This window comes from Bubalus kerabau, chromosome 2 (assembly GCF_029407905.1).
Source record: "Bubalus kerabau isolate K-KA32 ecotype Philippines breed swamp buffalo chromosome 2, PCC_UOA_SB_1v2, whole genome shotgun sequence".
Taxonomy (NCBI): Eukaryota; Metazoa; Chordata; class Mammalia; order Artiodactyla; family Bovidae; genus Bubalus; species Bubalus kerabau.
In genome coordinates, this window is record NC_073625.1 from 192,165,777 (window position 1) to 192,218,005 (window position 52,229).

Genomic DNA, 52,229 nt, shown 5'->3' on the forward strand with positions numbered 1-52,229 from the left:
ACTAATTCATTGACAGACACAAATTTTTCTAAACTAACTCGAGAAGAAATAGTCCTATATTTATTAAGGAAATTGAATTCTCTATCTGAGAGGGATTCACTGAAGAATTCTATCAACCATTTAAGAAAGAAGAGGCATCAATCCTATATAAACTCTTCCAAAATACAGAGGAAAGGGAACATTTCGCACTTTATGAGGCCAGCATTACGCTGATACCAAAACCAGACAAAAGTATTAAAAGGAAAGCACAGAGCAACATCTCTGATGAATACAGAGCCTTAGAAACTGAACCAACCAACTTCCAAAACCATGACCAAGTGGGATTTAACACAAAATTCAATTTTGAGTTAAGATTTTAAAAAATCAGACAATATAACAGAATAACAGTGATGCATATATTTGATCTCTTCAATTAACACAGAAAATATATTTGGTAAAATATGATACATGTTTATGAAAACACTCTAAGAAAACTGGGAACTGAAGGTAACTTAGGCTCAAATGGTAGAGAATCCACCTGCAATGCAGGAGACCCGGTTCAACCCCTAGGTCAGGAAGATCCCCTGGAGAAGGAATGGCTACCCACTCCAGTATGGTTGCCTGATGAATTCCATGGATAGAGGAGCCTGGCAGCTTACAGCCCAGGGTGGCCCTAAGAGTCAGACATGAGTGAGTGACTAACACTTTCACTTTTCTCAACCTAGTAAAGAACATCATCAACAATAACCAAAATTCAGTTCAGTTCAGTCATTCAGTCGTGTCCAACTTTTTGTGACCCCATGAACGCGCACACCAAGCCTCCCTGTCCATCAACAACGCCCAGAGTCCACCCAAACCCATGACCATCGAGTCAGTGATGCCATCCAACCATCTCATCCTCTGTTGTCCCCTTCTCCTCCTGCCCTCAATCTTTCCCAGCATCAGGATCTTTTCAAATAAGTCAGCTCTTTGCATCAGGTGGCCAAAGTATTTGCATTTCAGCTTCAGCATCAGTCCTTCCAATGAATATTCAGGACTGATCTCCTTTAGGATGGACTGGTTGGATCTCCTTGCAGTCCAAGGGACTCTCAAGAGTCTTCTCCAATACCACAGTTCAAAAGCATCAGTTCTTCGGTGCTCAGCTTTCTTTATAGTCCAATTCTCACATCTACACATGACTACTAGAAAAACCTTGACTAGACGGACCTTTGTTGGCAAAGTAATGTATCTGCTTTGTAATATGTTGTCTAGTTGGTCATAACTTTCCTTCCAAGGAGTAAGCATCTTTTAATTTCATGGCTGCAATCACCATCTGCAGTGATTTAGGAGCCCAGAAAAATAGTCAGCCACTGTTTCCACTGTTTCCCCATCTATTTGCCATGAAGTGATGGGACCGGATGCCATGATTTTAGTTTTCTGAATGTTGAGCTTTAAGCCAACTTTTTCACTCTCCTCTTTCTTTCATCAAGAGGCTCTTTAGTTCTTCTTCACTTTCTGCCATAACCAAAATTACTCCTCAGTTAATATCATATTTAATATGAAAACAGAAGGCTGTCTCTAAACTCAGGAATGCATTAAGACTGTCCCCTCTCACTGCTGCTATGGGACATTGGACAGGAGGTTTCACTAGTACACAAAGGTGAGAAAGGGAAATAAAAGAAATCTAGATTGGAAAGAAGTAAGACTGTCTATTCACAGATGACCACAGACTGGTTCCAAATAGGCAAAGGAGTACGTCGAGGCTGTATATTGTCACCCTGCTTATTTAACTTATATGCAGAGTACATCATGAGAAACGCTGGGCTGGAAGAAGCACAAGCTGGAATCAAGATTGCCGGGAGAAGTATCAATAACCTCAGATATGCAGATGACACCACCCTTATGGCAGAAAGTGAAGAGGAACTCAAAAGCCTCTTGATGAAAGTAAAAGAGGAAAGTGAAAAAGTTGGCTTAAAGCTCAACATTCAGAAAACGAAGATCATGGCATCTGGTCCCATCACTTCATGGCAAATAGATGAGGAAACAGTGGAAACAGTGTCAGACTTGATTTTTCTGGGCTCTGAAATCACTGCAGATGGTGATTGCAGCCATGAAATTAAAAGACGCTTACTCCTTGGAAGGAAAGTTATGACCAACTTAGATAGCATATTCAAAAGCAGAGACATTACTTTGTCAACAAAGGTCTATCTAGTCAAGGCTATGGTTTTTCCAGTGGTCATGTATGGATGTGAGAGTTGGACTGTGAAGAAAGCTGAGTGCCAAAGAATTGATGCTTTTGAACTGTGGTGTTGGAGAAGACTCTTGAGAGTCCCTTGGACTGCAAGGAGATCCAACCAGTCCGTTCTAAAGGAGATCAGTCCTGGGTGTTCTTTGGAAGGAATGACGCTAAGGCTGAAACTCCAGTACTTTGGCCACCTCATGTGAAGAGTTGACTCATTGGAAAAGACTCTGATGCTGGGAGGAATTGGGGGCAGGATAAGAAGGGGACAACAGAGAATGAGATGGCTGGATGGCATCACCGACTTGATGGACATGAGTCTGAGTGAACTCTGGGAGTTGGTGATGGACAGGGAGGCCTGGCGTGTTGCAATTCATGGGGTCACAAAGAGTCGGACATGACTGAGCGACTGAACTGAGCTGAACTATGTACTTAGAAAATTCTATGAAATCTACCAAAAAAAAAAAAAACCTGCAAGAACTAATGAGTGAATTTAGCAAGGCACAGGATCTATATACAAAAGCAAATTATAAGGCAGGATTTCAGGAATGATGGAGTGAGCACCTCTGTGAATTCACACCTTCTTACAAGCAATGAAGTAACTGACAAAAGTAGCTAAATTAACTTTTTCTGAGCTCTGGAGATTAACCAAAGGATTACAACAATCTGAAGCGCTTATTCAAGAAAAACTACTGTACTTTGGTAAGAATAAACTACTGAAACATGCTGTGACATGAATGAACCTCAAAAACATTGTGCCGAATGAAAGAAGCCAGACACAAGTGTCCACGTGTTATATGTTCCATTGTTTGTTTGTTTGCACTGCGAAGAGTATGGGATCTAGTTCCCTGACCAGGGATCGAACCTGTTCCTGCTGAATTTGGAGCACAGTCTTAATCATTGGACCATCAGGGAAATCCCTATATGATTCCTTTTATATGAAACCCTCAGAAAGGCAAATCCATACAGATGAGTAGACTAGCAGTTTCCTGGGGCTGAGGTGGGAAAGAGTTGACTGTAAATGAGCCTGAGGGCTCTTGCTGGAATGATGAAAAAGTTCAAAAACTGATTTGTGTTGATTATTACACCACTTGGCAAATTTATCAAAAATCATTGAATTGCACACCATTGAATAGAATGAATTTTGTTATGTAAAATACACGTCAATTAATCTGTTTTTTGTTTAAGCTATGCATAGTCTTTGCTATTATCTCAGTTCAACAACTAGAATGCTGGACCTTTAAAAGAACAGAAGCCTTGGTAAATATGCCACACTCTCAACTGGGTCACTTAGAAAGTTACGTTCTAAAAGTAAGGAAGAAGTGGTGATAATATACCATTCTTCACAAAGGCATAAATCTAGATTTGAATTACATCAGTTCCTGATTAGAAAAAGGTAATCTGTCCCTAAACTAACTTCCCACTAAAATAAAATTAAATCCTATAAAAAGGAAGATAATATTAAGAAGAATCTCTACAATCTTTCACAAATAATGTCCAGCATTTAATCAAAAATCACCAGGTTAGTCAAGAGACAAGACTATATGGGGAAAGAAAAAACAGATCCACAAGTGGGTCTGGTTTCAGAGTTATCGTATGTTAACTTTAAATGTGATTAACATCTCGTATTATTAATATTGAGATATTATTATTTTTTCCCATAAAATGAAAGATGAGATAGCCAACTGAATAAGAGAACTGTAATCTAGAAATTGAAGATAAAATGGAAATTCCAAAAATTAAAAAAACAATGACTAATAGTGAGAACTCAATGGATGGGATTAACAATGATTAGACACAGTGGAAGAGAAGATAAAATAATTGGAAAGTTGAAAATGATCAATAGGAAATGGTCAAGACTGAAGGACAAATGAGAAATGGAAAATATCGAAAAGAGCATAAGAGATAAATGCAAATGATGAAAATATCTAACATACGTGAAACTCAAGGCCCAGATGGAGAAAAAAGACAGAATAGGGCAGAGGCAGTATGTGAAGAGATAACAGCCAAGAATTTTCTAAAACTGATAACAGGCATATACTACAAGTCCAAACAAGGAATCCACATATGCCAACCAGGATAAATGCAAAGACCAGCACTCCTAGGTATGTCACAGGAAAACAGCTATAAACCCAAGACAGAACATCATAGAAGCAACCAGAGAAGAAAGGCACAGTATCTTCAAAGGAACCACAGAAGGACGGACTTCCCGCAAGTCTGGAAGCCTGAGGTCGACGCCTGTCTTCTCTGTCATCTAGCTGAGAGGGAATTCTGCCTAGGAAACAGCCTTCAAAACTGAAGGCTAAATAAAACGTTGCAGAGACTAGTGAGAACTGAAAAGATGTATTACCACCAGACGTACACTAAACTAAATATTAAGAGAATGACGAAGGGCAGTGTCTGAAGTGTCCCCTGTGGAACCTGGCAGTGATTCTCTCCAGTCAGGCATTGCAGGGTGGGCTGCGAGGAAGGTCTGTTTGCTATTCTATGTCCTGTTGCACCCTTTGAATTTTGCACAATGAACAGGTGTTATCTACTCCAAAATAAATAAATAATGTTATAAACATTCAGTGTCAAACGTTAGTCAAATTTTTTTAATTACTAAAATTGAAAAGGCCATGGAAATGAAACACAACTGATAAGGGCACTCCTGCACACGGGGACACTCCCATCACGCATTCCTTGTGCATCGTGGAGGGATGGAGGCCTCGCAGTAGAAAAGTCCCAGCCCCTCAGGCCCCCTGCCCTCTCTCTCCCTCCAGTCTGAGGGTGAGTGAGGAACATGTGGTTAGCACTCCAACATGAGCACACCCATCATGAATGTCCTTCATCTTCACTCACATGGCAAGGCCTTTGAGAACAGAGGCTGTAACTTTCTAAGATACAAGCCCCTGAAATGGTCAGCACTTGCTTGGGGAGAGAGCATGATGGGGCCAAACAGGATGGAGGCAACATGGGAGAGGGCCTCAGTTGTGGTGGGAGCATAGACCAACCACGGTCACAGAACCTCTGCACCTCTTCCCACACCTCCATTCTTGAGTCATAGTCCTGCGTCTTGCTTTGACCAAAAAAATGTGGCAAAGTGATGCAGTTCTTTTGAAATGTGGTGTTGGAGAAGACTCTTGAGAGTCCCTTGGACTCTTGAGTCAAGGAGACTCAACCAGTCCATCCTAAAAGAGATCAGTCCTGGGTGTTCATTGGAAGGACTGATGTTGAAGCTGAAACTCCAGTACTTTGGCCACCTGCTGCGAAGAGCTGACTCATTTGAAAAGACCCTGATGCTGGGAAAGATTGAGGGCAGGAGGAGAAGGGGACGACAGAGGATGAGGATGGTTGGATGGCATCATCGACTCGATGGACATGGGTTTGGGTGGACTCCAGGAGTTGGTGATGGACAGTGAGGCCTGGTGTGCTGCAGTTCCTGGAGTCCCAAAGAGTCGGACACAACTGAGCAACTGAACTGAACTGATGCAGTGTGATTTCTGAGCCCAGGTCTCAAGAATCTCTGCAGCTTCTGCTCTCATTCTGTTGCAACCCTGCCATCACATCAAGAGGTCTGAGTTTCTAGAGAGGCCACAGCATGGAAGGTCAAGACCCTGGCCAACAGACAACTCCACAGGACTTCCAAGTGATCCCATCCTGGATCCAAAGGATGGATACTGGTGGTGGGGGTGATGGCGGTAGTGAAGGTCATGGTGGTGACGGGGGTGGTGGTAAAGGTGGTAGTGAAAGTGTTGGCTGGTAGTCATGGCAGGAGTGATGGTGGGGAGGTGATGGTGGTCACAGTGGTATGACCCCTCTGGACCTCCTGCTGCTGCTGCTGCTAAGTCGCTTCAGTCGTGTTCGACTCTGTGTGACCCCATAGAAGGCAGGCCACCAGGCTCCCCCGTCCCTGGGATTCTCCAGGCAAGAACACTGGAGTGGGTTGCCATTTCCTTCTCCAATGCATGAAAGTGAAAAGTGAAAGTCAAGTCCCTCAGTCGTATCCGACTCTTCGCAACCCCATGGACTGCAGCCTACCAGGCTCCTCTGCGCATGGGATTTTCCAGGCAAGAGTACTGGAGTGGGATGCCATTGCCTTCTCCTCTGGACCTCCTAAGTAATCGTAAAAAGACTAAACTTTGTTTCACGTGGTTTTTGTATAATTTTTTGTGTCTCAGTTATTTGAAAATCTGAAATGCCTTTGGAATTACTTATTCCTTTGAGAATACCATGAAACTTGTGGGTCCTCTTTCCTGGAAGATGTGCATGGGACAGTTTTGCTCAGACTTTGGGGGTCTGGTAACCTGGCCCCTAAGGCAGACCCGCAGTGAGAATCCCTGTGGTGTGGCTGCCTGGCCATCCCACACCGCAACCATCCAGGCCAGCCCTGGCATCCCAGAGTGGCCTTCCTGAACCAGCAGAAGTTGAGTTGCATGACATTCTGGGCCCTTTCAGTTCAGGACAGTACAGCTGGTCAGGAGGAGGCATAAACATTTTGAGGCATTTTGTAAACTAATTCCATGTAGTTTACAAGTACCCAGAGGTGGCAGAGGGGAAAAACCACCGCTGCTGGGGAGATTAGATGTTCAAGACCTAGAACTTTCTGCCCCCACCTACCCTCCCTGTGAGCACCAGTCTCTTGACTTCGAGGCTCTCACAACACAGGATCCATTAGTCAGATGTGTGAAGGGAGCGCTCAGAATGCTATCGTCAGCCTGGCTTCACTTCCTAAGACATGACCAGACATGCAGGAGAGGTAAAGACCCCTCAGGAGCGTTGCGTGGCTGGGTGGAGTCCACCAGGCACTCACAGCGCCTTTCCACTCACCCACCAGCACAAGTCCCCTGACCTTCCTGCCACCCTGTGCCCTGGCCCCTCGTGGGCCCCTCACCGGGGCTCACCGTTGTTCTGGCTCCCCCCAGAAAGTTGGATGGTGGTCCATGCTGAGCTGTCATAGCGCCCGGGGGTTGTCATTAATACAAGCGCCCCACTGCCCAGCCCCGCTAAGATGGTCCAGACCAGTGAGTGGCTTTGGCTTAAAACCATGAAAGCTGAGGCTCTCCCGCTGACTTGGGATCCGAGCTGACACACTGGCTCTCGGCATCGCTGCTAATGGCAGGTCTTGTTTCTGTGTGTCTCCCTGGAGAGTGGGAGTTAACTCTGTCAGCCCTGAGAGCGAGCAAAGGAAAATGTTGAGTCCTCACTCATCTTCTGAACGCATTTCTGAGGCTGTGAGAGCCCCGCCCGCCACCAAGAACGGTCCCACAAGAGACCCTGAACATGAGAAAGCCGCAGAGGGCTTGTCCATACGGAAACACTTAAGGCCTCCCTGGGCCTGAGAACGTGTGGGCAGAGGAGGAAATGGCCAGCAGGGCCCTCAGCCAAGCACGGCTCCCTCCCCCACCGCGAGCCCACATGTGTCTCCTGGAGTCACTGGTCCCAGTCCTTGGAGTGTCTGCGCTGCTGAGGCCTGGGACCAGGCTGTCCATATGCTTCGTGCTGCTTGTCTCCACACCTTTCCCCGCAGATTAGAGCGGCCCTAGCATCTGGCTTCCTCCTGGAAACTCTCTGGGCCGAGAGCCCCCAGCCTCTGACTGAGCCAGGTCCTTCATGGATGCTGCCCGGACCAGGCGGCCATCCCAGTGCAGACAGCTGCCCAGGGCCAAGGGCTGACCTGAGTGCCCCCATACCCTTCTGCACCTCAGAATCCTGAAGGAACAGTGGTGCAGGAGCAAGGGGACAGCGTGACCAGAGCTCCCCAGGGGGAGCAACCCCCACCCCCACCCACCGTCAGCCTGCAAATGGGACTGACGAACGGGGAGCAGACATTGCCCAGCTGCAATCCTAGGATGTCAGGACGGCCCCCTCCCACGTCCTGGCTCTGACAAGGGGAGGCTCCTTAGGCTCAAGGATCAGAGAGGCTGAATAAAGCCAAAGCAGGAGGTCCTTCCAGCGGGTGTCTGGTTTCACTGCTGTGGTCTGAGATCTGTAACACACCTCGCAGAACCCCCCACCCCCACAGCCAAGGTGGGCTGGACGCAGCGGGCAACCCTGAGGGTCTCAGTCCCGTGAATCTCCACGGAATCTCCAGGCCCTGCAATGCCTGTACTTCTGAGGTTCAGGGATTCACTGATTCAGCAGCCATTCCCCATGCTGAAGCCAGGCGCTGCCCTGCAGGCGGAGGGCTCAGGAGACCACCCTCAACTCCAAGGCTGAGGTTCTCTTTCCAGGAAGGTTATGTCCACTCTCAGACCTGTTTCCTTGGCAGCGAGGGCAGGAGGGCATGGACAGCAGGTATCAGAAGCTGCACAGAGGTACTGCCTGGCGGGGAGTTCCCCCTCGAGAAGTAGGAAGCCGTGGAGCGACTGATGATGTCATCACTGCCTGGACAGGCAAACAGAGCAGCAAGCACAGCTGGCCTTGCGCTGATGGCTCCCTCCACAGAGGAAGCGGGGGACGCAGTGTCCCAGGAGGCTGCAAGTGCCTGGCACCCCTGACGGCGGGCCCCCCAGGGCAGACAGCTGCAAGGCCAGGCTGCTCCCCATGCTTGGGAGTCAGGAAGCATTTCTCTAAAGGTGAGTATCGTCCACAGACACACAACCTTGCTCCAGAGCCCAGGGCCTGCCCACTGACACCTCCAATACCACAGGTCCAAGTGCAGGGCCAAGGGCCCAGGCCTGCTGCACAGACATTCCTGCTCCCTGACACCCTCAATTCCTGCTTTATTGATTATGCCAAAGCCTTTGACTGTGTGGATCACAATAAATTGTGGAAAATTCTGAAAGAGATGGGAATACCAGACCACCTGACCTGCCTCTTGAGAAACCTGTATGCAGGTCAGGAAGCAATAGTTAGAACAGGACATGGAACAACAGACTGGTTCCAAAGAGGAAAAGAAGTACATCAAGGCTGCATATTGTCAACCTGCTTATTTAACTTCTGTGCAGAGTACATCCTGAGAAACGCTGGGCTGGAAGAAGCACAAGCTGGAATCAAGATTGCTAGGAGAAATATCAATAACCTCAGATATGCAGATGACACCACCCTTATGGCAGAAAGTGAAGAACTAAACAGCCTCTTGATGAAAGTGAAAGAGGAGAGTGAAAAAGTTGGCTCAAACTCAACATTCAGAAAACAAAGATCATGGCATCTGGTCCCATCACTTCATGGCAAATAGATGGGGAAACAGTGGAAACAGTGGCTGACTTTATTTTGGGGGGCTCCAAAATCACTGCAGATGGTGATTGCAGCCATTAATTTAAAAGACGCTTGCTCCTTGGAAGAAAACTTATGACCAACCTAGACAGCATATTAAAAAGCAGAGACATTACTTTGTCAACAAAGGTCCATCTAGTCAAAGCTACGGTTTTTCCAGTAGTCATGTATAGATGTGAGAGTTGGACTATAAAGAAAGCTGAGCACTGAAGAATTGATGCTTTTGAACTGTGGTGTTGGAGAAGACTCTTGAGAGTCCCTTGGACCACAAGGAGATCCAACTAGTCCATCCTAAAGGAGATCAGTCCTGGGTGTTCATTGGAAGGACTGATGTTGAAGCTGAAATGCAAATACTTTGGCCACCTGATGCGAAGAGCTGACTCATTTGAAAAGACCCTGATGCTGGGAGAGATTGAGGGCAGGAGGAAAAGCGGACAACAGAGGATGAGATGGTTGGATGGCATCACTGACTCAATGGACATGGGTTTGGGTAGACTCCAGGAGTTGGTGATGGACAGGGAGGCCTGGTGTGCTGTGGTTCTTGGGGTCACAAAGAGTCGGACACGACAGAGCAACTGAACTGAACTCAACTGACGCCCTCAAAGCTGCCCTCCGTCTGAGTCACCCAACACATGGGGTCGAGTGATACACCTAAGAGTGGAAGGTGCTACCTCCAGAACCCAAGTGGCCTGCCAGGCCTGTGCTTCTACCTTGGAAGGGGACACAAGGCACAGCAACTTGTCCTTCACTTTGGGGACATCTGGGCATGCCCTGGCCACCAGCCCCTACAACTGGCATGAAGGGAAGCTCCCTGTATTTCACAGGGCTCCTCTCCCACCTCCAGGGCACACATGTCTTAAGGCCCCCTGACCACTAGCCTCCTGGCCCAGCCTGACCAGTGTGAGATGACCTCAGTGTGAGGGGCCTGTCCTGTCCTGGGGGGATGTCAAACATTAGGACAGAGGGGAGAGTTGGCACCACCCTGAGGCCAAACCATAAATGAGCACTGTTGTGCCCCCACATGACTGCAAACTGTTTCTGAGCCTCTTTTGGTAATTGGGATGGAAAAGAACGTGATCACTGACCAACGGCCTCACTAACCCATGACAAGGGTGTTGCACCTGGCACAGCCTGGGGCCTGTCTGTTCCTCCCTCCACCTTCTACCAGGGAGGCTTCAGCGCTTCCTTCCTGCTCACCATGGGCCAGCACTTCTCCAGGCCTCTGTGAGTCATCCCAGAATTGAGTCTGTCCTGTGACCTGAAGACTGCTGGGAGATTAAATCCTGCATTCCAAGACGGTACCTCCAAGTCCAGCTTTCCTGCTTCTCTAATCTTCTGTCCTGGCTTCGGGTAATATACGCATGCGAAGTTGCTTCAGTCATGTCCAGCTCTTTGCAACTCTATGGACTATGGCCCACCAGGCTCCACTGTCTAAGGAATTCTCCAGGCAAGAATACTGGAATGGGTTACCATTTCCTTCTCCCAGCCCAGGGATCGACCTGTGTCTCCTGCATCTCCCGCATTAGCAGGCGAGTTCTTTCACCACTAGTGTTACCTGGGAAGCCCTTCTGGGTCAAGGACCCACAAATCCAGCCCAGGACCACAGTCAGCACCTGCAGGCTCCCTCGCCACTCCTGACACTTGGCCTCTTTCCTTCTGACCAGGCCTGCACGTCCCCATCCAAGTTCAGCGTCTCGGCGTCACTCGGCCAGGGCCTGACAGTCACAGACCAGCAATGGCCAAGCAGACACCTTCCACTGCTTGGTCCGCTTCAAGGGTGCTGGTGAGGCACCCTGTCCCTGAGCCAGGGACCTCGCCCCCAGTCCCTTCTGCATCCCTTCTCCAGAAGGAGCATTGGTCCTAGGGAGTGGCAACCCCCACCACAGCCCTACCTGGGACCTCTTCTCACTCTGCTCAGGCAGGGACATCACAGAGATCCCAGGGCCCAGTCCCAAGAGCAGCTCCGGGGTTCTCACAGGGTAATGGTCTACCAGTCCCTTAGGCCCTCCTCTCCACCCAGAGAGCCTGAGGCTCCCGCTATCCTGACCACCCTTGCCCCTCCTGGCTGGCCCTTCACCTCTGGGTGGCGGAGACCCCAACGCAAGACACACATTGTGATCCATGGGTCACAGAGCTGCGTGTCCCTGAACGAGGAACGAGACCCCAGCCTGCCGGTTCTGAGCAAGGGGGACTTGGGAAGGAGACGCCTGGCGGGAGGACTCTGCAGCCTCCCAGGGCCATTCCTCCGAGGGCCGAGTGAGTGGTGAGTAAGGTGCCCCAGGCCCGGTAGTAGACACTCCAGGTCGCCAGGAAATGGGGGAGTGCGCAGCAAGCAGGGAGGTGGGCAGGTGTCCAGTCGGAGCAGCATCCAAGAACAGGGAGGGGTCCTGACTTAGCAGGGACCGCAGAGGGGCCTCTCTTCCGCACCCCTGCCCCCTGGGGTCCCTTCCCGCCCCCCACCCGCACCCCTGTCCCCTCGGGTCGCCTCCCGGCCCCGCCCTGCCGCCATCCACGTGGCCGCAGCGCCGCCCGGTGGCCGCCGTCTGGCCGCGGAGGGGCGGGGGCGCGGAGCAGCGGCGCGGGGCGCCGGGCGGTGGACGGGACGAGGCGGGGCGGGGGCGGGGTCTGGCGGCGGCCCTTCCCACCGCCCCTCCCTCGGCCCACTCGGCGCCGTCTTGCGTGGTCAGGACCCGGAGCCTCTTCGCTCCGGACGAGTCCGACGAGGGCGCCCAAAGCACGGTCAGGTAAGGCCACTGGCAGCTCAGTGCCGCGCAGCGGGGACGCGGGGAGTTGGGTTTTGCCCGGTGGGGTCCGCCCCCGCCGCGGTGCTCCCACTTGCACCGCCGGCCTTGCTTGGAGCCCCCGGGTCCGCTCCTGGGGCGCCTCGCGCGGGGACCCATCCGGCTGCCCCCTTCTCTCCTGGGCAGAGCCGGGTCCCCGTTCGGGGCGCCGTGCTGGGGCTCCGGGCGCCTGCCATCTACGCCCGGTCCCCCATCTGCAGCCTGACCCCTGGCCGTTCCTGGGAGGTTCGATCCTGTGTCTCGTGCCTGGGGACATCTCCAGAGTTTGAGGAGCCCAACTCACTCCCATGGGATGACTCCCCCTCAACACGAAACTGGGCACGGAGTGTCCAGGGGTGCTGGCCCCCCTCCTCGGCTCAGCTGAGAGGGAGCGGTTGTCCCTCCTCCCCAGAAAGACTCGTCCCTAGAATGAGGTCCGAGGGGCCAGCTTCCCTGCAGTGGGCCTCAGGGGAGGAGGGGTCCCTGACATTCCGATGGAGAACAGGGGAAGGGGAGTCACACTCACACCCCACCTACCCAGGAGCCAGCAGGAGCCCAGCCTGCCCCATTTCTCTGAGGCTGGAGGTGTCCACTGAGCATCTTACCCCGACCCGAGAGTCTGCTGAGGGAGACTGAGGGGAGCGCGGGGAGGGGAGGGCGGGTGCTGACTATGCTGGGCGGCTCCCCTTATGGGCCGGCCCCACACCCGCCCGGATCCTCAGGATCCACCCCAGCAGAGCCGGGGCCAGGGCTCAGCACCCTCTGGGGTGGTGGGGGAAGGTCTGCCGCTGGGGCTACCTGCTGATACCAGTAAGGACGACCGAAAACAGCAGGATGCCACCCCTGTGTGCCTGCCATCCTGCCCAGGGCCCCCAAACATCCTCCCCTGCACCTAGGGAGGAAGCTGACAGCTCCGACACCCCTAGGCCACCCAGCTGTCCCCAAGCAAAGGCTCTTCACTTGCAGATTGACACCCAAAAAGAAGGAGGCTTGAGGTCCACACATTTCCCTGGGTTTAGTTTCCAGTAAAGGAGCTCTGGCCTGGAGACACTCTTATAGCAGCGTTTATTCCCTGCCTGCCTCTGTCTGCCTCACCAGGGCCAGGAGGCCTGATGGGTATTTGGGGCTCCCAGGAAGGAGGGAAGTGGTCTGCTTCCTCCTGTTGCTTGGTGGCAGGAGGTGGGGTGGGGAGAGGGCCTGGGCCCCTGGGGCATAGGTGACTGGAGGGGCTAGACCCAAGGGGCAGAGATGTGTCCATTCGGCCAGACGTGGGTCTCAATGGACCTCTGAAATACTCTGGCCACTGCAAAGCTACCACCCTGGGCTGATGAAAGTGACCTGGGGGCAGGGCTGTGAAGACCGCAGCAGGTTGGGGGCAGTTGTTGGGCCCGTCCAAGGTGGAAGCCACATGCAAGGCAACATACAGGAGACCAGGCTCCAACCGCTGGGTCACCTGGTCAGGCAGGGCACATCCAAACCCAGTGGACTCTGCATAGCCAGCCAGCACGGGTGGCTCTGTTGTGCAGTGGTCCCTCAGGTCAGTCGAGCTCCCTGGAATGGGCCAGTGCCTGGGAGAAGGAGCAGGACCCAGGGGTCTTCCCAGGCCTCAGCAGAGGGTGTGGGCCGAGCCTGCCCACCTCTCCATTGCCATTTTCTCATCTGTAGGACAGGGTCTCCAGGTACAGAGTGGAGGGAGACCGTGTTTGCTGCCATGAGTGCTTTATGATACCTGGAAAACTTGGCTCTCGTGATTATTTTAAGAAAAATCCAAATAGTTTGATTCTTTTATTTTAAACCCCACCCCACGTTCCACTGGATTGATCCCTCCTGTGACTCCTTTCAAACATTTGTGCAGAGCCGGGGGACCCTGGTGTGGGGCACATCTGCAGAGAAGCAGGACTCATGGGATTCTGCTCACTGAACAGGACCTGAAGGCCAGCCCCTATCCTGCGTACTCGTTGGGGCTGGGCCAGATCACAAAGCAACAGTGCAGTTAATGCAAATGGAAATGTTTTCTTAATTTACCTTTTGTGTTGTTCATTGTTGGTGTATAAAAATGCAAATGATTTTTGTGCGTTGACTTTGTATCCTGCTACTTAGATTAATTCATCTATGTAACAGTCTCTTTCTGTGGACTCTTCAGGATTTTGCACATGGAAGATCATATCATCTGTGAACAGAGATAATTTTACGTCTATCTTTTATTTCTCTTTCTTGCCTAATTGTTCTGGCTAGGACTTCCAATACTATGTTGAATAGAAGTGGTTAAAATGGGCATCTTGTTTTGTTCCTGACCTTAGAAAAACTTCTAGTTTCTCACGATTGAGTTTGATATTTGCTGTGGGATTTTCATAAATGGCTTTTATTATGCTGAGATAGTTTCCATCTAGTCCTACTTTGTTGACTTTTTGAATCATGAAAGGATATTGAATTTGATCAAAAGCTTTTTCTGCATCAGTTGAGATGATCATGTGGGTTTTTCCTTCATTCTGTTAATGTGGTGTGTTACGTTAATTGATTTTCATATGTTGAACCATCTTTGCATTCCAGGAATAAATCCCACTTGATCATGATGTCTAACCCTTTTTCCATCCTGTTGAATTCTGTTTCCTAATATTTTGTTGAGGATTTTAGGCTGTAGTTTTCTTTTCTTGTAGTGTCTATCTGGTTTTGGTATCAGGGGTAATATTGTTCAGTTGCTAAGTTGCTAAGTCCAACTCTTTGTGACCCCTTGGACTGCAGCACACCAGGCTTCCTTGTCCTTCGCTGTCTCCCAGAGTTTGCTCAAATTCATATTCTATGAGTCAATGATGCCATCTGTAATGCTGACTTCATAGAATGAGTTTGGAGGTATTCCCTCTTCTTCAATTTTTTTGGATAAGTTTGAGAAATATTGATATTAGTTCCACTTTAAATGCTTCATCAGTTCAGTTCAGTTCAGTTGCTCAGTCATGTCCAACTCTTTGCAACCCCATGAATCGCAGCACGCCAGGCCTCCCTGTCCAACACCAACTCCCGGAGTTTACCCAAACTCATGTTCAAGTCGATGATGCCATCCAGCCATATCATCCTCTGTCATCCCCTTCTCCTCCTGCCCCCAATCCCTCCCAGCATTAGGGTCTTTTCCAATGAGTCAACTCTTCGCATGAGGTGGCCAAAGTATTGGAGTTTCAGCTTCGAAATCAGTCCCACCAATGAACACCCAGGACTGATCTCCTTTAGAATGGACTGGTTGGATCTCCTTGCAGTCCAAGGGACTCTCAAGAGCCTTCTCCAACACCACAGTTCAAAAGCATTAATTCTTCGGTGCTCAGCTTTCTTCACAGTCCAACTCCACATCCATACATGACCACTGGAAAAACCGTAGCCTTAACTAGACGGACCTTTGTTGGCAAAGTAATGTCTCTGCTTTTGAATATGCTATCTAGGTTGGTCATAACTTTCCTTCCAAGGAGTAAGCGTCTTTTAATTTCATGGCTGCAATAAAGCCATCAGGTCCAGGGCTTTTCTTTGTCAGATTTTCAATTACTGATTCAAACTCCTTACTAATAATACTCAGATTTTTCTTCATGATTTTCTCTTTATAGGTTTTGTGTTTCTAGGAATTTGTCCATTTCATCTAGGTTATCTCATTTGTTGATGTGCAACTGATTATAGTACCCTCATAATTCTTCTTATTTTTGTAGAATAAGTAGTAATTTCCCACTTTCATTTATGATTTTAGTGATTTGAGTATTCTCTCTTTTTTTCTTAGTCCATCTAGCTAAAGGTTTGTCAGTGTTGTTGAACTTTTTGAAGAATCAACTTTGGTTTCATTGATTTTTTTTCTACTGTTTGTCTATTATCCATTTCATTTATCTCTGCTCTAATGTTTATTATTTCACTCCTTCTGCTGGATGTATGCTTAGTTTGGCTTTTTTTTTCTAGTTCCTTAAATTGTAAAGTTAGGTTATTGATTTGAGATCTTTCTTGTTTTATGTAAACACTTACAACTGTAAATTCTCTCCTTCATACTGCTTTTACTGTGTTTCATGTATTTAGTATGTCTTGTTTTCATTTTTATCAGTCTGATATTTTCTAATTTCCCTAGTGATTATTCTTTAATCTTTTGGTTGTTTAAGAGTGAGTTGTTTAATTCCCACAATTCTGTGAATTTTCTAGTTTTCCTTCTGTTATTGACTTCTAAAGTCATCCCATTGTAATTAGAGAAGATACTTTTCATGATATTTTCTTTTTAAATCTATTGAGGATTCCATTGTTGTTACACTCTTCCCTATCATTGCAAGCCTTACCCTCTCTGGTTGAGTTGACTTCCAGGGGATTTAAAAGACTGCCACCTCCCCCACCCTTTTATTTTTCTCTTTTTCTCATTTTGGAAGTCAGACATTGAAGACTATAACATTGGAAAGCAATTGCATATACAGGGGAAATTAGGCACTGCACATATCTAGGGGAAAGTACAGGTTCAGGAAGGATATAAGAAGACCTTACCTTTACTCTTCGGGGCTTCCCAAGTCCCAAGTGGTCAAGAACCTGCCTGCCAATGCAGGAGACATAAGAGATGCAGATTTGATCCCTGAGTCAAGAAGATCCCCTGGAGAAGGAAATGTCAACCCACTCCAGTATTCTTGCCTGGAGAATTCCATGGGCAGAGTAGCCTGGCGAGCTACAGTCCATGGGGTCACAGAGTCAGACACAACTGAAGTGACTTAGCACATACACACGCACCTTTACTGTTCAGGCTGATCCTTGGCACAGAGACAGCCTAGAACATAAATAAAACAAAAACAATCAAAAATAGCAAGCCCTAGGGAAGGAAAAGAATCTGATTTCCAGAGTTACCATATTAGATTCAAATGTCTAGTTTTTAACAAGAATCAAAAGGCAAGTAAATGAACAGGAATATATGGCCCATTTAATGGAAAAAATGTAAACCAACCAAAACCATCCTTGAGAAAGACCTGATGGTGGATCTACTAGACAAAGACTTTAACACAACTATCTTAAAGATGCTCAAGGAGCTAAAGGAAGATGTGAAGAAAGTAAAAAATAATGTATTAATAAAATAGAAATATCAATAAATAGAAAACCTGGTAGAATCAAAAAAGATTTAATAGAGCAGAAGAGCACAATGATTTTATTTATTAGAGGGCTTCAAATGCCAATTTGAGCAAAGAAAGAATCAGTGACGTTGAAGATAAGAATGGAAATTATGAGTCTGAGGAGCATAAAGAAAAAAAGATTAAAGAAAAGTGAACAGAACCTAAAGGACCTGCATACAGTTTTGGGAATCACAGAAGGAGAAGAGAGAGAAAGGGGCAGATTAAACATGTGAAGAAACTTCCCAAATTTGATGAATGACATGAATATAAACATCTAAGACAAATAAGAGGAACTTAAAGAGACTCACATGTTACACAGTATAATCAAACTGTCAAAAGACAAAAACAAAGAGAAAAATGGTATATCAGCAAGAAAGAAGTGGCTCATCAGATCCAAAGGAACTTCAATAATGTTACCAGAAGATGTCTCATCAGAAACTCTGGAAACCAGAGGCAGTGGGTTAATATATTCAAAATGCTAAAAGAAAAAAATCTGTCACCCCAAAATTCTATATCCAGCAAAACTGTCCCCCAAAATTGAGGGCAAACTTAAAAAATTCCCAGATAAACAAAAGCTGAAGAAGTTCATCACCAGATCTTCCCTATAAGAAATGCTCAACAGAGTCCTGCAGGTGAAATGAAAGGATAATAGACAGTAGCTTGAAGTCATATGAAGAAACAAAGATCTCAGTAAAGGTAAATACGTGAGCAGTTTTATAAAGCTGTTATTATAACAATGGCATATAACTCACTTATTTTCTACATGATTTGAGAGACTAATACATGTTTTTTAAAAAAACAATAATTAATCTAATGTATACCCCAGAGTGGAATTGCTGGGTCATATGGTAGCTCTGTCTTTAGTTTTTTTGAGAAGCCTCCATACTGTTTTCCACAGTGGATGCACCAACTGATTACACAGTGGAATCCACCAATTCCCTTCAAAAGTGCGTGAGGGTTTCCTTTTCTTCACATCCTCATCAACAGTTGTTATTTGTATTCTCTCTGATGATAACCATTCTGACATGTGTGAGCTGATATCTTATTGTGAATTTTGATTAGCAATTTCCTGATGATTAGCAGTATTGAGAATCTTTTCCTGTATCTGTTGGCCATCTGCCTTTCCTCTTTGAAAAAATATCTGTTCAGTTTTCCTGCCCATTTTTTAACTGGGTTGTTTGTGTTTTTGATGTTGAATTGTATGAGCTGTTTATATATGTTGGATAGTAACCCCTTATTTGGAGAAGGAAATGACAACCCACTCCAGTATTCTTGCCTGGGAAATCCCATGGACAGAGGATCCTGGCAGGCTACAGTTCATGGGGTCGCAAAGAGCTGGACACAACTGAGTAACTAACACACACACACACCCCATTATTGGTCTTATCATTTGCAAATATCTTTTCTCATTCAGCAGGTTGTCTTTTTGTCAGTGGTTTCCTCTGCTGTGCAAAAGCTTTTAAGTGTAATTAGATTTCACTTATTTAATTCTGGCTTTATTTCCTTTGTTTTTGGAGACAGAGCAAAAAAAAAATTGTGCTGTGATTTATGTCCGAGTGTTCTGCCCTTGTTTCCTTTGGGAGTTTTATGGTATCCAGTCTTACATTCAGATCTTCAATCCATTTTGAGTTTATTTTTGTATATAGTGTTAGACAATGTTCTAATTTCCTCCTTTACATTTAGCTGTCCAGTTTTACCAGCACCAATTATTGAAGAGACGGTCTTTTCTTTATGGTATATTCTTGCCTCCTTTGTCATAGATTAATGACCGTAAGTGCATGGGTTTATGCCCTGGGCTCTCCGTTCTTTCCTGTTGATCTGTGTCTGTTTTTGTGCTGGTACTATATGGTTTTGATTACTGTAGCTTTGTGGTGTAGTCTGAAATTGCACACATGATCCCTTCAGCTCTGTTCTTCTTGAAACTAGTATTATTGTAACTTCAGTTTGTAACTCCACATTTTGTTTTCTACATAATTTAAGGGACCAATGCATTACAAATAATATTTGCTTGTGTTTTTGGAGCAGTTTTTTGTGTGTATGTTGTTGAACTTAAACTGGCTTCCCAGGTGGCACAGTGGTAAAGAATCTGCCTGATAATGCAGGAGACACAAGAGACACAAGTTCTGTCCCTAGGTGGGAAAGACCCCCTGGAGTAGGAAATGGCAACCCCCTCCGATATTCTTGCTTGGAAAATTCCATGGATGGAGCAACCTTGGGGGGCTACCAGTCTATGGGGTCGCAAAGAGTCGGACATGACTGGGCAGGCAGCACAAAGTTAAACTGGCATAAATTCCAATTATATTGTTATAATTTTATAATGTTAAGTTAATCCCATGGTAACCATAAAGAAAGTACCTAAAAACTCAAAAAGAAATGAGGTAGGGATGTAAATGTTTTACTACAACAATCAGCTACACAGAAAGGAAGAAAGTAATGCAGAAAATGAGGAACAAAAAAGTATAAGGTACATAGAAAACAGATAGCAAAACTACAGAAGTAATTCTCTCCTTATCAATAGTTATTTGAATTGTAAATGGATTATACTGTCCAAGCAAAAGACAGATACTGGCTGAATGGACTTTAAAAAACACCATCCAGCTAAATACTGTCTATAGAAGATTCACTTTAGATCCAAAGACACAAATAGGTTGAAAGTGAAAGGATGGAAAATGCTATTCCATGCAAATAGGAACCGAACGAGAGCAGGGGCAGCTATACCAACACCAGGTAAAGTGAACTTTAAATCAAAGAGAGTTATAAGAGACAAAGAAGGATATTATATATTAATAAAAAGTTTACAACAGAAAACAACATATTATAGTTGTAAATATATACACAATAACAGGCTATCAAAATGTTTAAACCTCAAAAATGTTAAATCTTGATCAAGCATTGGGAAGATGGTTGCCTGGCTCTTGGTCTGTTTCCACTCTGCCCATGTCACTTTGTTGTAATAAAGGTGATATGTGAGAGCCCAGTTATCACGACTGTGGACTCAAAACCATGCTGCCTGGATTTGGAGATCAGCTACTAGCTGAGCACCTCGGACAAGTCACCTATCTTGGTCTCAGTTTCCTCATCTATGAAATGGAGGTTATATTAGCACTAATATCCAAGGACTGTTGTGAAGGTTAAAAATCTGCAGTGTACCATCTGGTGCAGAGTAATCATAGGCATTTCATGCCACTTCATCTTTTCTATTTGCTTCAAAGACTTTTTAGTCAGTGCTCTACACACAGTTATTTGCTCCTCCTGGATTTTATTTGGGTGCCCTGCATGAGGTGGGATTACTTTTAGTCATGTTGTAAGCCCTTTTCCAGCCTTCTTTCACTGCTCTGAAAACAGCCATCTCATCTTTTCAGTTCTCATATGGTTTTATGCCACTGCTGTGTGGTCTTCTGGCCATTTCCAACACCAAAACAACAAATACTTCATTGCTATGATTGTATTCCATTATTGCACTTGATATCATAAATTTTATCAACCTTCATTTTTTTATTTTTCTCACCTACTCTTATTTATTCCTTCAGATGAACCTAGGATTTATTTTGTCAACAGATAATGGCAAAAAATAAAATTTATTGGAAATTTTAGTCAAAATTATATTCAATTATAGATTTGGTTATAAATAACTGATATTCTTAAGTATTGTGTGTCTCATCTAAAAACAAGGTTTTTCTCTCCAACTGTGTTATTTGGAAATTTTTTTAGTTTTTTCCATAAGTCATGCACATCCTTAGGTTCTTGTTAAGTTTATTACTTGGATTTATTTTGGTTTTCTTGCTAGTGTAAATAGTATTTTTTCCATTACCTTTTCTAGTTGGTCATTCCTGATAGAAGAAAACCTGTAGATTTTTGTGTATTTTTCTTATAACTGCCTCATTGAAACCACTTTCTCTCTCCCCTAAACTTTGTTTAGTTTATCTTATTGAGTTTTCTAGGTAGATAGTACCATCTTTAATAAGGAGTTCCCATCTCATCCTTTACAAGATTTATACTTGTTTCTTTTTACTGTCTTATTGCATTGGCTTCCAACACAACAGTGAGTAATAGAGTGAGATCAACACTCTTTGTCTTTTTTAATTTTTGTACTCTAATGGTCATTCTTCAAGTGCAGGAGTTTCAAATCCAGAGTCAGTTCCATACATGGGCTCACTGAAATAATAAGGAATATGATTTCTGTATACGAGTAATCTGTGTATTTGTGTCAGGTAAAATTGTCCACATTCTTAAAGGAGTCTGTGACCCATGAAGACAAAAACATCTATTTTAGCTTTGTGTAAAATTTGATGCTGTTGTTCAGTTGCTAACTTGGATCTGACTCTCTGTGACCCACTGGAATGTAGCACACCAGGCTTCCCTGCCCTTCACTGTCTCTTGAAGTTTGCTCAAACTCATGTCCATTGAGTCAGTGATGCCATCCAACCATCTCATCCTCTGTTGTCTCCTTCTCCTCCTGCCTTCAGTCTTTCCCAGCATCAGTGTCTTTTCCAGCGAGTCATATCTTTGCATCAGGTGGCCAAAGTATTGTAGCTTCAGCATCAGTCCTTCCAATGAATATTCAGGGTTGATTTCCTTTAGGATTGACTGGTTTGATCTCCTTGCAGTCCCAGGCACAGTCAAGAATCTTCTCCAGCACCACAGTTCAAAAGCATCAATTCTTTGGCATTCAGCCTTCTTTATGGTCCAACTCTTCCATCTGTACATGACTACTAGAGAAACCATATCTTTGACTAGATGGACCTTTGTCAGCAAAGTGATGTCTCTACTTTTCAATACATTGTTTAGGTTTGTCATAACTTTTCTTGATTTGAAATTTATATCCTTTATGGTGTTAATCCAACTCCTAAATCTCTTATGAGATTTTGCCTTGTCTGATTTTTTTAATCATAAATGGATGTTTGGTGGCTTTAATAAAACTGTTACATACATACTTTATTTTAATGTACTTCACATTATTGCACCTTGCAGATATTTTGGTTTTTACAAATCAGCAGCTTGCATTGAGCAAGTTTATCAGAGCCATTTCTTCAACTCTGTTTGCTCACTTTCAGTCTCTGTCACATTTGGGGAGTTCTTGAAATATTTCAGACTTTTTCATTATTACCTTGTTATGGTGATCTGTGATCAGCAGTCTTTAATATTACTAATACAACTCTCTGAAGGCTCAGATGATGATTAGCATTTTTTAGCAATAAAATATTTTTAATTAATCTATGTATATTGTTTTTTAAGACATACACCATTTCACACAATAGACTACATTATAGTGTGAACATAACTTTTCTATGCACTAGAAAACCAAAAAAATCCATAAACTCCCTTTATTATATTTGCTCTATTATGGTGGTCTGGAATCAAATCCACAGTACCTCTCTATTGTTTGCAGAAACTCCTTGCAGAATATTTTTTAGGAATGGTGTGTAGGTGGCATAGATCTGAGCCCATTTACATCTGAGGTGCTTATCCGTTTTTTACTCTTTATTTGTTTTTAATTGAAGTATAGTTGATTCACAATATTGTGTTAATTTCTGCTGTACAGCAAAATGATTCAGATATACATGTATATGCGTTCTTTTTTATGTTCTTTTCCATATGGTTTATCTGAGGATATCGAATATATTTCCTTATGCTATATAGCAGGTCCTTCTTTTTTATCCTTTCTAAATGTTAGTTTGCACATACTTACCCCAGACTCCCTGTCCATCCTCTCTCCCCCTTGGCAACCATATGTCTGCTCTCTATGTCTGTGAGACTGTTTCTGTTTGGTAGATAAGTTCATTTATGCCATATTTTAGATTTCACAAGTGTTATCATATCACTTATGTAATATGGTATTTATCTTTCTCTGAACTACTTTACTTAGTTTGATTATCTCTAGTTACATTCATGTTGCTGCAAATGACGTTATTTTGTTCTTTTTTTAGCTGAGTAGCATTCCATCGTGTGTATTAACTATGCACCACCTCTTCTTTATCCACTCCTCTGTTAGTGGACATGTAGCTTGTTTCCATGTCCTGGCTATTGTAAGTAGTGCCGCTAGGGACATATGGGTGCATGCATCTTTTTGAATTAGAGTTTTGTCTGGATATATGCCCAGAATTGGAATTGCTGGATCATATGGGAATTCTATTTTTAGTTTTCTGCGATGTTTATTCTTGTATATGAAAGATAAGGTAGCTGGGGAGACATCCTTGGGTCATTTCATTTTCCTGTCAAAATTCTGAATTATTGTCTCATCTTCAGTCTACAATGTTGTAGAAGAGTTTGATGCCTCTATTAGTGATTTATTGCTGTATAATAAAGTATTCAAAAACAGTGATTTAAAACAATGTGCTAAGTCACTTCAGTCATGTCTGACTCTTTGCAACCCTATGGACTGTAGTCTGCCAGGCTCCTCTGTCCATGGGCTTCTCCAGGCAAGAATACTGGAGTGGGTTGCCATGCTCTCCTCCAGGGGAATCTTTCCGACCCAGGAATCTAATGCACATCTCTTATGTCTCCTGCTTTGGCATGTTGGTTCTTTACCACTAGCGCCACCTGAGCATTTACTATCTCGTAATTTATTCAGGTTAGGAATTCAAGGGAAGCTTTGCTGGGTGCTTCCAGCTCAGGGTCTCTTGCAAGGTGCAGGCAGGATATTGGCTCTGCCACGGTCATCTGAAGTCTTGGCTGGGGTGGAGGCTCTGCCTCCAAGATGGCTCACTCACCACTGTCAGCTGGAGGCCTCATCGCCTCCCCTAGTGAGCTGCTGCAAAGGCTGTTGGCACGTCTTCGTGTCGTGACAGACAGCCTCGTCCTTAGCAAGCAGTTCAAGAGAGGACCAGGCAGAAGCCACCATGCCTTTTATGTCCCACGTGTGGAAGTCACACAACACACTCCAAGTTATTTTGTCAGCCACAGTGGTCAGTGATAATTTGGGGCTGAAAGGACTCCAAGGAGGGTACCTTGGAGATTGCCTCCCATAGGCCAAAGTGATTTATCCTTTTGGGTATTTCTGTATTTTGTTGTTGCTTTTGTGTTTTTCCACTGGGTAGATATTTTTAGAAGTTTTCATTACATTTGAGAATAATATTTTCCACCGGTACACTTTATTATTGGAGAAGGCAATGGCACCCCACTCCAGTACTCTTGCCTGGAGAATTCCATGGATGGAGGAGCCTGGAAGGCTGCAGTCCATGGGGTCGCTGAGGGTTGGACACAACTGAGCGACTTCACTTTCACTTTTCACTTTCATGCATTGGAGAAGGAAATGGCAGCCCACTCCAGTGTTCTTGCCTGGAGAATCCCAGGGACGGGGAAGCCTGGTGGGCTGCCGTCTATGGGGTCGCACAGAGTTGGACACGACTGAAGTGACTTAGCAGCAGCAACACTTTATTATGTGGGCCTCTTTTTAATTATGTGTGTTAGTGCGTGGTGCGTGTGGTGTATGATGTGTGTGTGTGGTATGTGTGTGTGGTGTGTGTGGTATATGTGGTGTGGAGTGTTGTGATATGTATAATGTGTGTGTGGTGTGTGTATGATGTGTGTGGTATGATGTATGTGTGTGATGTGTGTGGGGGTATGGATTGTGTGTGTGGTATGTATACTGTGTATATGTGGTGTATGATGTGTGTTTTTGTGGAATGTGTGTGGTGTGTGTGGTGTGGAGTGTATGAGTGAGGTGTATAATGTGTGTGTGGTATGTGTATAATGTGTGTGTGAGATGTCTATGTATGTGGTGTGTATGGTGTGGAGTGTGTGTGTGATGTGTATAATGTGTGTGTGGTATGTGTGTGATGTGTGTATGATGTCTGTGTGTGTGGTGTCTGTGTGATATGTATAATATATGTGTGCCATGTGGTGTGTATAATGTGTGTGGTGTGTGGTGTGGAGTGTGTGTGTGTGATGTGTATAACATATGTGGTATGTGTATGATGTGTAAGTGATGTGTGGTATGATGTGTGTATGATGTGTGAGTGTATGATGTGTATGTGATGTCTGTGTGTGTGGTTGTGTGGTGTGGAGTGTTTGTGTGATGTGTATAATGTGTGTGGTATAATTCAGAACCCCTGGCCTGCGCCTCACCCCACCTTCTCAGTCAACACAATCGAGTGTTGCCCCCAGCCCTCTGTAAACTAGATTCCTCTGGGCGGGGAGTTCCCTTCCTCTGGACACGTCTCTCTGTCTGGGCACATCCATCACCTCCTGCAGGAAACCCTCCTGGATTTCCTGATGCTCCTATGGGGCTTGCTTTAATCTCTACACCCAGGCTGCGCAGGGCAGGGAGGAATAGTGAACGTCACACTCAGAATGGAGCCCAAAGCCTGCAGTCTCTGCTCCCACTGTGCTTGTGGTCCCCACCCAGGCAAAGGAACAAGGCGCACGCTGAGCTGAGGTGCTTCCTGACCTCCGTGTGTCCCCCCAGCATCATCTGGGGAGGGGGGCTGGGGGCCGGTGATGTGAGGGTGGGGCACGGTCTGCAGCGCCACTCTTCCCTTTTGCAGGATGTTGAGGCGCAAGGGTGCTGCCAAGATGCTCCACAGCCCCTGCTCCGCCCTCCTGCTCTGGGGGCTCCTGGGGGCCGTCCATGCTCAGCAGCAGGAGGTCATCAGCCCTGGCACCTCGGACAGGAATAGCTGCCCTGGTACGACTGGTGTGGGTGTGGTGGGGCGGGGCCGAGTGGGGCAGGGATGGGGCGGGGCCTAGGGTGGAGGGGCGGGGCCGGACCGAGGGCGGGGCCGGCTGCCGGGAGACCTAGCAGGCAGACCCCAGGACCACCGGCTCAGGCCCCGAGGTGACGCCTGTGCATCTCCAGAGAAGGCCGACTGCCCAATCCACGTGTACTTCGTGCTGGACACGTCGGAGAGCATCACCATGCAGTCCCCCACTGACAGCCTGCTCTACCACATGCAGCAGTTTGTGCTGCAGTTCATCAGCCAACTGCAGGATGAGCTCTACCTGGACCAGGTGGCCCTCAGCTGGCGCTACGGCGGCCTGCACTTCTCCGATCTGGTAGAGGTGTTCAGCCCGCCGGGCAGTGACCGGGCCTCCTTCACCAAGAGCTTGCAGAGCATCAGCTCCTTCCGCCGGGGCACCTTCACCGACTGCATGCTGGCCAACATGACCCAGGAGGTCCGGCGGCATGTGGGCAAGGGTGTGGTCAACTTCGCGGTGGTCATCACCGACGGTCACGTGACCGGCAGCCCGTGTGGGGGCATCAAGCTGCAGGCAGAGCGGGCCCGCGAGGAGGGCATCCGGCTGTTCGCGGTGCCGCCCAACCTGAAGCTGAATGAACAGGGCCTGCGGGACATTGCCAACACACCCCACGAGCTCTACCGGAACAACTATGCGACCATGCGGCCGGACTCCACTGAGATCGACCAGGACACCATCAACCGCATCATCAAGGTCATGGTGAGTGGCGGGCTGGGGCAGGGCAGCAGGAGGCAGTACACGCTCCAGGTCTGTCTATCCGCTGTGAGGTGACTGAAGGGTGTGGGCCGGGGGTGGGGAGGGGTCTGATGTCTGCTCTGATGTCCTGGGTCCCTGCCCAGATGTGGAGCTGGTGCCACCTCCAGTTCCCCACTCACCAGGGTTTCTCTCTGTGTCTTTTCTGCAGAAACATGAAGCCTATGGAGAGGTGAGAGTGTCTCCATCCCAGCCCCATGGCTGCCAGGGCCTCTGACTCAGAAGAGATGACCACTTCTTCCCACACCCCACTCCCGGGAGCTAGGACAATGAGAAGGGATGAGGGAGCATGACCCCTCTGCTCCCTGTGGAGCCTGAGACTGGAGCCTGATTGAGGGGCTCTTGGCCAAAATCGTGCTGTTTAAGCCCAGGAGATCAGCATCAGGGTCACCTGCAATCCCTGTGGATGAGGCTCGAGGTTGAAGGTTGCCCCCGGGCTGACAGGCTCTATCCACCTAAATCAGGCCAGGAGGAGAAGGCAGGTGGCCAGCTGTGTGCCCAGTGTGGGACCCTCGTCCCTGTGCTTCCCCAGCACCATCTCACAGCCCTGGCTCCTACAAGCGTGCCCTTTCCCAGGACAGCTGCTCAGAACACAGAGATTTACCATGCAAGATCAGCGGACACTGGCCAGCAGCAACTTAATCCTTCCTATTGCCAGTCATTGCTTAACCCAGCCTTGGTTTCCCAAACTTGACTAGAGCACTCATGTAGACCCCCGAACCTGCCCCTGGTGGGCACAGAGCCCTCCTGGACACCTCTCAAGTCTGTTCCATCACACAGGCCCGTTCTCAGGATGGCCCAGCGTCCAGGGGGCCCAGCCTACTCCCCTCCCTCCCTCCTGGTGCTTGTGACCCTGGCCTCACACACTGCCCCTTGCTTCTGATTTTAGTGCTACAAGGTCAGCTGTCTGGAGATCCCTGGGCCCCCTGGCCCCAAGGGCTACCGCGGACAGAAGGTAAGATGCCCAGACCACCGGTGGGGCCGATGCCACAGGAAAGCCTCTGACCTCTCCCCAGCTCCATATATCTTAGGGCCACTGCACGGTGGATGGACTCACCACTTCTCACCCTGGAGGATCTAAAATTCAGTTTTTATCAACTTCCTTTCCTATGGCATTTTCAGAAAAGTAGGAATACTTATAAATTAAGATTTGCCCATAAAATACTCCTCTAAAGTAAACAAGCATGCCCATGTACATAAGGAAGCACGAGGTACATTACTGTTAGTACCATGGTGAAAATTCATACAGGGCACCCATGCTTATCATTTATTAAATAAGTGGTTTTTAAGAGGTCAGGTTGGCCCTGCATTTTCATAACAGCAGAGGTGTATAAAATGAAATTCTTCCAAAATTACTACCCGAGTATAAGAAACGCCAGTGATTCATGTCAGAAAGCTGCTTCTTTCCAAATTCAGGGGTGAGGTACCTAGGTGCTTGTCTGCCAGGCCGCTGGTCACATGTTCCTGCTGCCTCCCTGGTGACTCCAGTCCTAGATCCAGTCCTATTTTCCACCAGAGGCAGCTTTGGCCACCCATGGCAGAGCTGTGACTCTGGTCCTTGGTGGGGAGGGGGCATCTCTGGAAGCTGCTGTGGAGATCACTGTGGTTAGTGTGGGGGCAGAAAGAACCCCAAAATGGGGCACAGATGTTCAGAAGCCTCTGCCCACCCACTAGTTCCTGTCTGTGGTCTCCCTCTTCCTGGATCCCCAAGACCTTCTGCTCCTTACTCCTCCCTTCTCTGACCTCCTCTCACTTCTGCCCATCTTTTTGCCCTGAAACTGGAAGCATCTTAATAAGTAGATGCATTTACTTAATACAGTCCCACATTGTACAGTTAAACCTTGAATTCTGGGGAGCTGGCCTGTCTTGAGGTGTTATTTAGCTGCCCCCACAGGATCCAGAGGAATTGACATCACGGCATGACATACGGGCAGGAGCAGCCAGGTGCAGAATTGGAGTCCTGTAGATCTGTGTGGGCACCCCCACCCCAGGGCCGCTCCAGCCCCACCGCAGGGCGGCTTCTCAAAGAGCTGACAGTCAGAGCTCAAGGGAGCAGGTCAGATAGGCCTGTTCTGACAGGGTCCAGGACTCTAGGGGTCCCGAGGTGGCGCTATAATTGTCACCTGGCCACCCAACCCCAGGACCACAGTCTTACCACCTCCCAGGAGCTCCTCTGGCCCAATGCCTCCCTTATTCCTTTCTCTGGCATCTGCTTTCAGGGCGCCAAGGGCAACATGGGTGAGCCTGGAGAGCCTGGACAGAAGGGGCGACAGGTGAGTGCCCTCCCCACCCCGGCCCATCCAGAGGCCCCTGTCCCCGCGGCTGGGGTTGCATCCACCACCCTCTGTTCTTGCACAGGGAGATCCAGGCATCGAAGGCCCCATTGGATTCCCTGGACCCAAGGTAAGTTGCTGCTGACCCTGCCTGGGGGGTGGGGACATGGGGACAAGCCAAGGGCTTCCTGCCTCCAGGAGGGGCCAGCCATGGGGTCAGGCTGTGCCCGGCACAGTCCATCACCCCTGCCCCTGACCCACGGAAGCGAAGTGCCTCGGTATTTCCAGTGTCGCATCATCCCTGGTGGCACCTCTCCACCAGAGCCTGCCGACACACCCTCTTCTCTTCCCTGGACCTGGTGGGTGGGTCCCAGCACCCTGCCCACCTGTGGTAATGCTTCTTTTCTTTTCTTCTGACCTCAGGGTGTTCCTGGTTTCAAAGGCGAGAAGGTGAGATTCCACTCTGGGCATCTGAGCATCTGGGCATCACCCAGCCCAACCCCCTCAGCTGCATCCTTCAGCTAGCCCAGGGTCCTTGCTGGGACACGAGACCCCACGTCATGCCAGTCATGACCTCTGGGGCCTCTCTGGCCTCATGTTTGGTCTGAGGCAGATTCCGCCTGGAGGCAGTGGTGTCTGTGATGCGGGAGATCAGCACTAACTGGCCTCTTTCCTCCTGCACAGGGCGAGTTTGGAGCCGACGGGCGGAAGGTGAGCAGAGCGGCGGGCAAGGGCAGGGTGCCCACCTTCCCACTGTTCTGAAGGAAGTACCAGGGAGCTAATGGGGTCCCTCCTCCCCTCTCCTCCAGGGTGCCCCGGGCCTGGCGGGCAAGAACGGGACAGATGGGCAGAAGGTGAGTACACCGTCCCTGGGCAGGGCAGCAGTACCCACGGAATGAGCATGATCCCTTTCAGACTCTCAGGTCCTTCAGGGGGTGGGCTTCTGGGCCCATCCACCCACTGCCCACACCTGTGGCTTGGGCAGCCCCTGGTTGTGCCTCCTCAGTGGACACAGGACAGACGGGGACCCGCATGAGGGGAGTGGACATTTGCTGCAGAAAAGCAGGTGCTGGCCAGGCAGGAGTCTCCCAGCCTGGCCTGCAGACCTTATGTCTGGACTGGCTGGGGGTTCACAGACCTGCATGGGTGCACACTTAAAAGTGTCGCAGGAGACCATGCATGTATGCACACATGCACACATGTGGAGGAGACACCACAGACCCACACGCTCCCGGCCACACCCCAGGGATGCCCTCCCACCTTCACAGAAGTGCCACCCTGACAGCCATTCACACAGATGTCCCACAAGGGGTGCCCAGTGTACCCAGACCTGGCACCTCTGACCCCTGTCATCAGGGCTCATGTCCCCAAATCCGGCCCTGATGCGTCTTCTGCTCCCCTCTTCTCCTTCAGGGCAAGCTGGGGCGCATTGGACCTCCTGGCTGCAAGGGAGACACCGGGGATCGGGTGAGTGCAGCCTGGTGGCTCTGAGAGATGCTAGGCACCAGGCGGGGGTCAGTCCACCAGCTGTAGCGGGAAGCCAGGTGGCAGGGGCCATAGTGGAGCTCCTCCCCAACCACCTGTCCTGGACCCCTGCCAGAGTTTAGCCAGTGTTGGGGTCACAACGTGACAAGTGACCTCAGGGCTCTTGAGTCAGATGGAGGGGAACTGCTCTACAGTCCCAAGGCACGTCCCCCCAGGTTAGCAGCTTGTCTGATCGGCCCACCCAGGCCCAAGGGGTCCCGGCATCCAGTCCAGAGATGGGATGCTGGTCACCCTCCCCCTGGTCAACTGGCCCTGAGCTCACAGAGAAAATTCAAGCACGGCCCTGGGCAGGAGCCCAACACAACCCTCTCCCTTCTCTCAGGGCCCTGATGGCTACGTGGGGGAAGCCGGCAGCCCTGGGGAGCGAGGAGACCAAGGCTCAAAGGTAGACCACCTGGCCATGGCGCGGGCGGGCCAGAGCAGACGGAGCCACCACCCTTCCAGGGCCTTTTCCCTGCCCCCAGCACCCAGCCTAGACACCCAAAAGGCGCTGTCCCTGAAAATCAGGCCGGGGGCCATGGGGTGCCCACACATGGGGGTCGTGTGGTGCCCACAGTGGGGGCCATGAGGTGCCCAAACATGGGGGTCATGGGGTTCCTACACATGGGGGTCGTGGGGTGGCCACACATGGGGGCCGTGGGGTGCCCACACATGGGGGTCATGGGGTGCCCACACGGAGGCAGGGCTTGCTCCATGGACACAGGAGGAGAATCGCAAGCCCCCAGCCCCACCGGGGTCCTGTCCTGCTCCTGGGTCTGAGGAACAAGAGGCTGATTTCTTTATTTCTCCAAACACTTCCAGGGGGACCCTGGCCGCCCAGGACGCAGAGGCCCCCCCGGGGAGAATGGGGCAAAAGGAAGCAAGGCAAGTGTTCCCGGAGGCCCTGCGCTGAGGCCTGTGCTACCCCATGCGGTGAAGGGGCAGTGAGGAAGGGAGGGAGGTGGTAGTGCAGGCCAGCCTGGACCCTGAGCACCCCCCACCCCATCTCTCTGGCCCTGCTGCCAGGTGACCGGGGTATATTGCACCTGAGGCAAACGTGGTCCCTCTGGAGGCAGCGGGCGTGAGTCCACTTGGGGCTGGGCCCTGCCCCTGGCCAATCACACATGTGGCCAGATCACTGTAACTGAGCTATCTCCTCCCCACAGGGCTATCAAGGCAACAACGGAGCCCCAGGAAGTCCTGGCCTGAAAGGAGCCAAGGGCGGGCCTGGGCCCCGAGGACCCAAAGGCGAGCCTGTGAGTTCACATCCGCCCAGCCCCGGGGTGCCCGTCCCCCTGGCCCCTCCCTCCTGCTGAGCCACCCCAGCACACTCCCTGCTCCGGGCATCTCTGAGCCCAACGTCCTCTGGCGTCTCTAAATGTGCCCCTTGTCCCCATGCTGCAGACACCAAGCAGGGCCACCAAAGAGTGGCCTGCAGGGCCCAACCATGCCCCTGCCAGACACTTGGTGCCTGTGAAGTGGCCCCGTGTCCCCATCTCACCCCCCTAGCAGGACTCCCCTAGGGCTAAATCTAGACCCAGAGACACACAGGGCCAATCTCCGGGCTGACCCTCAGAGAGGTCGCAGCCTGAGGCCTGGCCTAATCCAGCAGGGACCTAAGTGACCACGCAGAGAGCTGGTCCAAGCTGGTGTCAGTCATGTCACCTGAACCCCCAGCCCGCATCATTCCCAGACCCTTGGCTGGGACAGACTGGCCCAGCAGAGGACACAGTCTAGGCTGAAGCACTCTGAAGGGGGACCCAGGCCCCACTGCCAAAGTCCTCATGGCGAGAACAGAGAGTAGGGTTCCAGTGTGGCCCCCACCATCAGGACCCCCCTTTCCACAAGCCTGTTTTCTGCAGGGGCGCAGGGGAGACCCTGGAACCAAAGGCGGCCCAGGCAGTGACGGCCCCAAGGGTGAGAAGGTGAGTGTCTGCGTTAGGGGAGCCTGGGGCATTGTCGGCCGTGTCTGTGTCTGCACTGGGGTCTCACTGGGTTGAGGGGCCAACAGGGCCCCTGTAACAAGGGATGACCAACACCCCCTCCACAGTCCACCTCAGACAACAAAGGCGACCCCCAGGGCCTGACCGTCAAGGGGCGCTTCCTGCAGGGTCTGGGAGAGCAAGAGGCACTCCCTGCTGAGGGGCCTGGGCAGGGCCAGTTCCATGCACACCATGCACATTTGCGCAAGCTGCATTCTGCTCCACCCCCGGCCTCCCCTCCCCTCCCCTGCACATGTGTTCCTGTAGTTGGCACAGGAGGTCTTGTGATGAAAGCCGAAGGTGGCCAGCTCCCTGTGAAATGTGAGTGAAGGGCTCCAAGGAGGGCTTCCTCCTCTGGACATGAGTGGTGGCCCCTGCCTGCCCAGGCTGCATGAGGCTGAGTGGACAGGCCTGCTATTCCAGCATCACCCTCCACAGTGTGCGGCCTCCTCCTCCAGGGAGTTAGTGATCCCCTCTCCCACCTCCCTCGCATGCAAACCAAACTAACCTGGCCTTTCTCCTCACAGGGGGACCCTGGTCCTGAGGGGCCCCGGGGCCTGGCTGGAGAGGTTGGCAACAAAGGAGCCAAGGCAAGTGGTCATGGCTGGGTGGTCACAGGGGCCATGTGCCCTCCTGCTGGAGGGGCTGCACCAGGAGCCCCTGCCCTCTCCCACCCTCCACCTTCAGACCCAGCCCGGGGGCCACTGTGGTCAGGGCTGAGGGCCTCTCGGAGGGCAGCACAGCCCCACCTTGCTCACGTCCACAGTGAGTCTCAGGTGCTTCATCCCTCTTCCTTCCAGGGAGATCGTGGTTTGCCTGGACCCAGAGGTCCCCAGGGGACTGTCGGAGAGCCTGGGAAACAGGTCAGTAGCAGAATGCCGAGGAGGGCCCGTGGCTCTGGGACCCAGGCCCCTCGCTGTCTTTTGACCTCATTGTCCCCCTTCCCCACCCTGCAGTCCACTTGGGTCTTCTGTCCTTGGGCAGGAAGGACACTGTCCCCAAAAACCTGGGCAGCGGGACAGGGGGCATCTCACACCCTCATCCTGCCCTGAGGGATCCAGCTTTACCAGATGGGAGGCAGTGTGGGGCCTGGGAGCTGGACGTGGCTCATGGAGAGTAGAGACCTTCAGGATGCCCAGCCCCATGGGGCAACAGTGTCACCTGGGGGTCAGAGCAGGATGACGTCAGTCCCCCTCTTTGCCGACTCCTTGCCTCCTTTCTGTTCTCAGGGATCTCGGGGAGACCCTGGTGATGCTGGTCCCCGCGGAGACTCGGGACAGCCTGGCCCCAAGGTATGCCCCCTCCCCACCCTCCAGGATGGGGCTGGGAGCCTGACCAAGTCTTCCAGGAATCTGCCCGCTCAGCCCCCTTGGTGTGGGAGGACATCAGGGGCCGAGCAGCAACCCCCCCACCTCCCCCATTTTCTCACCCTTGGGGGTAGTATGTCCTCCCAAAGCGGTCCCTGCCCATGAGGCCCCTCCCCACCTGCCCCAGTCCAGGCCAGCTGGCTTAGTCTCCACATTTTCCCACTGACCTGCCCTGACTGGCCTCCTGTGTCCCCCAGGGAGACCCTGGCAGGCCTGGATTCAGCTATCCCGGACCCCGAGGAGCACCTGTAAGTCCTGGCACCTGACGTGGGACAGGTACTGGGGGAGGGCCATGACCAGGGAAGGTTCTTGCTAGTTCCTGCTAGGCCTAGGGTGAGTGGAGAAGGGCCCGAGGTGCCAGCAAGAGGCAGGCCTCCTGGAACCTCAGACCTTCTCCCACAGCCTGCGTGGCTCACTGTGAGGGCTGGGACGGGGCTGCAGGGCCTGCCAGCCCTTGGCCCTTGCTGAGTGACCCCTGTGATTGCTTCCCAGGGAGACAAGGGTGAGCCAGGCCCCCCCGGCCCCGAGGTACGTATTGTGGTGCATGGGGCCGTCTGTGTGCCTGGCCTCCGCTGAGCTCTGGGGGTGGGAGCTGGCTATGCCCTGAATCTGTGTGGGGTTGCATCTCTGCCAGCACTGCTGAGTACGGGTTCCTCCTGAAAAAGCCGGCAGGTCTGCTGAGGCTGGGGCAGGGAAGCAGTGCTGGGCCACAGAGCTCTCTGCGCTATTAACAAGGGTGTCCTGTGTCACAGGGGAGCAGAGGTGACTTTGGCTCCAAAGGAGAACCTGGGAGGAAAGGCCAGAAGGGAGAGCCTGTGAGTACCTCCGTGCCCAGGGCAGAGCCGTGTACGGGGACCACCCAGGGCATTGCCAGAGCCCACCTGCCCTTTTCCTTCTCAGGCAGATCCTGGTCCCCCTGGTGAGCCTGGCCCACGAGGGCAGAGAGGAGCCCCAGGACCTGAGGTAGGTCAGTCGCCATGCCTTTGGCCCTGAGGCCCAGCCCCTGGGTCAGCCTGACCAACAAGCACCCAAACCACATGGCCTGCAGCCCTCGCAGCCTTGGCCATGAGGAATGTCACCTCTCACTGTCACCCTTCCTCCTCCAGGGAGAGCCTGGCCCCCCAGGAGACCCCGGCCTCACGGTAGGTATCAGTTGGGTTGGACTCAGGGTCCTCCTGCGTCTTAAAATCCTAAGAAAGGGCAGCAGGGACAGACAGGTCGGGGGTGAGCTCAGGGCAGGAGGTGGACAGGGTCGGCAGGCTCCCAGGAAGCACTTCTGGTCCCTCCCCGTGGTTCACGCTCTGCCCCGCCCACCCGGCTGTGTTCCAGGAATGCGACGTCATGACCTACGTGCGGGAGACCTGCGGGTGCTGTGGTGAGTTGCGGCCCCCACGCAGCTACATCGGAGCACTTGTGTCCCTTGGGGCTCCTGTCCAGGGGTCAAGGTCACCTGCCCTAGTCCTGCCCTCCGGGTTGCGTTCACTGTTTCCCATGGTGCACTTGGGTGCATGCCCCTGGCGTCTAAGGGTGTCTCCATGGGCCGGGGGTCAGCGCAGCGACCCTCCCGCCCCTCCCGCCCTCTGTTCGCCCGGCTCCGCCCTCCTGCCGGGTTCCCGCTGACCCCACCCCACCACTCTCCTGGCTCCCGGCAGACTGTGAGAAGCGCTGTGGCGCCTTGGATGTGGTGTTCGTCATCGACAGCTCTGAGAGCATTGGCTACACCAACTTCACCCTGGAGAAGAACTTCGTCATCAACGTGGTCAACAGGCTGGGGGCCATCGCCAAGGACCCCAAGTCGGAGACGGGTCAGCTGCACCGCAGTGGGGTGGGGTCCGGGAGCGCCAGGCCGCAGTCTTGAGCAGAGAGGGGCCGGCGCGCAGGGCACCTGGGATCCAGACGGAAGTCCACGGGAGGGGTCTCAGAGGGGCCGTAGCTCTGCCAAGGCTGACCTCAAGCCCGCGCCCACTGCAGGGACCCGCGTTGGCGTCGTGCAGTACAGCCACGAGGGCACCTTCGAAGCCATCCAGCTGGACGACGAGCGCATCGACTCGCTGTCCAGCTTCAAAGAGGCCGTCAAGAACCTTGAGTGGATTGCTGGCGGCACCTGGACACCCTCGGCCCTCAAGTTCGCCTACAACAAGCTCATCAAGGAGAGCCGGCGCCAGAAGACCCGCGTGTTCGCGGTGGTCATCACAGACGGCCGCCACGACCCCCGGGACGACGACCTCAACCTGCGGGCACTGTGCAACCACGAAGTGACGGTGACGGCCATCGGCATCGGGGACATGTTCCACGAGAAGCACGAGAGCGAGAACCTGTACTCCATTGCCTGCGACAAGCCGCAGCAGGTGCGCAACATGACGCTCTTCTCCGACCTGGTGGCAGAGAAGTTCATCGACGACATGGAGGACGTGCTGTGCCCGGGTGAGTCCTGGAGGGGGCGGGGGGGGCGGGGCCGAGAGGTGTCGGGGGAGGGGTGGGGGAGGGGCGGGGAGGGCGGGGTGAAGGGAGGGATAGGGCGGTGCAGGGAGAGGTGGGGCTGCGCGAGGAAGGAGCGGGAGAGGCGGGGAGAGAGGAGGGGCTCCTGGCCCCGTAGGACCTGAAGGAGTCACCAGGACCCCCGCCTCTTTTCCTCTCTCCTAGATCCCCAGATCGTGTGCCCGGATCTTCCCTGCCAAACAGGTAACGCAGGCGCCACTGACCCCCAAACAAGTCGGCAGCCAGGGCCGTAGAGAGGGCTGTGCAGGGACCTCAGGAAATGCTGGTGCGGCCACCCCCAGGAGAAGCCTCAGGTTCCAGACCTGTGGTGGCCCAGCCTCCAGGATCCCAGCACTTCTTAGGAGAGGGCTGGGGGTGCTCAGCCACCCCCCACCTCATGCATGTGGGGAAGGGGAGCTGCCCACTGGGCACTGCGCTGGGCTCTCCAGCTACTGGTCTCAAACACACGGGTGCCTAGAGGGACAGAAACCCCAGAGTTGCCTGGGGCTGAAGCCCTGGATCCATACATGAAATGGCTGGTCTTAAACCCTCCAGGAGGTGAACACATTCACAGCCCAGGGGCGGCTGGGCGAGGCAGAGGGGCCTCTCCCCTGACAGCCCCATGCTGCTGCTGCCCAGCATCGCTGGTCTGATCTTCTCTCTGGAAGCAGACGTTTACGGGGCCATGCCCCCCGCCCGACGTGTTTGCACTAGTGTTGGAGGCTGGGGACCCACAGAGGCTGCTCCAAGGGGTCCCTCAGGCAGGATGGCATCGTCCAGCCCCACTGAGCATCGAGCTGCTGCCTGCAGGTCTCTGCTGCAGTGACTGGGCCATGGAGGTGCCCAGGGACACCAGGAGCTGAGCCCCCACGGCTCGCCCTGCCCTCGCCAGCCGGGTTGTAGAGCCAGCTGGATCCTTGCGCTGAGTTGTGGGTGCTGGGCCTGTCCTGGAAGTGGGTCCTCCAGGGCTGACTCTGGGAGGTAGGGGCTGCCACAGCGGGCAGGGGCCAGGTTGGGCTGGGCTGCTGGCGGGTCCAATGTTGACGGGAACACGGGTCGTGCATCCACACCCATGTCTGCCATGAAGTTGGCGCTGGGGCTCCTTCCAGGCGTCAGATGGACCCCTGGGTAGGTTCAAAGGCTCCAAGGCAGCCTGAGGAGAGGGAATGTGTCGACTTGGGGACAAGGGTCCCTACTCTTATTCTGACAGAGAACTTCCAAGGAAGTGCTCCTGAGGTTGTACCAGTGACCACGCCATGGCCGATGGCGAGCAGTGGGGGCATCCCAGAGACAGCCTGGGCCTGAGGGCCCCAGAGTCAGCTGGAGACTGTGGTGTGTGGTGCCCAGGGCCACCCAACCCCCAGAGGCTGACCCAGTAGCACCAATCCCCATCTCCTCTGGGGCTAAAGGGGCTGGTGTCCCCACAGAGACCCAAACAACCCATGGTCTGTGCCCCTGCTGCCCTCAGGACGCCCAAGTCCTCCCAGGGTAGGAGCCCTGTGGTCAGGTGGCCTCTTGAGGGCAGAAACCTGAGCCCAGCCCTGGTGCCAGGGCCCAGCAGTCATCTTGCTGGGGAAGTGTCGAGTCTCTCACCATGGGCAGTCGGCTGAGGGTCTCTGTAGCTACTTCTCACAAACTGAGGCTGGTCCCCTCGTTCCTATTACTGAGAGTCTGTCATGAACACGTGTGGGATTTTGTCAGATGCTTTTTCTGCACCTATGATATGATCGGGTGGTGTTTTTTCTTTAGCTTGTCAACATCATGAGGTAGAGTCTTTGGATTTTGAATGCTGACCCAGCCTTACAGACCTGACATAGATCCTATTTTGTCATGGTGTGTAATATATATACATGTGTATATACACACACACACACACTGTTGGGCTTCCCTGGTGGCTCAGTGGGTAAAGAATCCACTTCCAATACAGGAGACACAGGTTCGATCCCTGGGTTGGGAAGATCCCCTGGAGGAGGGCATGGCAACCCACTCCAGTATTCTTGCCTGAAAAAAATCCCATAGACAGAGGAGCCTGGCAGGCTACAATCCACAGAGTCGCAAAGAGTTGGACATGACTGAACAACTGAACACACATGGATACAGACTGTTGGATTCAGTTGCTAGTATTTTGTTGAGGATCTTTGCATCTGTGTTCATGAGAGATGAACAGAGCTGTGTGACCTTTCTTGTGATGTCTTTGGTTTTGATATTAGAGTGATGCTGGTCCCCAGCTTGGTGATCTCACTTCTCCTGAGCCTCCAGGACCTGAGAGTGAAAGGGAACAAACCCCTGAGAGACCCCTTCTCCCTTCTCCTAACTCTTCCTTTCACTAAACTCACACCCTCATTCTCCTTTTTTTTTTTTAATTTCCACCTTGTCCTCTTTTTTTTTTTTTTTTTTTTTTAATATTTATTTGGCTGCGTTGGGTCTTAGTTGTGGCATGCTAGGTCTTTGTTACAGCATTTGAACTCTTCATTATGCATGTGTGATCTAGTTCCCTGACCAGGGATTGAATCTGGGCCCCTTGCATTGGGACTGTGGCATCTTAGCCACCACCAGGGAAGTCCTTCATTTCCTTTAAAATGATTTTAAATTTCCAAGTAAATTAGACACTGTGCCCAGAGAGGAAGAGACCAGATGTAACTACAGAATGTGCTCCTTGACACGAGTGGACTCCGTCCAGCATGCTGAGGGCTGAGCAGACAAGGCGCAGGGGGATGCTGCCCGCTCTAGTGCAGCCCGGACCTTCTGGGCCAAGTGGCCCCGTCCACCCAGAGACTCAGCCACATCTGGGCTTGGATTGAGCTGGGTGGCAACTCAGCTGGGGCGGAACCATGAAGCCGCCATCAAACAACGCTGGACACCAGTCAAAGGCAGCAAAGGCAGGTTTTGCTCCACGACAGCTGCTGTAGGAGGGAGGAGAGCCAGGAGGCCTGAGCCCTGCTCCCCACACCAAGGCCAGGGCTCTGGAACACTGGGGCCTGAAGGAAGGGCGCAGGGCAGGGGTGGGGCCATGGGCCAGGCCACCTGGACGAGCTAACTGGACATGCCGAGGCAGTCCCAAGGACAGGAGGCGTTGGGCCCATTGGACCCAGAGGGTAGGCCCTGACCTCCCCAGGGACAGGGTGGGTAGAGAGCGAGAGGCTCTCTGAGCGATTATTCCTCGGTCCTCGGAGATGGCTCTGGGCCTAGAGATTAACATCTAAAGGGCGAGGCAGATTTGTCTAAAGAAATTGCTCCAGAGGGGCTTCAGGGGTCACCTGCCTAGCACCGGGTAGGGCTGAAACAGGCAGGAAATTCTCCTGGCAGTGCTGAGGCGCTCCCAGGGCAGGGCCCTGAGTTGTCAGCAGCCACCAGGCCGGGTCCATTTCAGAAGCCATCTGTGCTCAGAGTCTAGCAGTTCTCGAGCTCTTGCTCCATCTCCTCGGGGCTCCCTGAAGCCCCACTTACTTGGCCTTGGCCCTCAGGGCCAACAGTGCAGCCTCCCTGGCTCCTCATCTAACCCCTGGCTGAGCCTTTGGCCCCTCCTCGTCTCTGAGGAGAGAAGCGGCCGGAGGCGTGCTCATACCCACCACATCCCTGAAAGGCCTCTCTGGAATCCCCCGCAGATGGACCGTGGCCTGGCGGCGAGCCCCCGGTCACCTTCCTCCGCACGGAAGAGGGCCCGGATGTCTCCTTCCCCAGGACCATCCCCCTGATCCAACAGTTGCTAAACGCCACGGAGCTCACACAGGACCCAGCTGCCTACTCCAAGCTGGTGGCTGTGCTGGTCTACACTGCGGAGCGGGCCAAGTTCGCCACAGGAAACGAGCGGCAGGACTGGATGGACCTGTTCATTGACACCTTTAAACTGGTGCACAGGGACATCGTGGGGGACCCTGAGACCGCGCTGGCGCTGTGCTAAAGCCGCAGGGTGCAGCCCCACCTGGCTGCATGAGCTCCCGGGGGCTGCCTGCCTTACACTGCCAGGCTTTAGACAGCAAGAAGCTGTTCTCTCAGTCTGGAGGCCAGAAGTCCAAAGTCAAGGTGTCCTGGGCCACACACCCCCTGGGCCTCTAAGAGAGGGTCCTTCCTGCCTCTCCAGTTCCCCTCTCTGCCTCTGTGGTCATGAGACTTCTCCCCTTCCCCTCTGCCTCCTCCTACAAGGACTCTTGTGGTCGCACTTAGGGCTAGATAACCCAGGATAGTCCCCCCCATTTCAAGGGAATTGTTCATTGAATTCCATCTGCAAAGTCCTTTTTGCCATATAAGGTCACAGTCACAGAATCCAGGATTAGGATCTCTCAGGGGCCATTATCTGGCCTTAAAGAAAGAGAGACCAGCAGAGCCTCACAGACGACCCAGCTCCCGACTCCCCGCTGGCCTGTGCCCAGGGCCCCTGTGCAGTCCTCTTGTCCCCTGGCTGAGACATGGAGGAAACTCCCCCTGCCCACACCACCAGTCCCTACATCTCAGACTGCCTGCCAGGGACACAGAGGGAGCTTGCTGGGCAGTTTCAGTCCACCTCGAAGCTGCTCTTCATCTGCACCACCACCAAGATAAGCTGCATCATTAATAAGCTCCTTAAAAAAAAGAAAAAAAAAATCTACTGAAACCCTCGCTCCTCTGCCGGGAGCAGCACTCCAAGGACACACCCAAGCGTGTCCTTCAGGTGCTGTGAGATCATCTCAGACGTTCTATAAAAGCTGAAAAGCAAGGTACCTGAGTGTGTGCTGTGGTCAGCGGCTTGCTGGGGTGAATTGGTTGCTCGCCGGATCTTGAGGGTGACCCATGTGGCACAGGGGGGTGGGGGTCACCTGGTGCCTACAGGACCCAAACAGGACCTTGCCCCATCATGGTTGCTGCCAAGGGTCAGGCACCCCTGTGTGCCCAGCCCTGGATCAGCACACCTGGGCTATGACCAGAGTCCTTTTCTGCCCAGGTCAGGAGGGGTGACCAAGGGCTGAGGTGCTAGACCCAGGTGGGAAGGACCAGCCTGGTCCACGCTGAGCCCCCAGGGTGGTTAGAGTTGCGATCTCAGCAGTGGCTAGGGGAGGGGCTTGGCTGCACATTCCTGGCCTATGGATGGGGACCGAGCCTGTGGTCCCTCCTGTGTGTGGAGTGGGTTTTCAGCCTGTGTAGTGGCATGTCCCCTAGGTCTAGCCTCAGCCTGGCAGCAATCTTGCCCGCACACTGTCCAGCATGTCCAGGCTGGTGACTGCCCAGATGAGGGCAAGGGTGTCCTGGCCACAGCTATGCCAACTGGCCTATCAAAGCCTCATCTAGTTGACGGGCCCCTCTCTCTAACATTCCCAAGCCTGGAGAAATCTGGCCAGAGGCAGGTCGTTGAGTCTGAGGATCTTCTTGAGCTGTTTTTACACAGTCACACCCTCATTTCCCATGGACTGTGATCCTTTGGGGGCGTATCCAATTCTTGGGTCAAAAAAGGGGGCTTTATGGACCCCTCCCATGAGGGCCTGGAGGCTGCTGGGCAGAGATGGTGCTGGTAGAGTGAAAAGGGGCCCCTCAGTCTCGGGGTTGGGGACATTTCCTGGTGGCAGCACAACCAAAAGAGATGGTGTCGGTCTCAGGGAGACGGTGGGAGTCTGCACCAACGTCCTGGGCGCTGTCAGGTGGGGGAGTTCCCTACCGGAGTGGCCTTGGGGGAAGCTCCAGCGTCTCAGTGCTCCTGTGGGGGGGGTGAGTGTAAAGAGGCCAGCGCGGGGCGTGGCCCGGCGGGCGCTCCAGGGGCCGGGCCGCCGGGCCTCACGTGGGTCGCCCGCGCACCACCCCTTCTCGCTCCTAGAGCTGTACGTGGCCCAGTGCACACAGCGACCAGTGGACATCGTCTTCTTGCTGGACGGCTCTGAGCGGCTGGGCGAGCAGAACTTCCACAAGGTGCGGCGCTTCGTGGAGGAGGTGTCCCGACGGCTGACCCTGGCGCGCAGGGACGACGACCCGCTCAACGCACGTGTGGCATTGCTGCAGTTCGGGGGCCCACGTGAGCAGCAAGTGGCCTTCCCGCTGACCTCCAACCTGACCGTCATTCAGGAGGCGCTGGCGAGCGCGCGCTACCTCAACTCCTTCTCTCACGTGGGCACGGGCATCGTGCAGGCCATCAATCAGGTGGTGCAAGGCGCTCGGGCTGGGGCACGCCGCCACGCGGAGCTGTCCTTCGTGTTCCTCACCGACGGCGTCACAGGCAACGACAGCCTGGATGAGGCAGTACACTCCATGCGCAAGCAGAACGTGGTGCCCACCGTGGTGGCCGTGGGTAGCGATGTGGACACGGATGTGCTCTCCAAGATCAGCCTGGGCGACCCGGCCGCCGTCTTCCGCGAGAAAGACTACGACAGCCTGGCCCAGCCCGGCTTCTTTGACAGGTTCATCCGCTGGATCTGCTAGCAACCCCCTCCCCCAGCCCACACCCCCACCAGGCCCCGGGCCCCAGCCCCGTGACTCCTGCCCTACGGGCTCTGTCCTCCTGTCCATGGTGCTACTCCGACCCCACTGAGAGGTCCAGCCGCTGAGGAATGAGTCTCCACGAATGGGTATAAAGTCAGGAGTGAAGGACACCGGCCCACCCAGCTCCTACTGGGAATCCCATAGCTCCGGGCACCCCAGCCCTCCTCCCCTCTTCATCATCTGCCCTGGCCCTGCCCACTATGCCCTCCCAGGACCCCAGAGGCTTCCTGGGGTGCACTTCTCCAGTGGACCTCCCTCAGCCCAGCCTCATTCACAGACTCATCCTCCCCCCCCACCCCTGCCCCGCAAAGGCTCTCTGCCAGCCCCAACAGCCCCCCTGCCGCTTTCAGGTCTCCAGGGGTCACCTTCCCCATCAGAATGAGCTGTGATAGCAGGCCCCATACCTCCCTGTGTGCACACACCCCAGTCCAATAAAGGCTTTGACCCCTCTTGCTCCCCAGCTTCCAAGTGACTGTACCAATAGGGATTCACGTAACCCCCAGGACTGATCATATCGCTGGGGACCCCGGATTGTTCTGTGCACTGAGATGTTGCTGGGCCTGGCCCCGTGTCCTTCCGTGTTCTGGGCTGAACTGTGTCTCTCTTCCCTTAACTCCCAACGTTCAAGTCCTTCCAGACACCACACTCCCAAGGGACAGGATGGCCTGAGCCATAGAATTCACCTCTCTAGTTGACTCTGGGCTGAAAACAATGTACTTGGTTGATGAAGTCTCACTCTGTCCCCAGACCAGGGCCAGAGTGCTTTAGGGACACTTGTTGGTGTTTGCACAACGATATTTGTGGATAGAGATAGATGGTGGAGAGATGATGGAGAGGTGATAGAGACAGAGGATAGATAGATAAGTGATAGAAAAAGATGATAGGTAGACTGATTGATTGATTGATGGGTATATTGATGATTTTAACAGTGATAGATAATAGATATAGATAGGAGAAATGAGACAGAGGCGGTTTTTTTCTGGCAGCCTCGGTGACTTTGTGTTCAGACACCCAGGTCTTTTAAGTTCACCCTCTGGGAAGTGCCCTCTTAAACCCGGGCTGTTTATCATCTGCAGGGCCTGGCCTAGCAAAGGGCCTCAACATGGGGTCTTAAACACAGTCTCGAGGCCAGCGTTTGACCAGGTGTCTGCAGGCCACCATCCCCCCAAGGCTCTTGTTCTCCCAGCCCATGTGTGTCCACGTTTCCCTTTCGTGCACAGACGCAGTCATGTTGGATTAGGGCCTATTCCACCCAGGATGACCTCATCTCAGCTAATAACAGATGCCATAACTCTACTTCCAAATAAGGTCAAATTCTGAGGTGGGGGCTAGGACTTGGACATGGGAGTTTGGGGAAGACAGACACAGTTCGGCTCAGAACATGGGGAGGGGGCATGAGACTGATTCACTCCACCTCTCCTCATCTGCCTGTGTAGCCTGCAGCTAGAGGGCAGGATATCCTACCAAGTACCTTCCCTTCCTCCGCCCCTCTCTCCCCCTAGAGAACCCAACAAAATGCCAGCAGGGGACAGAGAAGAGAGCCCCAGGTCTCAGAGCACAGTGCTGGTGCCTATGAATTTCCAGGGGTCATGGCAGGGTGGAGGGGAGGGGATGGTTGGGGTCCCTCCCTCCGGGTCTCCAGAGTTCTGCCCACTGGGCCCTGCACAGGTCCCCTCTGCAGAGGGAAGGACACACACTCTCTCTCTCTCTGTGATGCTGGTGAGTGGGGGGCCAGGTTCCTTCCAGGGCGCAGGCCACCCTGGAGAGCTGCAGCGTGCTTGCCACACTGGCATCCCCCAGGTTCTCCCCTGAGGGCCCCAACCTCCCCAGAGGACAAGGGCAGAGCTCCCTCTCAGGGCTGTTCTTTGAGGCCCCACGTGCCCAGCTCTCAGCCCTTGGGGGACCCCCAGACTCACTCCCTGCCACATACATGTGCTGATATTTTGGTTTCCTACAAGGCCCTTCACTCCATACACACAGGACACCCTCAGACCTCTAGCAAGGCCGGGTTTGCAGGGCCCTCCCGCTCTGCCTGCTCACCCCCACCCAACCCTACTCGATGTGGATCCTCTCCCCTGAAAGCAGTGGACATGAGTGAAGGAAACCCAGCAAAGATGAACCCAAATGGGCTCACTTGGGGCAAAGGTCACAAAAGGAAGCCCAAAGAGTGGCCACAGGACCCACAGGACAGTGAGGGGCGCCAGCAGGCATCGCCAGCATGAACTGTCCATGAGCTGGGACTCCAGGTCCTCGTGGGAGCCCAGTGACTCCCAGGCGACAAAAGTGTGCACAAGGCCATGGGTCCACCTACCTAGGAATGACGTCCTTATTCCAGGACCAAAACATAGTGTTTGAGGAGGACCCTCAGCCTGAATGGATGTCACAGCTGCCAACTCCACTCCCCACAGGAAGGACAGAGTCGACCTGGAGAGTCTAGGCCCTCGAAGTGTCCATAGGGGCCTGACCAGCCACACTCCTGTCTCTAGAAGGCACATCCCCTCACTGGTGTCCCCACACAGACACCCCTCGTGAATAACCCCACTAAGGCCCCCCCACCGGCACCCCTCAGCAACAGCCCTGCACAAACATCCCCTCACCAAGGACCCTCACCAATGTCACCATTCTAATGTCCCCACACCAACATCCCACATGAATGTCCCCTCACTAACATCCGGTCATCACTCAGCAATGCCCACACAAATGTCACCTCAGCATCATGCCCTCAGTAACATCCCCTCAGTAATGTCCCCTCAGTAACAACCCCTCACTAACATCCCCTCAGTAACACCCCCTCACTAACGTCCCCTCAGTAACACCCCCTCACTAATGTCCCCTCAGTAACAACCCCTCACTAACGTCCCCTCAGTAACAACCCCTCACTAACATCCCCTCACTAATGTCCCCTCAGTAACACCCCCTCACTAATGTCCCCTCAGTAACAACCCCTCACTAACGTCCCCTAAGTAACAATCCCTCACTAACGTCCCCTCAGTAACAACCCCTCACTAACGTCCCCTCAGTAACACCCCCTCACTAATGCCCCCTCAGTAACACCCCCTCACTAATGTCCCCTCAGTAATGTCCCCTCAGTAACGCCCCCTCACTGTCCCCTCACTAATGTCCCTCAATAACATCCCCTCAGTAACACCCTTCACTAGTCTCCTCACTAGTTTCCCATACTAACAGTTCCTAGTGTTCCCTCAAAAATGTCCCCTCAGTAATGTTCTCTCACCACCATTTCTCACTAATGTCATCTCACTAATACACTTCAAGAGACTCCTGGAATAACAGGCAAATTTGGCCTTGGAGTACAAAATGAAGCAGGGCAAAAGCTAACAGAGTTTTGCCAAGAGAACACACTGGTCATAGCAAGCACCCTCTTCCAACATCACAAGAGATGACTCTACACATGGACATCACCAGATGGTCAATACCGAAATCAGATTGACTATATTCTCTGCAGCTGAAGTTGGGGAAGCTCTATACAGTCAGCAAAAACAAGACTGGAAGCTGACTGTGGCTCAGATCATGAACTCCTTATTGCAAAATTCAGACTTAAATTGAAGAAAGTAGGGAAGACCACTAGACCATTCAGGTATGCCCTAAATCAAATCCCTTATGATTATACAGTGGAAGTGAGAAATAGATGCATGGGATTAGATCTGATAGACAAGTGCCTGAAGAACTATGGATGAAGGTTTGGAACTCTGTACAGGAGGCTGTGATCAAAACCATCCCCAAGGAAAAAAAAAAAAAAGCAAAAAGGTTGTCTGAGGAGGCCTTACAAATAGCCAAGAAAGCAAGAGAAAAGAAAGGCAAAGGAGAAAAGGAAAAATAAATGCATTTGAATGCAGAGTTTCAAAGAATAGCAAGGAGAGATAAGAAAGCCTTCCTCAGTGATCAGTGTAAAGAAATACACTGAAAAAATAGAATGAAAAGGAAAACAATAGAATGGGAAAGACTAGAGATCTCTTCAAGATAATTAGAGATACCAAGGGAATATTTCATGCAAAGATGGACTCAATAATGAACAGTAACAATGTGGACCTAACAGAAGAAGATATTAAGAAGAGGTGCCAAGAATACACAGAAGAACTATACGAAAAGGATCTTAATGACCCAGATAACCACTATGGTGTGATCACTGACCTAGAGCCAGACATCCTGGAATGTGAAGTCAAGTGGGCCTTAGGAAGAAGCATCACTACAAACAAAGCTAGTGGAGGTGACGGAATTCGAGTTGAGCTATTTCAAATCCTGAAAGATGATGCTGTGAAAGTGCTACACTCAAAAAGCCAGCAAATCTGGAAAACTCAGCAGTGGCCACAGGACTGGAAAAAGTTAGTTTTCATTCCAATCCCCAAAAAAGGCAATGCCAAAGAATGCTCAAACTACCGCACAATTGCACTCATCTCACACGCTAGTAAAGTAATGCTCAAAATTCTCCAAGTCAGGCTTCAGCAATACGTGAACCATGAAATTCCAGATGTTCAAGCTGGTTTTAGAAAAGGCAGAGGAACCAGAGATCAAATTGCCAACATCCACTGGATCATGGAAAAAGCACTCATCTCACACGCTAGCAAAGTAATAATGCTCAAAATTCTCCAAGCTAGGCTTCAACAGTACATGAACCGAGAACTTCCAAATGTTCAAGCTGGATTTAGAAAGGCAGAGGAACCAGAGATCAAATTGCCAACATCTGTTGGATCATAGAAAAAGCAAGAGAATTTCTCAAAAAGAAAAACATCTATTTCTACTTCATTGACTATGCCAAACCCTTTGTATGGATCACAACAAACTGTGGAAAATTCTTCAAGAGATGGGAATACCAGACCACCTTATGTGCCTCCTGAGAAATCTGTATTCAGGTCAAGAAGCAACAGTTAGAACCGGACATGGAACAACAGACTGGTTCCAAATTGGGAAAGGAGTACATCAAAGCTGTATATGTCACCCTGCTTATTTAGCTTCTATGCAGAGGACATCATGCAAAATGCCAGACGGGATGAAGCACAAGCTGGAATGAAGATAGCCAGGGAAAATATCAGTAACCACAGATAAGCAGATGGCACCACCCTTATGGTAGAAAGCTAGGAGGAACTGAAGAGCCTCTTGAGGAAAGTGAAAGAGGGCAGTGAAAAACCTGGCTTGAAACTCAACATTCATAAAACAAAGATCATGGCATCTGGTCCCATCACTTCATGGCAAATAGATGGGGAAACAATGGAGACAGTGACAGACTTTCTTTTTTTGGGCTCCAAAATCACTGCAGATGATGATTGCAGCCATGAAATTAAAAGACACTTGCTCCTTGGAAGAAAAGCTATAACCAACCTAGACAGCATATTAAAAAGCAGAGACATCACTTTGCCAACAAAGTTCCATCTAGTCAAAGCTACGGTTTTTCCAGTAGTTATGTATGAATGTGAGAGTTGGACCATAAAGAAATCTGAGTGCCAAAGAATTGATGCTTTTGAACTGTGGTGTTGGAGAAGACTCTTGAGAGTCCCTTGGACTGCAAGGAGATCCAACCAGTCCATCCTAAAGGAGATCAGTCCTGAATATTCATTGGAAGGACTGATGCTGAAGCTGAAGCTCCAATACTTTGGCCACCTGATGCAAAGAATTGACTCATTAAAAAAGACCCTGATGCTGGTGAAGACTGAAGGCAGGAGGAAAAGCGGACAACAGAGGATGAGATGGTTGGATGGCATCACTGACTCAATGGACATGAGTTTGAGCAGGCTCCAGGAGTTGGTGATGGGCAGGGAAGTTTGGCGTGCTGCAGTCTGTAGGGATCACAAAGAGTCAGACACAACTGAGCAACTGAACTGAACTGAACTGAACTGAATATGCTTCCAGTTCCATCTCTCATAGACATTCCTTCAACAGTTTCTTCACCAGTGACCCCAGACTAGCACCCAGCTCTGTCTCTACCATTATCGCGTCACCCACATCCACACACTGATGTCTCCTCAGCCAAGCCTCCCCACCAACACCTCCTCACATTGTCTCTCAGAGGCATCCTTCACCAAAGTCTGCAAACCAACATCCCCACAAAAACGCTTCCCGGTAATGTCCCCTCAGTAACACCCTCTCACATTCATCCCTCACAAACCACCCATCACCAGTGTCCCTCACTAAGGCATCCTCAGCAGATCCCCACACTAACAGCCCTCACACATTTCACCATGTGCCCTCAGGGACACCCCACACGAACATTCTCACTAACCTCTCTTCCCAAAGTCACATCCCCAACATCCCTGCAGTAAAGGCCCCCACATCTCCTCACTAAGTTCCCCTTACTAATGTCCCTCAGCCACTTTCTTCCCCATAGTCCCCTCAGGAACACCCCCTCACTACCATAACTTCACCAGCGTCTACACCTTTTTCCTCTCCCTGATGCTTCCTCACAACAGGCCTTCGTGACAGCCGCATATCCACCGCTGCTCACTAGCCCCCTCAGCCTCTGCATTACTGTCCCCTCCATCCCACAGCTCAACAGCAGCCATTTGGGCTTGAGGCTTAAGCCCCTGCTGGGTGCCCACCATGAAGGGGGGTCAGCTGAGCCAAGGCTGTGGGAAAGGAGGGGGAGGCCCTGTGTTTCTAAGCTGACCTCACCCTCACACCCCCCACCACCTGGAGAGACCCCACATGCCTCACCTCCCAGCCCCTCAACATGGGAGAAAATGGCAAAGGCAGCCAAGGGGTGACCCCCAGAGACGCAGAGAATCAGGAGCAGTGGGCTGGGGGTAGTTAGAGTTAGGGGCAGAGGCCGGTGCGCCAGCAGAGGAAAGCGCCCACATCTCCAGGAGGGCTGACAAAAGGAACGATCGTGAGCATCTATTAATACCGCTGCCTCAGAGAAGCAAACAGGAGCAGATGAAGGAGTCATGAGGGAGACACTGCACCTCAGGGAGCACAGGACCCTCGGATGTGCCGTTGCCGAGTGCCTTTAAAAACCCACTTGCAGTTCTTCTGAATGCCCCTTGAAAGGAACCCAGTCCCACCCGATACGGCCTGAAGGACCCCTCCCCACCCACTGCGCTGCCCAAGGTGAGCTCACCCAGGCAGGCCCCAGGTGAGCCTCTGAGGCTGCTGGCACTGGCCCCTCTCCTGTCCCCACACTCCACGCTGCATCCCAGCTCACCTTCTTTCCTGAGTTCACCCCTTGGGGACCTTCTCGGAACTTTCTTTGCATTTGCACACAAACACACATATGTGCTTGCACACACAGACAAGCACACCCACCACACCCTGCTAGCACACTGCCCTTGCTGGTTTGATTTGTAGGAGCTTTTGTGTTGGTCGATAGTAACTACAAATAGGATCCTGACATTTGCTCTGATTATCATGTCTTTTACCAAAACAGGTTTTTAATTTCCCTATAAAGTATTGGGTTCTCTGCCTTGCTCCAAGAGGACAGACACTCTACATCATTTTCTCTCAATATTCTGCATGGTTACCTAACAAGTGCATGCAGACTTTCTGTTTTTCCCATGTGCATAGCCTGTCTGGAAAGAATTTCAGGGTGTGGTGATGTTTTGAAATTACTTTTACTGGGAATGTCCTGGAAGCCAGAGGCTGCCGTAGTAGGAGCAGCTGAGGTGGGGAGAGCCCGCCCCTGTGAAGGAGCTGGAGGTTGATGGATATTTAGGACTGGACAGACTAGCGCCCAACAGAAAAACAGGCTACACATGTGAAGAGACCACAGAAAAGGAAATCCATCGTTAACATGACAAGACAGTCAACCTCAGATGTAGCAGAAGTTTGAGGTGTTGGGAAGTGTATCTGTCAGCTCCTGCTACGTAACAACCAGCCACAGTGTCTCATGGTGGGACAGTTGGCATTTACTTCACTCCTGAATCACCCACAGTCACCTGCGGTATCTCTGCCTAAGACTCCAGGGGCTACCTCAGGCCAGCTAACACCCTGGGGCTGTGAGTCAGTGGGGATGCTTAGGCCATGGCTGTGGCTGCTCAGGGACCCTGTTCTCAGGTGGAGGTAAACGGTTCCCAGACAGGCAACAGGTGAGAGTCTCTTCTGACCTGGTTGTTACCATGCTCACCTGCTCTGCCCCATCCCAGCATCAGAGACCTGAGGATACACTCTGCTGTCAGCAGTGAGAGCTGGGCTCCTCCAAACTGCCACAGGGCCGTGAGGGAACTGGGGTGCTGAGGCTCAGCCAGGCACCACCCTAGGACAGCCTTGTGCAGGACACACCCGGGGCTGAGAGGGCACATGTGACCCTGCTGACCTGAACATCAGCTCACAGGGAAAACTGAACCTCTTGTGGGAATCATGGGCAGGGTCGTGGTCACCATGGAGCCGCCCTGGGGCTGGGGGTCAGGGTCAGGAGGATGCTGTGATGGGGAGATGGCCGCTCAGGACACGCACCTTTCTGAATGTGTCTCATTTTCACAATGAAATGGTAAAGGAAATACAGGGAAAGGACAAGTGAATAAAATATACATTACGTAGGAGTCTCTCTAACCCACTCCAGTCTTCTTGCCTGGAGAATCCCATGGACGGAGGAGCCTGGCGGGCTACATTCCATGGGGTTGCAAAGAGGTGGACATGACTGAGCAATTGAGCACAGGAGTCTCTCTAAACGCTGATGTGAAAGACCTCGGGGCTAACACGTTAAATAGAAACAAAAATCAGCATTGATCTGCTCTGTTTAAGTAGTGTCAAGGAATGAAGAACGTAAATTCACATGTGTTTGTGTTTGCATAAATAAACACTAAATGGGCACAAAGAGGGAACTCAGCATTTCCTGACGAGGATGGGAAGGGGCTGGTGGGGATGAGGGGGCGGGGTTTCTCTGCGGAATCTCTAAGCAGCCCTGGGTTTAGAACCAGGTGACCTGACGCATTGCCTATTTTGAAAGACCTCAGCCTGCAGACCCATGGCAGCACCCAGTCCTACAGCAACTTTGACCCTCACTACCTGCAGCTCCAAGCCTCGTGGATGCTGCCCCCCTGGGGTACCCCTGCAGGGGCCCCAGGTCACACCTCTTGCCCTCCTCCACCTCCAACTCCCAACACCCCCAGGAGCCGGTGGCCCATCCTCCAGTGGGCCGTCATCGTCATCGTCGACTCAGCGCCTGGACCAGAGCTGGCCCAGGTGGGTCTGAGAGGGGAACAGGCAGGAAGGCCAGAGGTCCCCAAGAGGCAGGAGGAAATAAGTGGCGGACATCCTGCCTGGAACTAACAAGTGTGTTTTTTCTTATGGAAATGTTTGTCTTAAGCTATGTTAAGGAAGCTATGTATTTGCTTTAGAATTTGCCTTTCTTCAAAATGGTTCCACCTAAGATTAACTTTTTTTCTTTTTTCAAACCTTGGGCTGATAATGGTTCAACAAACCAGTATTCCCTGTCAATTGTTTTATGGTTGGGGGTTGACACACCTCATGTCATCGTTTCTATTGTGGGAGAGG

At 51.5% G+C, this 52,229-nt stretch overlaps 1 protein-coding gene across 3 annotated transcripts; it reads left to right on the plus strand.

Annotated features, from left to right (window-relative positions):
- The first annotated feature begins 12,014 nt into the window (after nt 1-12,014).
- Nucleotides 12,015-43,260, plus strand: COL6A2 (collagen type VI alpha 2 chain). Of its 3 annotated transcripts, none has more exons than XM_055569856.1 (28): nt 12,015-12,138; nt 25,763-25,902; nt 26,074-26,672; nt 26,878-26,898; nt 27,616-27,681; nt 28,946-28,999; nt 29,085-29,129; nt 29,423-29,449; nt 29,684-29,710; nt 29,809-29,853; nt 30,413-30,466; nt 30,867-30,929; nt 31,346-31,408; nt 31,690-31,779; nt 32,386-32,448; nt 33,033-33,099; nt 33,310-33,368; nt 33,735-33,797; nt 34,070-34,120; nt 34,365-34,400; nt 34,625-34,687; nt 34,773-34,835; nt 34,979-35,014; nt 35,202-35,247; nt 35,525-35,677; nt 35,844-36,296; nt 36,516-36,554; nt 42,133-43,260. In XM_055569856.1, exons 2-28 carry the CDS (start codon nt 25,764-25,766, stop codon nt 42,729-42,731), a joined length of 3,084 nt encoding a protein of 1,027 aa, XP_055425831.1. In that variant the 5' UTR covers nt 12,015-12,138; nt 25,763; the 3' UTR covers nt 42,732-43,260. The 3 variants fall into 3 exon arrangements, with proteins under 3 accessions (XP_055425831.1, XP_055425833.1, XP_055425832.1); XM_055569858.1 differs by lacking the exon at nt 42,133-43,260 and adding an exon at nt 39,956-42,090; XM_055569857.1 differs by lacking the exon at nt 12,015-12,138 and adding an exon at nt 25,543-25,653.
- Nucleotides 43,261-52,229: the final 8,969 nt, after the last annotated feature.

Coding starts and splice junctions, on each gene's coding strand:
- COL6A2 (XM_055569856.1), top strand. CDS start 25,764: ATGTTGAGGCGCAAGGGTGCTGCCAAGATGCTCCACAGCCCCTGCTCC. Junction 34,121..34,364: donor CCGGACCCCGAGGAGCACCT/GTAAGTCCTGGC, acceptor ATTGCTTCCCAG/GGAGACAAGGGTGAGCCAGG. Junction 35,248..35,524: donor GGAGACCTGCGGGTGCTGTG/GTGAGTTGCGGC, acceptor GGCTCCCGGCAG/ACTGTGAGAAGCGCTGTGGC.